A 72,089-nucleotide genomic window follows, 5' to 3' on the forward strand; every position below is an offset into this window, starting at 1 on the left:
TTTGTAGCTGTGGATTATAGTACAACAGAGACAAAGGAAGCCATCTGAGCCCTTGTTACTCAGGGCCTCTGCGGATGTACACCATTGGTCACCTGGGAGCTTATTAGCAAAGCGCAGTCTCAGCCTCAGAACCTGTGGGCCTGTGAGTCAGGCCCACATTATACTTTGAGAAGCACTGCTACCCTAACCTATATTCAAGGCTGCACAGAGCAGACACTGCTCCCTCCGGGAGGCCTTCCCTGCTCCTCTTTAGGCCTTCGGAGATGCTCTCACATCCCACCTCCTTGTTACTTGGATCACCTGTGTCCTTACAGTCTTGTCATTGCAGGCCTGTCCTTCCTTGGGGGGATTCTCACCCAGATAATCCACGCTCACCTTGGATGCTGCCTGGTGCTACACAAGCTCCTTGGAGCCAGAACTGAATGAATGGGTGGGTGAGTGACATGGCAGAAATAAAAGCCTGAAATCCAGAGAAGGTTTATTTATTTTTGCTGCTGCTTAGACAAGCTCTACAAGGTAAAAACAAAAATACACGGGCTTTTTCAATGGCGTAGATTTTAAACATCCACCTCCAACCATGGCATTTAGGATTTCCAGAGCACGTTTGTTCAGGCACTTTTGTACCCAGAGGCACACGGAATTTACCAGGCTTTAAGGACTGACTTGCTCTCTTGGGGATGTTGTGGTCAGCTGCCTGGTGAGGTAGGGGAGAGCAGCAGCAGACACCAGACCAAGGACAAGCACACAGCCCACCAGCCTCTCGTGAGCTGACTGTCCAGCCGGTGGGAGGATGGGCCCTGCACCTGTTCCCTCCAGTGCCCGCCACTCCTCCCAATCCTTTCCCACTGAGGAGCACCTGCAGCAGGAGACTGGCCGGGCAGGGGAGCGAGCATGCTGGCCTTTGCTCTGGGTCAGATCTTTGGTATAAGGAAATCACGCCTAACCCAGGAAGGGCCAGAGAAGGGGTCAGCCAGTACTGACTGGGGTTGGTGGCACCCTTGGCAGGTCCCAGGTGTTACGTTCAGCAGGAAACTGATGGGCCCTCATTTCGCCAAGCTAATGCTAAAACCTCTGCTTCTCCTGCCTCCTCTTCAGCAAGCCTCTCTCAGGGCCACGGCTGCTGCTCCATCAGGGCCAATTTAGGAGACACGCTTCTGCTGCTGAACGTTGGAACGGCAGATGGAAAACATGTGCAGGAAGCAGGCAGCTTCGCCCGCACTGCCTTCCCTCCATCAGTCACTGGCCTAATGAGATATTCTTGCACTCAGCTTTTTCCCCTTTTCACTAACGGACCCTAATGTGCTTCACAGACATGAGCTCATGAAGCTTTGCTGGGAGAGGAGGGAGCCTCTTCTTCTAGCACTATCTGACCAGCTTCTGCCTGTTCGATTATCTTTGTTCCATGATAAGATGCCCTCTGGCCGGGGAGCCCTAAGACATAGAAATGTCATCATCACCCCCGTTCAGGGTACAGTTCCATGCGCGTTTCACTGCGGTCTTCCAACAAGCCCTCGCCCCTTTGTGCTTTTTTTGTGGAATGACAGACCCGCCCTGGTTCTGCCAGGGTTGGGGGCTCAGCCCAGAACAGCTGTTTCTCTACAAGGGAAGTAAAAACAGTTTCATTGTGAGTCAGCGAGGAGTGGCATTTGTCACGGGAGGACATGCGTCTTGCAGCCCTGGCTGTGGTCCAGCCTCTTGCGCTTTGGGGCAGCAGTGTTTCATGTTTGTAGCCTGGGCAGAAGACAGCCTCCTGCCCCCCAGCTATTTTGAAATGGAACCCTCCATTAGGAGGAACGTGGAGCCAGTGTGGTTTCCCATAACTTGCCATGCAGGTTCTCTGCCCAGTGACAGTGGAGGACATCGGGACAGGCCCCCGGTGTTCCCCCATGGGACCAATTTCATGATGATCATTGGTCCTTCACTTCCTCCGCAGGGTCTCCACACAGCTCGGCTGTGAGGCCGAGTGCACTCTCTCCCCCGCCCCCGCTGGACAGGCTGTTACAGGGTCTGTTCGAGGCTTTCCTGGAAGACATTCAAACTAATCATCTAAAAAGGTGAGAAGGCAAAGGCACAGCGGCTAAGAGAACGGTTGTCACCCACACCAGGGAGGGGAGGAAATTACACTTGTTCTCCCGAGGGGTTCATTAGAGGTTCCAACAAGGAGGTAATTTCACACTCCTGCAGGAAGATCAATTTGTAGCTGCTGGGGTGACTTCTAACTTTCAGGAAAAAAATCTCCCCAGATTAGAGAAGAGTAAGGGGTACAGTTCAGTGCCAACCCCGTATGCACCTCCACCCCCTGCATCTGCAAACAATAGACCTTCATTGGGCTCCCAAAGCAGATGCTGGGCTCACCCCCAGCAGGCCCTCACCCCACCTCCTGCTTCTGCCATAGGTGAATGAGGAGGGGGCCACACCCCCTACCCACAGGCAACTCTTTAGCCCTGAGCTACTGAATAGGGCTCCAGGCAAAACTGCTGTCTGTCCATCATGCTAAAGCTTGCAAAGTGGCAAAAGAGGTGCAGGGAACACAAAAGGATCAAGTCCGCCAAGATACAAGCCTCTCACTGCCTCTCTGTGCAAAAAACGTGTGTCTCTTGGCAAATGTCCTCACAGTGAGAGCTGATACACAGTGAGAGCTCCTAGCACCTAACACTGGCTTTCAAATCTACACGTTGAAATCTCAGGGGCTCAACTTTTTAGCTAAGTAAGTATAATTGTGAATTCTGGCATATATAAGAAATAGATATGAACATAAGTATCACACACGCGTGTGTCATTCTGAACATTACCAAATACCTTTGTGTCCCAGGAACTCAGGCCTCCAAATACCAGCCTGCACATAATCATGCCACAGGCACCTTCAGGCAAAGGAGCCCCAGCGGCTCCACCGGCCGGGTCTGGCTTGCAGAGGCGGGCACAGGCACCTCACACGTGGCTGGTCTTCTGGGCCAGGGAATGGTTCGTCGGCAGCGTGAACTTGACAGCGCCGTCCTTCTCCCAGCCCCTGCGGATCTTGGTGAGTCTGCGGCGGAGGCAGGGCAGGAGGAACAGGCCTTTCGCCAGGATGACCACGCAGGGCACCAGCAGAGTGAGCGTGAAGGTGGGGGGCAGGTAGAACTTGTAGCGGCTCTCCTCAAAGGCGCGGGTCCAGCCATAGGTAAGCGTGTGCAGGGTGCTCAGCACCAGGGCCACAAAGCCCAGGGTGGACTGTGGAAGAAAGGAAGACTGCAGTGAGGGCCAGCGTGGTGACATACAACAGCAATTCCACCAACAGCCATCTGCTTGCCTGACACGGGGGCCGGGAGGAGGGTGCTCCAGGAGTCATTGCTCTGGGTTCAAATCCCTGCTCTCTCCTATAACCTGCATGATCTTTGTGAATTGCTTATTTAGAAAGATTTATTAATTGCTTATTAAGAAAAATAATTCCTTACTCCAATTATTGTATTTCATAGTTCAGGAATGTAGGTCAGTGACAAACTTCAAACTCAAATCATCGAATTTGTTTTTATGTTCCCAAATCACTTTGCACTCTGAAACATACCAGCTTCCTCATCTCAAAATGTTTCAGGGAATCATAATTTCTGTAGAAACCTCCATATGCCTTCTTTGATGGGTCAGTCACAGCAAGCCTATAGCAAGTTGTAATCCCCAGCGGTACAATGAGCGCTTCATCAACTTAAAATCACAGGTACTCAGTTCTCTGAGTACCTGCCACACATCTGAGGTTTTGTCAAAGTAATGGAGGCCATGGTAGTTATACTCCCAACACTGAGATCCCTCCAGACTCTGCATGATCTTAATTTTCCCTAGTAGTAATCCTCAGAAAAATGGGAATAATGTGCCTACCCTGAAGGTATATGAGGACTGGTTGATTCACAAGGATTCATCAAAATTGCAATGTTTTCCCCAAACTGTTAGTCACACCTCCCGTGGCTGCCAGAAGACTTTAGATAATATCAAGTTTAAAAACATTGACTTATGTGGTGTATATTTTAATGTATATTAGAGTAGCAAGTATGTGCCAGCAGACCCAAATCATAATGTCACAGATAAAATTTGGCCTGAGATAAGGCCAGATAAAAAAGTGAATCAATTTTAAGTTGATTTAAAGTTCAACACAAAGTAAATGATAGACGCGGCACATGGACTTCACACCAATAGTGAAGATGGCTTGCAGGGGGCTGCAGACTGAGTGAGCGGACCCTGAACATGGGCTGGGCATCCCCTCCTGCCCAGCCCAGGTGGAAATCCTGCCAGGATGACTCTCCTGCCCAGAAGGAATTTAAAGACCCTGGGCAGATCGAGAGCATCACATTCCACATGGAAACAGCCTGGACCATCTTACAATGGAGCACCCCCCTACACACACACCCTAACCACTTGTGGACTGTTATGAGTTGCATCTGGCCAAGAGCAGTTCCTCCATCACCCCATGTTACACAGAAACATGACTTTCTATGGGAATTGTGATATGAAAATAGCTGGGACAGCTGCCCTAGAAATGCCAGCCTCTGGGAATCCTTTGCATGTGAGATTTCTTGTGGACTACAAATGAGGCATTCCAGATCTGCCGCTGGTGCTGGCTGTAGTGACATTGTGGCCCTGGGCAAGGACTTAGTCAGCCTCAGTGAGAAGTGTTTCCAAAAGCTAAAGTCAGAGATTGGGGAAGTGCTGCATAGATGCTACACATTCCAGACCCCCAGAGGAGGCAGGCAAGATGGGGCGCAGAGGGCAACCAAGGCTAAGGCTTTTGAGGTATGTGGGAGAAGAGGATGGGGCAGTTCTGATTGCATGTGGTAAGCACCGAGGAGCTACTGAGAGATTGGAGCAGGGGGCCCGTGTTATTACATAAGGGATGAAAATGGCAGTGACCCATCAAGCAATGAACACACATGCATTTTCTCTGAAGAGGCACGACAGGGCCTCAGGATGCTCTTCATAGATTGGTTTTGAGCTTTCCACAGAGAAGCTGCAATTGTGCCTTCTGGATTTCCTTCTAGCCTGGCTTGTCAGCGTTGATCCAGGGGCTTGGCTGAGAGATGCTGTCTTGTTTGCATTCCCACGGACACATTTTTAAGTGGGTCTGATTCTGCCACCATGTCTCCTTCTCCTGCCTAGTCAGGGCAGGGTGGTGGCGATGGGGGTGCTTTGCCAATAGCTCTGTTTGTACCAGTGCAAACACCAGTACGGCAATGGTAAGAGGAAGAACATGGCTGGGAAGAACTGCTTATAATTCTTTTATTAAAAATAATGCTAATAGGGGGGCCTCCCTGGTGGCGCAGCGGTTGAGCGCTGGGTTGCGAAGCTGCCCGCGGTCTCTGCGGTGCCAGTTCGATCCCCAGCTGCTCCCCGGCCACTGGAGGAGGGTCCCAGGTGGCGCGCAGACCTCTCCTGCTGCCCGCTGCTCCCCTCAGCAGTGTACTTCGGTCCTTCTGCCTGCTCTGCTCCCTGCTCTGGCTCTGGTGAATTCTCTCACCCTCCCGCGCTTCTGACTGTTTTGCATAAACAAAACAAACAAACAAACAAATTAATAAATAAAACATGCCTCTATAAAAAAAAAATAATGCTAATAGGGCCTCCAGCGGTTGAGCACTGGACTGCGAAGCTGCCCACAGCCTCTGCAGCACTGGTTCGATCCCCGGCTGCCGGGCAAGTGTCCCACATGGCGCACCTCTCCTGCTGCCCGCTGCTCCCCTCAGCAGTGTCTTCGATCTCTCTGCCTGTTCTGCTTCCCGCTCTGGCTCTGGTGAATTCTCTCACCCTCCCACGCTTCTGACTGTACCCAGTGCTTGTATAAATAAATAAATAAATAAATAAATCTTTTTAAAAAATGCTAATAAACATTTTCTAATGGCTATATACTCTAAGTGTATGTGTGAAAGAGAGATTGGTTCACCAGTACAACATTTTTGACCCCAAATAAAATACTAGTTAACAAAAGATCCTCAGTCTCTATCCTTTCTAGCCATTCTCGGCTTTGTGATCACTTCAAGGATGTTTTTCTCCCATCCTTAATAACTTCCTAACTCAATGTACACCATCAGGAAGAGCCACGGTTAGCTCTGTGCTACTATATTTTACTCATATCTAAATGGCCAAACCCCACATAGAAGCCTCCTTGACCGTGAGTCACATGCAACTAAACCCCTGTCACTTCCATACGTGTCTATCAAGAATTCCAAATCTCATAGATTCTTCTGAGCCACCCAACCTTTTCCATGTTCGGATCTTGATATTGATTTTGAAGACTGGGATTAAAAAGATCCTCAGTACTGAGAAAATATTTATAATCCATATCTGATAAGGGATTAATTTCCAGAATCTATAAGGAATCCCTAACAACAACAACCCAATTCAAAAATAGGGAAAGGGTTTGAATTGAGATTTCTCTAATGAAGACAAGAATGACCCAGAAGCACACAGAGATGCTTGACATCACGAATCATCAGGGAAATGCAAATCAAAATCACAATGAGATACCACTTCATGCCACTAGGATGGCTACTATCAAAAACTCAGAAAATAACAAGTGTAAGGAGAAATTGGATCCCTTGTGCACTGTTAGAAGGAATGTAAAATGGTATGGCTGCTATGGAGAACAGTATCACAGTTCTTTAATGAAGTAAAAATACAATTACCATGTGTCCCCAACAATTCCACTCCTGGGTATTTACCCAAAAGAACTGAAAGCAGTGTCTTGAAGAGATATTTATACGCAATGTTCACTGCATTATTCATAATAGCTAAAATGTGGAGGCAACCCAAGTAATATTTGGTGTATGAATGGATAAGGAAAAGGTAGTATATACACACAATGGAATATTATTCAGCCATAAAAAAGAAAGAAGTTCTGACACAACACAGATGAACCTTGAGGACATTATACTAAGTGAAATAAACCAGTGACAAAAACATAAATACTATATGCTTCCACTTCTATGAAGTGTCTATTTAAGATAGTCAAAATCATAGACAGAAAGTAGAATGGTAGTTACAGGGGCTAGGGGGAGGGGTAAAATTAGGAGTTATTGTTGAATGGGCACACAGATTTACTTTTGCAAGATGAAAAGAACTCTAGAGATGAATGATTGCAATGGCTGCAGAGATTTATAAATGTATTTTATGCCACTGAACTGTATTGCACACTTTTTAATGGTAAAATGGTGAATTTTATTATGTATATTTTGACACAATAAAAAAAAAATTCAGGGGTGGAAAAAGTTCCCAGCATAATCAGCAATACATTCTGAACAAGCCTGACAACTATCCTGATGCGTCCCAACCAGCTGCCCAGCCCCTACTCTTCTGGATTTACTGGGGTTTGCTGAACTGGCTAGGAAATGGTTAAAGTTCCTTTAACCCCTGAGATTTTTTCAGTCTGAGACTATGGTTTTCAAATTTGGCTATACCTTAAAAGCACTTGGGGGAGCATGGAAAAAATATCAATGCCTCAGAAATGGAGGACATTTGTTCAGGGTGGGGCTTAGGGATTAGCAGCTCTTAGAAGTCCAGTGGTGATGCTGCTGTGCAGCCAGTAATACAGGAGACTCTCATCACTCAAGCCTTTTTTCGCTTCAGGTTGAGCAGTCCTCATGGGCTTCTATGCCAAGGAAATTTGATTGGGTGGACCTGGATCTATCTGTTCCTTTGACAAGGACCCACCGAGGGACTTGGGCCCATACTCTGTATCGTGGGGTTTTCCCATATGCTGCGGGAACCTAGTACTGGTGGCCACAGGAGAGCCTTCGCATCTTCCTCAGTGTGATGCATTGGAGTTCTTGGGTTTGACCCCCATGGGCCACCGTTCCCATTCCCTACCTAGGAGAGAGATGGATTGTTCTGGGCATGCAGGACTTGCACGAGGAGGCTATGGAGATGCTACTCCCATTTACACATCCTCATCCTTTGTCCCTATCTTCTACCTCCCCCCAGGCTATGACTATTTTTATTATATATAAGCTTATTAGCAAAAAAGGAACATGAGCTCAAGGTTACTCATGTTGTATCATGTCTCAGAAATTCTTTCTTTTTTTCTTTCCGAATAATATTCCATTGTATGGGTCACCGGGGCTCCTGCTATTTCCATTATGGAACAATGGAGAAACAGGCAATTGCTAGGGAAGTTGAAGTCAGAGCTGGTTTCTGCCATTATTTCAGGGAGGTGGCTGGAAGTTCATCTAACTTTGGAGTAGAAAAGAACTTCCAAGAGCTGAACTCTTACTTGTGTCAGGTGAGCTGTACCGAATCAGGTATTTTGCAATCTAATAATGTTTAACTGGCCCAATCAGGAGTAGCTAGCTAGCACAGCCAAAACCAAACCAATGAAAACACCCAAACAGAAGGCCAAATTAAAAACTTTAAAAATAGCTTTGAGAATCAAAGGCTACATGGAAGCACATGTCACCTCAGTGGACTCAACACAATGTTTTGATGGCTTTTAGGTACAGACGCAGGCATCAGAACAGGTTCTCTGGGACCACAGACAGTCTCCACAGCCAGCTGAGTCCTGAAGATCTACTGAGGTCTCTCATGGCAAGACAAAGAAATGGGTCCAGGTAGTGCCTCACTTCAGGAGAGGACTGTAGGCAGCTACTGTTGAGTACATGCATTGTGCATAAACATGTGCTGAACCCAGAACCTCCCTGTGACCGCAGGAAGTAGACAGAGTCAGAAGTGAGGGCATATGCTCAGCAGGACCAGCAAGTGCTAGCGTTAGGACTGAAACTCAGTCTTCTGGCTCCACAGCAAGTGTCCCCCAGCCCAGGGGTTGCCACTTGCTATAGGACACACCTAAGAGTCACCCCTGCACCACGCAAAAAGACTTCTAGAGCCATCCCCAAGCCACCACTGGGCTTGAAAGTCTACAGATTTTAGGATATGTGGGGAAAGCCTGGGTATATGTGTTTCACCAAGATAGCTCCATGACTTCAAACTTCTTTCAAGGCAACTCACAGTTTACACCACTGTCTAGTCCACAACCAGGTATGCTGCATCTGTAGATAGAATCACTGAATCAAAAAATGGCTATCCTTACAACACGCAAAGCACTCACATTTTCCTTGCCATTCTAGTTCTATTTCATTTTAATTAATTGATTTATTTATTTTTAAAGATTTATTTATTTTTATACATGAGCTGGGGTACAGGCCAGAGGCACAGGAGGGTGAGAGGATTCACCAGCGACAGAGCGGGGAGCAGAACAGGCAGATGGACCAAAATACACTGAGGGGCTGAGGGGCGCAGGGGGCAAGACAGGAGAGGTCTGCTGCACCATGTGAGAATCTCCCTGGCTGGCAGGGAATCGAACCGGCACCTAAAGGCTGCAGACAGCTTCACACCGCTGTGCTCAACCCACTGTGCCCAACCTGCTGCGCCACCGAGGAGGCCCCATTTCATTTTTAAAACAGCTGGCTGTCACCTGCTAAGCTGATCTGATGCCGGGTCAATGAGTGCCCGTCCCACACTGGCATCCAGAGCTGGGGTCTCCTAGCTTCTCCCTGACTGCTGCTCAACTCAGTCATGGTAGTTGGCAGCACAGTGCGGAAAAGGAACTGTGGCTGTGTACCCTAAAATAATACCAAACTCTCCCTGTATTTCTTTCCCACATAAATCTCTCCCAGTGCCTCCCCACATCCTGCTAGGGCATTTGCTCCATTTCACCAGGGTGCAAAGTGAGACTGTAGAGCGGAAACAGATCCACCCAGGATGGCAGAGCAGGGGCACCGCGCGGGAGCTGAGGGCTCGCCTCTGAGTCAGCACCTGGGGATGAGCCTTTGCTTTTGTGGACAGAGCGCTTGATTTCCACAAGTAAAGCCCTCCTTTGCAGGCAGCCATCTCTTCTTGCCTCCCCCCCTCCCTGCGCCTGCAGTGGCGGAAGGACTTTCATATTTGTATTTCAGTCTTGAATATGTAGGGCGCGGCTGCCGAGGTCCCAGTCAGCTTTTGCTAACAAAATCAAATCCTCTGGCTTTCTCAGGCGGCCAGAGCCGGGGCTCGTAATCTACAGCTGCTTAAGGAAGCAACTTTGTGGTGACAGGAGTAACCTGCAGCCTGTTTTAATTATGGAGAAACCATCCACCCTAGGACACTCCAGGCAGGAACAGGAAAATCCTAGATTTGGGTGTGTGACACATGAGGATTAGTGGTAGATAAATAAAATTCTGGTTCTCCCCCTTTCACACCAGCGTGTCTCGGCGCTAAGCTCTCCTCCGGAGACCTTCGGAAATGAGCAGAGACTGTGAGACACATTTTAACACACCGCAACTCCGTTTTGTTCTGGGACATGTAGGCGTCCCCAATCGGGGACAATTAATTTGGATTACATAAGAGCCCTGTGCTGCCAGGGTCCCCCTCGGAAGCCTGTACCGGGTCCTCGCTGCACAGAGAAGAGAGGCGGCAGATTTTTGTTGACAATGGGGGTGGAGACTGGAGCTGTTCCCTGCCCTGCACAATATAGATGGCAGAATCCAGTATGAGTCAACACCCACCCCGGGGAGGGGATGAGTTAATCCACCAACATGGGGGGCTGACCACATACTCTGGAAAACAGTGGGAGACGCCAAAGAAATATAAAAAATGGACCTTTCTCAGCTGTCCTGACACTGAAGTGTGGCTCTGCCTGCCTCGTTCCCTATCATATCCCGAGCCTAGCACAGTGCCTGGCCTGCACTCGGTGCTCAATAAACATTTACTGCATGAATAAATGCACAATAACCTTTTATCTAATAACCTTTCCCAAAGAGTGTTTGTGGGGCGTAGGAAGCTGTTGAGAAAGGGGGGGGGGGAGAGTGGGGAACGGAAGGTGCTAATGCTCAAATAAGTCTGGTTAACAAGATTTGCTTGCTGTAGATGTTGTTAGAATCTTGATGTGCTTTCTTGGAGGAAGCATATCTTTTCTCAGATTCATCTGAACTACAGATCTCCTTTCTCTGGATTTTTTTTTTTTTTTATAGGGGACGGCATCCTTTGGGAAATGCTGTGTTTTATTCCCCATAAACTGGTAATCCCAATCTTACCTCCCATTTGCACTGCATGACTTGAGGGGTGATAGGGAGCAGCAGGGCCAGATCACGGGGAGGGGGCTGGGTGGTTGGCTAGGTTCACGGACTCCGCGCTGTCCAGAGAGAGATGTCCAACAGCTGCACATCAGGGGTTTTGTTTGGGGAGTTCAAGAATTGTAGAAACTGAGAATGTTTAGTGTGGGGTTCAGTGTTCTATTGTCTAATTTTTTCACATGCCTATAGCTGGCTTCTCCAGATGTCAGGAGTAAGTGCTTATCCCAGGCAGCCAGCCCCCTTATCAGGAGACTGGCATGCCTCAGGAAGGCCCTGGCTGATAAGCTGTCCTATTATAAAGATTCAGAAAGCTGAGGCAATTCACAGCAGGGTGCTTGCACAGGAAGGGGGCCAGGCCAAGCTGGGGCTCACCAGCAGAAGCAGACCTGCTCACCTGCACGAAGCTGAATTCCTTCCAGTTGAGAGAGTTTGCAATGGACGGCAGTGAGGTGACAGCCAGCAGGGACAGTGTGCCGAGGGCTAGCACTCCCAGGGAAAGGTATATCTCCATTCTCCAGACTTCCTCCTCAACCCAGAGGTGACTCTTGTTGTTCAAGGCCTGATTAGATGAAAGAAAGACCATGAATACCATGGTGAAGGTCAGTGCCCTGGATGTGGGTGAGGAGGCCTATAGGACTCAAGAGACACATTCAGGGCTAACATTTCCACCACACTGACCCCGGCTCTGTCCTAAGTGCTTTTCAGGTATCAGCTCATCTAGTCCTCACAAGATACCCATGAGGTACAGGGCACTATCGTCTCCATTTTATAGATTAGGCACAAAGTTCAAGTCACTTTCCCACAGTCACACACAACTAGTAGATGGCAGAGCTGGGATTAGGCCCCAGGTGATCTGGCTCCAAAGACTCAGACTCCCTCCCCAAGGCTTTCATAGACATGCCAGGAGCGAGTCAACTAGAATGGTCATGTGAGCCCCGAGGAAGGATTCCGAGAAATCAACAAGCAGTACAGACTCCAAATGAGCCCATGTCACATGGTTTTCTGGTCCCCAAATCCAGAACTCGGATTCCTTCAGCCACATGGACTCCTGCCTCTTCTGGCTGCCTCTGCTTCCAGCCTGTCCTCCCCCTGGACTCTTTGCCTTCCTGGTTCTCCAGGCTGCACCCCCACCCCATCGCTGGCTCTCTGTCAAGATACACAAAGACACACACACAGACATTAAATTTCTCAACATCTCCTGATTCCAGTCCCCAGCCACCACCTTCCCACCCAGTTCCCTGTTTCTGTTTGAGGCACACGGCTCCAGCTCAACCACTGCCTGGCATCAGACTGATGTCCATTCAGCAAGCAAGCACTTAGGAGGCACCTACTGTGTGCAGGACCCTGGGCTGCAAAGAGCAAGGACACCTGCCTTCACAAAGCTCTGGGCTCTCCCACTGATCCCCAGGGAAAAACAAATCAGGGAGCCCCTGCAGGCCCAGAGATGTCTGCCCTTCCATCCCTGCCCAGTGTGCCTCTGGCTGAGTTCCCTCCTTGCCTGGCTGACACTCCCAAGGAAGAACTTTTATCACAATCCTTCCATTAGAACCATCATTTTCCAATTAGCCCTGGTAGCGGAGTTCCTGGAAGTCAAGGTGTTCTCTGAGAATACCATGAAATGCTGGTACTTTAATTCTCCCAGCAGAATAAGGAGTGATATTTCCACTAGGAAATGTGACAATGTGTTCGTAGGCAGGTCTGCTTCACAAAACAGAATGACTCATGTAGGTTTTGAGAAGCTATTTCAGCAGGAAAAAAATAATCCAAGCCCAGTTACCTGATGTAATATTAAAAATGAATCTCGTCGGCTGAGCACAAATAGTTGTGAAGCTTATGAAGGGAAGTTTAAAGAAACGAGAAAAATGCCGTTCATTGGAGTCTTTTTCTGCAATTTGTGAAAAGATGACCTCTGTTCTATTGTAGGGAAGGCAGGTTCATTTTGATGTCTTCAAGTCACAAAAGGCACTGGGGTGCAGGGGCCCGAGTTCTCAGCCTGACTACTCTTGCTGTGCATGACTCTGGACAAGTCTGGTCTCCAGCGAGAGCCGGATGAGGTCATAGTTAATACCCCGTGATTCTGTCTATGTATAAAGTCAATGTCAGTATTTGTTAGAAAATCGTGGCTGGTATTATCCTGCAAAGGGCAGGGAGGGCTCCTGCGTAATTGAGCCTAAAGAAATCTTACTCACACCTTCGCAGTGCTAACAGCCGCGCTAAATAAGTCATCTCCTCGTTGCAAGTTGTTCTTCAAATATACCTCATTAGTCATTCCTTTCTGTGTTTTCGTTAAGATTAGGCAGTTAATGTCGCAGGTCTGAGTTTGGATCATCCCTTCCACATGCTTGCCAGAGATCTTGGTTTTTTCCTTTAATATTTCCACTCTGCAGTGACGCTGGAAGGGATGGGGCAAGGTGTGCAATGGAGGGTTGAAGGGTGAGGAAGTCTCATGGGGATCTGGATCCCAGCATCTTCCGTAGCCTGTGAGGTTCCTCCCCACCCAACTAAACCACGGGGCTGCCTCAGGGCTCCCCAGTTACCGCTGTCACACACGGCTACATGGGTCACATTACCAAGTCCCCCATCCCCTAGGAACTCTCCCATGTTAAGAGCTGATCAAATCGGCCATTTTGAGAATGACAAGGAGAGAGCTTGTCAACAAGGGGTGAACTGGCAGCATTCATGTGTGGGGTTGCCTTTTGTAGGTTGGAGGTCAGGCGCTGAAGGACCCAGGGGCATTAACCTCTCTCCACATCCAAGAGTGGGTGAAGGTTGGGAGAGAGGTGGGTGCTGATCACCAGCCAAGCCCAGAGCAGGGGGAGGCAGGAAGGGGAAGGGGTAGCCTGGGAGGGTGGAAAGAAGGGGTCTGCAGTCCCAAGGACAGGAATCCAATGATGATTTTCCCCCTGAGAGGCAGTCACAACACCCTGGTAGAACCTTCCCTGGCTAATAACATTCTTTTTTTTTTTGGCTGTGTTATCGTGAGAAATAAAAAGAAAGTTTATGAACTGAGCAGCATATGAATGGCACACAATAGGTGCTTAGTAAAATAAATAGCTGGCACCTGTTCTTAATGGCAGCTGGGCAGTTAAATAAGTTTTTTCCCCAAGTTTACATCTCTTTTTTTTTTTTTATTTTTTATTTTTATTTTTTTTTAAAGAGGCATGTATTTTATTTATTTATTTATTTCTTGTTTTTATTTGTTTGTTTATACATGTACTGGGTACAGTCAGAAGCACGGGAGGGTGAGAGAATTCACCAGAGCCAGAGCGGGGAGCAGAGCAGGCAGAAGGACCGAAGTACACTGCTGAGGGGAGCAGCGGGCGGCAGGAGAGGTCTGCGCGCCATGTGGGACCCTCCTCCGGTGGCCGGGGAGCAGCCGGGGATTGAACCAGCGCTGCAGAGGCCGTGGCCAGCTTCGCAACCCAGCGCTCAACCGCTGCGCCACCGGGGAGGCCCCAAGTTTACATCTCTTAACAGATGCCTGGTATTGGCTTCATGGTGGCCAATTTAACAGTCAGTCACTCAATGAACATGTACTAGGAATGTGTAATAGGAACCATGGACCTCAGAGGGTAGAAGACCCAGTCATGGAACTTTGAGTTTGGGAAGAAGACAGACATGGAAATGAGTGATTACAAAGTGATGCATGAGAAAAACTATGGAAACATAGGCAAAATGCAACAGAGGTGGGCACAGGGAATGTAGGGGGATAGGCTGAGGGAGCGTAACAAGGTTTTGAAGGAGGAATAGGAGTTTGTCAGGCTGTCACAGGGTGGGGAGTTCAGGTTGAGAGGAGTGACCTCTGCCCATTCAGAGGACAATATGGGCCCCAAGTTTGATGTCACAGGAGTAGGGGGGGGATGAGAAAGCATGGCTACATCGTGGTCTATCATATTCTAAGGACAGTGGGGAGTCACCAAGTGCTTTTCAGTAGTGACAAGATCCGTGTAGGTATCAGATGGTTCTTTCTGCAAGCCTTAACTAGATTTGGGGGACAGAGTGAGGAGAACAGTGCAGGGGTTAAACATTGCCTTTGATCCTGAAGTGCATTTCTGGTGAACCACACACACAAATCAAATGTTAAAATACAAATGTTAGTTATTGTTAGTAATGATACTGTCAGTAAACATGGTTTCAGAGGCTTTTTCCTAAAGCTGGGATACAGCTCTGTCTCCAAATCTTTGCACTCCAAATCTCCGGGACTTGATGAAAGCCTTGAAGAGCTTCCTGTGCCCAAGTTAACATGGTCCCTGGGTGGCCAGGGTAGTAAGCACATCCCGCCTAAAGCGAGGCAGCTGAACGCAGGTTGGGAGAGTCACACATAGGGCACAATGGTGCTAGAGGCCCTGCCCTTAAGGACTGAATGAAGCTCAGCCTCAGATGCCCACTTTCAGAACCTGAGGGCACAGCTAACCAGCATCTGCTTAAATACCTCCAAGGCAACTGGCCATTTCTGGCTGCTCTGCTCTGTGCTAACATCATCACCCCCGAGTCTCCCAACTTTAGCTATCCCTGACACAAACATACCCATGTAGCCCTGGCCCTGCCCTCCAGAACTCCACAGTGCAAGTTAAGCCCCTCTCTGTGACAGGCGCTACCTGTCGTTGAGAGTGATCCTCTCCTGTGGGAGCGATGGTTGCCTGGCAACCACCACAGGGACCAGCAACCTTGAAGGGCTTTGGACTCAGGAAAATTACCTTGCACGCGCCCCTTCGAGCCCTGGTATTTGCAACATGGCAAAACTGGGTTAACAGAGTATCAAGGACAGCCTTAATAGGCCTGGGCAGAGAATCTAGACAAAGGTGGTCAGAGCCTGGCGGGAGGGAGGGTTCAGGCTGTTGTCTAGAGGTCTAGGTGTGAGGGGGCAATACCTTTTCCCACCCACTGCCTGGAGCACCTGCCACCTAGATCTGCCACCTCTGGGGCAGCAAACACTGTGCCACTTCCTGAGCAGCCACACAGAGCCTCTGGCTAAGCAGGCTGGCTCCTTTTAGAAGGTAGTATCATCAAAGAGCGCCAAAAACATTAGCACTGGGACAGTCCTTGCTCTACAATCAGGGTCCTGAGCACAATACAGGGGCTGTGACTTGCTCCAGATCAAGGTCTTTGTTCCAATCAGCAACAGCGAAGGACTCAAAGCCAGAGCTCTGGTCTTAGCCCCGAGATCCCCCATATCAGCTAGGGCCAGGGACAAGAGCAGGTGCTCAGTGAATGAATGAGTGAATGAACTGAGTTCTGGGATCATTTAGTCAAGACTTCACTTGGACTTGTTTCCCTGTATGGTTATGAAAGTGGCGCTGGAACACAATGGTTAGATCTGAGTCCCTGCTCTCCCACTTACTGGCTGTGTGACATTGGTCAAGTGACCTAACCACTCTGTCCCTGTTTTCTCATCTGTAAAAGAATAGTATAGCAGCCACCTTAGAGGGATTAGAGAAGGGTTAAATGAATTCACACTGAGCATGTAAGGCTCTCAGAATGGTCCCTGGAACTAAGCAAGTGCTTTCTTAAGGGTTTGTGACTATTATTTTTCTCCTTTCATTTCTAGCAGGCATTCTGCTTCTTCACCTGAAGTCTGGGGGTCTTCCTTTCTCTTAGAAAAGCCACAGCCTACAGAGGTAATGATGTCAGGTGCTCATGGGTGGGGAAGAACAAGGGCATTTGACAAGTTTACAGCAGTGAAGCAGGGTACCTGAGAGAGCAGGAGCTGAGTTCCCAAGTAGCAGCGCCCCTTTTCTACACCCTAATACCTGTCCCCCACCCCCCACCTCTTGGTCCTTCTCTGGGAGCAGGATGGCTATATGGTGGGTATACCAGGATCTCACCAGATTCCCTGTATCCCAAACAGGAATTTCAGGGATCACCTGACTGGAGCAGTGGGGTGGATGAAAAGTATCTCATTGGCACCTGGGCAAAGCTGGCAAGTGGCATGTGTCCTGGAGTGGGCAGGACTGGGGCACCAGCCTAGGAACTGGGGCTGGAATCAAGCAGGAGAAAGGCAGTGTTGCTTGCAGACCTGACCTTGGGACTCAGATTCAGGCCTGTGAGCTTATAAATGAGGAGGGAGCATCAAGGGCCTATTTCTGTGGGTTCAGGTGCCAACTGATACTGTCTATGTTGCCCCCTGGCTGGCCAGAGGCCCTCTATTTCCAGGAAGCCTGCTGGTAGGAGTACCATATGGGATTCCTAAATGAATGGTCACAGTTGCCACTCCTATCCCTAAATCTTGCAGCCTTTCCCATCTTATCTGATGGCAACTCCATCCTGCCTGTGCTCAGGCCAAAAGCGGGAGTCCTCCATCACCACCCCTCCACAACCCTCGTCCCTCCACAATTCTGTGTACTCCGCTTCAAATACGCCTTTGATACTTCTCGCTCCTCTGCTGCTCCCACCCTATTCCACGTCTCCATCTCCTCTGGGTTCCTGCACAGTCTCCCAGCTGCTCTCCCAGCCTCTGCCTCGACCGTCTATTGTCTGGCTCTCTTTTTCACTCAAATCTAAGGCCTAAGCCCTTTTTGGGTTTTGAGGCTTCCCTGATCTGGTTTCAACTCCTCAGGCCTGCCCAGCTCCAGCCTCACTCAGCACCTCCTCAGGATCCCCCAAACTTGCAGCTCTTCCCCGCAGTCCTCTGCTCTGGCTGCTCCCCTACCAGCCACTGTCTCACTCTCACCTCCTTCTACCGTTGCTCACAAATCACCCACATATCACCCACTCAGCAAGGCCTCCTGCACCCCCATTTTTTCTCCTACGTGCTTTTTCTCCTTATCACTTACCACCCTCTAGACACCCCCCCCCCCCATCACTTAATGCTTGTTTGTCTCCCCCACCTGGGCTTTGCCCCAGAGCACAGAGATTTTCATATTTTGTCTTGATACTCAAAATCACAGACAGTAGGACATGGGCACTGGACAGTCAGAGCAGATCCACAGATGAGAGCTGACAGGGTGCGCCCACAGGTACAGCACACTCCCTGCCAGGTGCGGAGCGAGGGCAGGAGATGGCCGTGCTTACCTGCTTGACTGCAAGGTTGACCAGGTCGTAGCGGTGGGAACGGCGCAGCGGCAGGCAGAAGCTGTAGATCCCATGCAGGGCAGCACAGAAGAAGCTGAGCAGGCCGATCTGCTTGCGGTGCTGCAGCCAGTGGTCCAGCCAGTCGGGGAAGCGGCTGTACTTGGTGCCACGCCGCAGCTGCAGGGCGGCCGCCAGCACCCCCGGCAGGTAGACCAGGGACAGCAGCACGTAGGCCACGCACGGCAGTGTCGTGTTGACCACTGACACCGGGAGCTTGTAGAACTTGTTTTTGCCCTCCTGTACGTAGGGCTGCAGCACGTCCCGGATGAAGTTGTAGGCATAGAAGAAGACAAAGAGCCCCAGGGCCAGAAGGGCGGGCACCTTCCAGGCAGGAAGGAGGCGCAGGGGCATGGCCTCCACCTCCCGAGCAGAGGCCAGGGAGCCCATGTCCACGGGTGTGAAGCCCATGGTGTGCACCAACACTGAGACAGTACGCTTGGCTTCCGGCTTGTCACTGCAGATGGGCACCTGGAGGGATGGCAGAGGGGGAAATAAGATGCGGTCACAGGCTGCAAGGCCTCAGAGAGTATTTGTGCCAAATTCCTCATTGAACAGCAGGGAAACTGAGGCCCAGTGACTTGTCAATTAAGGCTGTGTCGGTCTCATAGGCCACTCTTAGATCCCTGTGGCCTCCCAGCCTCTGACCTGGTGTGTCCAGCAGGCCCACCACTGAAGGGTTACTGAGGGCTCACCTAACACAGCATCCTACCTAGTTCATTGCCCTCAGCCTCCACAAGCAGAATGCCCAGTGAGACAGCCCTAGCCATCCCTTCGATAGGTGTTTTGAAGACTGCGACCTGCCCTGGGAGGGGGGGTTGTCACTCAGCAGCTGGGCTTTGCATACAGCCTCAAATATATAACTATACCTGCAACTCAGCCCCTCAGTCCAGAAGTGTCCCCTTCAATGAAGTTCCTTGGCCCCCTCAGTGCCACAGACTTCCATCAGCCAGTCCCAGCCTCACAGCCCCCTGATCCCCACCATAGGCTCCAGTGGAAGCATGCTGCAGTCCTCAGATCCCCAAATGCCCCATGGGCCTTGCTGCCACTGCCATGGTGAGTCTGGCCCACCTATACTGATGCCCCAAGTGCCACACTTCTTACCATCCCTCAGCCTCACCACAACTCTGCAGGTAGGTTCAACAGTCCTCATTTTCCAGGTGAGGGCACTGGTGTAGGTACATTGGGAACTCCTGCTCCTTGTGCCTGATAATAGAAGGTGGGGCCAGGCAAGCCTAACCTGGAAATCTTTCCTAGTCTGACGCTTGCTTGGTTCCCTCCTGACCCTGTCACCCAACACTCACATGCTGCTCCTGGCCTGTCTACATACCCGAGTACCAGTGTGCAGCAGGCACCTGGGGCTCTCCCACTGCTGGTATGGGGCTAGGCAGAGGAGGTGGCTGAGCTGGACTTACTGGGTGTTCTCCCACACACATGAGGCCTGGGATCCTTCCTTCAGGTAATTACAGGAGGCCTCTGGCTTCTGGCACCATGTACTGGCAAGAGCTCCTCCAGCCAAGAACTGTATGCAGCTCTGGGCATTCTCTGGAGCCATTTTCCACCCCCAGAAAAACCTTCTCAGTTCTTAGAGGCTCTTGGTGTAAATGAGATAAGGTTTGGGAAGTCCTCAGGGCCTGGCACATACATGTATCACTTTCTGCTTTCTGGGCCCAATTCTGAAAGCCAAGGCTCACCTCTTCTTTTTTTTTTTTTTTAAGATTTATTTATTCATACAAGCAGTGGGTACCGTCAGAAGCACGGGGAACAGAACAAGCAGACTGACGAAATACACTGCTGAGGGGAGCAGCGGGCGGCAGGAGAGGTCTGCACGTCATGTGGGACCCTCACCGGTGGCAGGGATCGAACCGGCACTGCAGAGGCTGCAGGCAGCTTCGCAACCCAGCGCTCGACCGCTGCGCCACCAGGGGAGGCCCGCTCACCTCTTCTTGATTCAAACAGTAAACAAAAATCCATCAATGTTTTCCTCTTTGCCACTAAGAAATGAAGAACGTGGATTTGAGATTTGTTGGAACTGCCCTCAAATCCCAACTCACTGTTGTGGTACTTGGTGTTAGTATGTCATCTCTGAGCCTCAGTTTCCAGTTTTGTAAAATAGAACACAGTGGTGATATGAGGTGAGCTGAGGATGCACTCACCGGTCTGGAGCACCGAGGGCCCTCAGTAGAAGCTGTTTACGGTTAAGGTTGTCATGGTTGTTACCACCCTGCGCTCTCCCCAGCACCTACCTGTCTGTTTCCATCCCTTGGGCCCGTCTGCAGGGTCCAGGCAGAGATGACATTGAAGGCCTTGACCACTGTGCTGGTGGGGAAGAGGGAGGCCAGGTACTCAGCATTAGACTCGCGGTGCCGGAGGTGCTCCTGCTCTGTGGGGTTGCTCACGTCCACCAGGATCTTGCCGGCTAACTGGCTGCTGAGACCACACAGGGAAGAGTAGTGTTCCCGGAACACGGCCACAAAGATGACTTCAGGGGCGCCCACTGCGTCCTCCTGGAAAGTCACATGTGCTGCTGAGGGGAACAGCCCAGCTGTGCGTTTTGGGTTGCGGCTCCCCACTACCACGCTGAAGCCAGACCCCACCAGGCGTGTGGCTAAGGAGCGGGCAAAGTCCCCACTCCCCAGGATGCCCACTTTTGGGGCCTCACTGGGGGCTTCGGCAAGGCTGCCATCGCTATCCACCAGGTGGCGGCTGATGAGCGGCTTGTCCATCTCTTCTGGCATTTTGGCGACTGGAAGAAAAAACAGGGTCTGATCAGCGGAGGCCTCCCACGCTGCTTCTCCTACCACCTCCCTCACTGGTCCACGGCAGCTGGTGACAAACATCCATCCGCAAGCTTTCATCAGCACTAGCATGTGCCAGTGTAGGGGGTGGGGCATAGACTGAGGGAGGCTCAGCCTTTTCCTGAGGGGGCACAGGTTCACGAAGAGTGGGGAGAAGGACCTCTGTCCCCCATTCCTCGTCTTTCCTGCTGGATTATTTCTTTGGGAAAAATTCACAATGAGTAAGAAGGGTATAGAAATTTCATGATCAATACTATGTGGTACCATGCTTCTTTTCAAAAGGCTTATGCTATGGACAGCATTACCATCTAGGAGAGACCACTTAACTCCAACCTCATCATTGCTGGGTGGGATTTTTGATTGCCAGGAGGGCAGATATGTTCTTGTGCCAGTTAACTCTTTACATTTTGGAATGATACCTCTGATGTGCTTCCTTGAGCAGCTTGAAAGCAGGGAAACCTCATCTTTTTTTTTTTTTTTAAGATTTATTTATTTTTATACAAGAACTAGGGTTCAGGCCAGATGCGTGGGAGGGTGAGAAGAATACACTGGAGACAGTGCAGGGAACAGAACAGGCAGACTGACGAAATACACAGCTGAGGGGAGCAGTGGGAGAGATAGGAGAGGTCTGCAGCGCCATGTGGGACCCTCGCCGGCCAGCCGGGAATGAACCGGAGCTGCAGAGGCTGCGGACAGCTTCACAGTGTGGCGCTCAACCACCTGCGCCACCAGTGAGGCTCGAAACCTCATCTTACATGGCTTTGAATTTTAACATTTTTTACATGACCTGACAAAGAGCTGGTGTTCAATGTTTGCTAAATGAGTGAATGAGATCCACTTTGAGAATAGGACTACAGTGGGATATGACCAAAGAATTCAATACCCTTGTGATAAAACTCAAAAAATTAGGTTTAGTAGGAATGTATCTCAATATAATAAAGTCCATATAGAAATAAACCCACACTTCACAACATACTCAATGGTGAAAAGCTGAAAACTTTTCCTCTAAAATCTGGAACAAGACAAGGATGGCCACTTTTGTCCCTTCTATCTATCATAGTACTGAAAGTCCTGACCAGAGGAATCAGACAAGAAAAAAAATAAAAGCATCCAACTTGGAAGAAGTAAAACTGACTCTGTTTTCAGGTGATAAATTTGTCAAACATTAAAGGAGAATGAATGCAATTACATAGAAAACCCTAAAGAGGGCTCCCCGGTGGCTCAGTAGGCTGAGCACAGCGCTGTGAAGCTGACCACAGCCTTTGCAGCTCAGGTTCCATTCCCGGCCGGCCACAGAGATACCCACATGGCGCGGCAGACCTCTCCTGTCTCGCCCGCTGCTCCCTTCAGCAGTGCTTTCGGTCTGTCTGCCTGTTCTATTCCCAGCTCTGTCTCTGGTGATCCTCTCACCCTCCTGTGCCTCTGGCCTATACCCCAGTTCTTGTATAAATAAAAATAAATCTTAAAAAAAGAAAACGCTAAATACTCCACTAAAAAAATCTGATTAAGGGCCTTCTTGGCGGTTCAGAGGTTAAATCTCAGCACTATCAAGTTATAACCATCCACTGTGGCATGAGATTTATCCCTGGCCAGGGAGCTGACCTACGTGGCACAGCAGACCTCTCCTGTCTTGCCTACTGCTCCCCTCAGCAGTGTATTTCAGTAGATCTGCCTGTTCCTCTCCCCACTCTGTCTCTGGTGGATCCTCTCAGCCTCCCCCTGACCACAAACCTGCACCTCTGGCCTACACCCCAGTTCTTGTATGCATAAATAAATAAAATAAATCTTTTAAAAAAACCTGATAGAATAAATGAATTCAGTGAAGCTGTAGACTATAAACTCAACATACAAAATTCAGTTGTTTCTATACACGAACAATGAACTATCCAAAAAAGAAATGAAAAACAATCCCATTTACTTTTTTTTAAAAAGATTTATTTATTTTATTTATACAAGAACTGGGTACAGTCAGAAGCACAGGAGGGTGAAAGAATTCACCCAAGCCAGAGGGGAGAGCAGAGCAGGCAGACTCATGAAGCACACTGCTGAGGGGAGTAGCGGGCGGCAGGAGAGGTCTGCACGCCATGTGGGACCCTCTGGGACCCCAGTGGCCAGGGATTGAACCAGCGCTGCAGAGGCTGCGGGCAGCTTCGCAACCCAGCGCTCAACCACTGCGCCACCGGGGAGACCCAAACCCATTTACTTTTAAAAAGATTAAAATATTTAGGAATAAATTAAACCAAGAAAGTGAAAGATCTGTACTTTGAAAACCAGGGGACACTGATGAAAGAAACTGAAGAAGGTACAAATAAATGGAATGATATTCTGTGTTCACGAATTGGAAGAATATTATTAAAACACCCATACTACCCAAAGCGATCTACAGATTCAAAGTATTTGCTATCAACATCCCAATAGTGTATTTCACAGATACAGGAAAAACAACCCTAAGGTTGATAGAGAACCAAAAAAGTCCCTGAAAGCTAAAGCAATCTTGAGCCAGAAGAACAAAGCTGGAGGCACCAAATTTCAAATTATATTACAAAGCCGATAGTAAGGAAAAGTCAACTCAAATGGATTAAAGACTTAAATGTAAGACCCAAAACTATATAACTCCTAGAAAAAAGCATAGCGGGGAAAGGCCTTAACATTGGCCTTAGCAATGTTTTCTGATTTGATACCAAAATCACAGGCAACAAAAACAAAAATAAATGGGATTACAACAAAGTGAAAATGTTTTGTACAGCACAGGAAACAATTAACAAAATGAAAAGGCAACTTACTGGACGGAAGAAAATATTTGCAAACCATACAGTTGATAAGAGGTTAATATTCAAAATATTGGGAACTTATCCTAGTAGTAGCTAAAGAAACAAATAATCCAGTTACAATGGACAAAGGCCAGAATCCACATTTTCCCAAAGAATACATACAAATGGCCAACAGGTGTATGAAACAATGCTCAAACATCATAAATCATCAGGAACGTGTAAATCAAAAACCACAATGAGATATCACCTCACACCTGCTAGGAAGACATCATAAAGTCAAAAGATAATAAATGTTGGCAAGGACATGCAGAAAAGGGAATCTTTGTGCACTGCTGGTGGGAATATAAATTGGTGTAGTCACTATGGAAAATAGTAAGGACGCTCCTCAAAAAATTAAAATTAGAACTACCTATCACCTTATCAAGCAATCCTCTTCTGGAGATGCCTCCAATGGAAATGAAATCACTATCTGAAAGAGATTTCTGCTCTTCATGTCCACTGCAGCACTATTCACAGTAGCCATGACTGAGAAACAGCATAAGGATCTGTCAATGGATGAAGGGATAAATAAAATGTGGCACACTTTTAGAAAGAAGGAAATTTGCCATTTGCAATAGCATGGACTAACCCAGAGGACATTACGCTAAGGAAAATAAGTCGGACATTATGCTAAGGAAAATAAGTCAGACACAAAAAACAAATACTGTATGTTCTCACTTATAAGCATAATAAAAAAAAATCAAACTCATAAAAGCAAAGTAGAATGGCTACGAGGGGCTGAGATGAAGGAAATGAGGAAATGTTGGTCAAAGGGTACACATTTTCGTTATAAGTAATTCTGGGACTCTAATGGACAGCATGGTGACTATTAATAATGATAATAATGCTCTATATGATAAATTTATTAAGAGATTAGATCTAAAGTACTCTCACTGCACACACAAATGGTAACTATGTGATGGAACAGGTATGTTGATTGACTGTGGTAAGCTTTCATAATGTATACAACAATATACATCAAAAATCATATTGCACGCTGTAAACATACATGCAGTTGAACATGCAGCCCTTCTGCAGGTGCCTCTTCTTTTTCTTTCTCCTTTTCCTAATAAATCTGTCTTTTTAAAATGTAAAAAAAAAATACATGATTTTCAATCATAACTCAATAAGGATGGGGAGAAAATTTAAAAATAAAAATTATAGTAAATAGTAGACCTATCACTAGATCTTATTTAAAGTAGGAATAAAGTGTGTATTACTATCATACATTTTTTTTAAGATTTATTTATTTTATTTATACAAGAACTGGGGTACAGGTCAGAGGCGTGGGAGGTTGAGAGGATTCACCAGAGACACAGCGGGAGACAGAACAGGCAGACTGAAGAAATACACTGCTGAGGGGAGCAGCGGGTGGGACAGGAGAGGTCTGCTGCACCATGTGGGACCCTCACCAGCCAGCTGGGATCGAACTGGTGCTGCAGAGGTTGCGGACAGCTTCATAGCGCGGCGCTCAACTGCCTGCGCCACCAGGGGAGGCCCTACTATTATACATCTTTTTAAAAATATATTTCAATAACTGTGTTTTAATAGTCTGTGTCCTTTGTTACACTATCTTATTTCATTCCAGGCACATAAGAGCATTAATATGAGCCCAAGTCCAGAGGCCTCTCCAGCCTGAGTTTGCAGGGCATTTCAATGTTGAAGGGTTACCCTACCCAGAATCAGTGACACGGCAGGCTTTTAACACCCTCTTTCCACTTTGCACAACAGTCTTCCTGGGATCTGTTCAACTGGAGATGAGGGGAGTGGTATTAGGACTAATGCTGGGCGACCAGGAGGCTGTGGCCCAACTCTGCCACGAGCCAGCTGTGCGACCTTGATGAGTGCCTGCACCTCTCTGGAGCCCAGTTTCCACTTTTGTAACTGGAGGTCACAATCTCTGTTCTGACATGACAGACAATGTAGTCTTAAAAGGTCTTGAAACTGTGACCTGGAGATATTATGAGGTAGCAGCAGCAGCGGCGACTCCTGTTTATGAGATGCCTATTGTGTGTTAGACACAGCTGGAAGCCTGTCTGCAAGGGAAGCCCATCTAGTCCTCACAGGTACCCCCGCAGCTGGTATCGTTATTATTCCCAACTTAAAGAGGAGCAAACAGACTCAAGAGGCTGGATGGTCAGTGGCAGGAGAGTAGCGAGGGAAGGAAGAATAGGACACAGTCTGGTGGCCCCTGCAGTCTGAACTTGACCAAGAGTCTTAGTGCCCACACAGGGCACAGTGATCCATCCGAGTGGCAGGGCTGAGACCACACTGGCTAAGAGGAGGTCAGCATGGAGGGCAGCACAGTGACTGTCCTTTCTGAAAGTGGGGGACACGTGTTTGTCCGTCTCTGCCAAGTACTGGCTCTCCATTGGCCTCTTGCACCTTTGACGTGGTTTCCAAGCATCGCCCAGTCTTTCTCACAGGATACCAGGGACCAGATGAGCTCCACCTCTTTGGGGACATTTTTGTGGGGACTCTCACATGGAGAAGCCATACCCACTGGACAGGCAAGCCCCAGCCAGGACTCCACTCTTCTCACCCTCTACTCAACTCTGGGCTCTGAAGGGGACAGCCCTTTCTTGCAAAGTGGGAGAGAATGTTTTGTGGTTCTGAGAATATTTGCTCAGCACAGACCCCCCTCTCAGGAGCAGATGGGCCTCCTGATGGTGCCCAGAGTGCCAGCTCGGAGCCGAGTGCCCATGGCGGAAGGGCCTGAGCCAAGAACCAGCTCTGGAGTCAGAAGTCTTGGGTTCTAATTTTGACTCTGTCACTCGCTAGCTGTGTCACCTTGGGCCTGTCAGTGCCTCAGTTTCCCTAGCCATAAACGGGAGACGGACATACTAACTTTCTGATGGGATTGGCAGGATTAAATATGTCATATGTGTAAAGTACTTAGAACAAAGCTTGCTTGGTGTCTAGTAAGCCCTCAGCAGATGCTGGTCAGTAATTTTTTTTTTTAAGATTTATTTTATTTACTTACGCATACAAGAACTGGGGTGTAGGCCAGAGATGAGGGGGGTGAAAGGACTCACTAGAGACAGAGTGGGGAGCAGAACAGGCAGATCTACTGAAATACACTGCTGAGGGGAGTAGCAGGCAAGACAGGAGAGGTCTGCTGTGTTATATGTGGGTCAGCTCCCTGGCTGGGGATTGAACTCATGTTGTCGTGACATGATAGCTTGACAGCGCTGAGACTTTAACCCCTGCACCACGAGGTAGACTCTGGTCAGTAATTATTAAGCAAATTCTGATCATAGCACTGTACCAGCAGCAGGCAAAGAAAGGTTCCAGAACATCCTTCCTCTCCAGTTCTTGGGAAGAGGGATGAGTCATGATGGGGCTTTTCAGGTGACACCAGGCTTTTACATCAGCATCGGGTAAACTATCCCTGTGGCCAGTCAAGGCTGGGACAGATACACCCAAGCACCTCAGCCTCCTGGAGACAGCAGCCTCTCGGCTACGGGGCATCATTACAGGGGGGGATAGTAATTACACAGAGACCTCCAGACTAGCTTCTCCCCATTTGCTAGTGATTTGGCAGCTCCAAGTAGGTGTCCTCCTGGACAAAAGTTGTTTCCATCTTTGCTCATGTTCACCTCCTGTCTCCTGAGTAACTGCCTTATACTGAACGCTCTTAATACTATAAAGATGAGTAAGATCTGGTGCCCATGTCTAGTGTGTGTGGAGGGTGGTGGGGGCAGAGAGGATGGGCAGAAAGGAGGCCATGAGCAGCCCAGGCACACTGGGGTTCTTGGCCAAGAGAACCTGAGTTCTGAAGGGGAAGTTAGGGAGGGCCCAGGGCACAACAGTCATCCGCTGGTCCTTGAAGAACCCCACTCGGCTTACAGGCTCAAAATAAAACTAAACCAACTCAAAAGAAAAGAGACAATGAGACCTAGACCCTGTCTAGTCTGGACTTAGCATCACGGGAGGGAAGGGAGTCATTTGGGGCTGGCTCCCCAGGCTCACTGCTCAGAACCTTTGCTTTGTTTTGGGAAGCACAGAGGTAGCAGCCATAACAGTAGGAAATGCCAAGGCGGGGCTGGTGTCCCAGCCTCGGCCGCAGCTCATCCTGGGACATCAAAAAGTCACTAAGCCTCTCTGGGTGACTTCTTGAACACAAGTCACTGCACCAGATCCCCTTCAGCTCCCGCAGTTTCAGGATGAAACTTATGGGAAACAAAACATAAGCACCTCTAAAGCACTTTGCCACCAAAATTCAGACTTTGGGAGAGGAAACAACAGGTTGTAATGGCTCCTTGTGATGCCTCCCACCCCTTTCCCTTCAGCTCTGAGGGAGGGAGCCCTGTGGGCCAGGGACTGGGGCAGAATCCCCAGAAGGGCCTGAATGCACAGGCTCTGGGCCAAGGTGCTGGGGCCCAATCACAACCACAACCATCACTTACTTACTGGCTGGATGCTTTTGCGCCTCAGTCCCTGAAACTTTATTTTTTTAATTTTTAAAAAACTATTTATTTATTTTAGAAGATTTTATTTATTTTTACATAGAAGAACTGGGGTATAGGCCAGAGGGGGAATCCCCAGAGACACAGTGGGGAGCAGAACAGGCGGATCTACTGAAATACACTGCTGAGGGGAGCAGCGGGTGAGACAGGAGTGGTCTGCTGTGCTATATGTGGGTGAGCTCCCCGGGTGGGCATAGAACTCAGGTTCCTGTCGTGGGCCATCATGGTGATAGCGTTGAGACTTAACCCCAAAGCCACTAGGGAGGCCCAGTCCCTGAACCTTTAAAATGGGGACAAATTATATTTTTTTCCAAAATGGTTGTGAAGACAAAATGAGCTAATACGTGCACAAGCCCAGAGCCCTTTCTTCTGGGGGTGCTTGTGCGTGGGCATGCACAAGCCCTCCAGTGTGGAGGGCAGGGACTGCTATTGATCTGCGAGTCAGCAAGGGTAGGACGGTTGGTGCAAGCCCTGGAGGAGAGGCCTAGTGGAGCCCCTTCTGTCTGTCCATCCCTGTGGCCCAAGATGAGAGAGTGACTAATCCTGGCTGGGCCCTGCCTGTTCTATTTACAGATGGGGAGGAGGGAGGAAGACTCAAATTGCAGGTCCCTGGGACCACAGCCTGCACTCAGATCTGCTTGCTCCCCCTCCCAAGTCATGGTTCAAACAGCATAGCACCAGCCACAGGTGTCTGTCCCCTCTGATTTTTGTCCAGGCTCACCCACCCGTTCTCCTTCACCTCAGGGTCACAACATGGGCTGTGTTTGTGGCTGGGAGCCACGCCTGGCCCACGAGCCTACTGCCATCTCCTGCCAAGGCCTGTCTGTTCTCGGACAGGCCACTAATGGTGGCAGCTGACAACCCTTCAGGACTCAAGGTGCTGGGGCAAGTCAAGGTAAGAAGGGGCCACTGTAGGGTCATGTGCTGGGGGGAGATGCGGGCTGGCTATGTACCCTGCAGCTTGATGGAGGAGAGGTGGTCTTCAGGTCAACTGAGGTGCCCCTCACTCCCTCCCATGAAGGGATAGACAGACTTAAATGTTTCCCGTCCAGGCTGCCATGGGGTCTGAGAGAAACAGTTCTTGTCCCCAAGTGATTCACAGTTCTCCTCAAGTAATTACTTTAAAATTGTTCTTAAAATTAAATTTGGAGGGGCACATTCCTATTATTGCTACATTTATTTATATATTAAATATATTTAAAATGTAATTTGTACACTAGCATGCTAGACTGTGTGATACAGAATAAATCATATATATATATATATATATATGATTATATGAAGCCAAGGAGGTAAAGCTAACATTTCAAACAAATAGAAGCCCCAAGTTTTCTTCCCGCAACCAGAGAGTGATCCTTTACATCTTTACAATCTTTTGGGAGGTCCACACCCAACCTGGAGTCCACACCCACCCAGAGTCCAAAGGGACTCTTGGTGCCAGGTGAATTAGAAAAGTGGGCACTGGCTTAGGGAGCTCAGCACTGAGCTGAGCTGGATAAAGCACTCCAGGGAGAAGGGCCTGCTGGAGCAAAGTTTGGCAGCCCAAAACCGTACAGAGCACAGGGTGCTCCCGGGACAAACTAGTGTGTGCCCACAGCCGACACCAGTGGCCAGCAAGTCTTAAATGAAAATGAGCCAAATTCTTGCACAATGTACACAATTGTTTTTTCTTTAAAACCAAAAAAAGTATACTAATGGAAAGACTGCCAACCTGAGAGGCTGAAACTGGTTCTATCCTGCTGAGTTCCTCACCGGGAGACACTGGGTCAGTCCTGTCCTCTAACCTCCATTTCCTTGTCTATAAAATGAGAGTAGCTGTCCTGTTCCCCTCGGTAGGCCTGTGGCAGTTGAGGGCCATGCACACAGGGCACTGCTCTGTGACTGGGGCCTTCCCTTGCCTGGGGGGAGTCCTCGTTTGGTGGCTCGGATGCTCATCCACCTTCACTGTCTTTCTGTCAGCTCTGGGATGGTGGAGACCACCTTTGTTCCACATCTGTAAGTGGAGCAACCAGTCTTGTGCAAGGCACACTCTGGAGGTTGCAGGCATATTTCTGACGGAAGGCATATAGCACTGGAGCTTAAATCTTCAAAGCTTACTCTATGTGTCTTCTGGAGGTAGGAAGCCTTGAAAAACACAGTGCTCATTTCAAGATGCTTGCCTCCAGCTCCAACAAGATGTGTTCTTAGGTTTCACCTTGAGTTTTTTTTTTTTTAAGATTTATTTATTTATGCATACAAGAGCTGGGGGGTACAGGCCAGAGGTGCAGGGGAATGAGAGGATTCACCAGAGACAGAGTGGGGAACAGAACAGGCAGACTGACTGAAATACACTGCTGAGGGGATCAGTGGGCAAGACAGGAGAGGTCTGCTGTGCTATGTGGGTTGCTCCCTGGCTGGCTGGGGATCGAACTCGTGCTACAGAGGCTGTGGATTGCTTCACAGTGCGGTGCTTAACACCTTGCGCCATCAGGCAGGCCTGATCTCACCTTGAGCTTTGATAGAAACTTTTTGTAGGTTCTCTGCCTTCTCCGTCACGGAGAAGACATTTATCATAGCTGTCTGTCTGCCTGCTGGCCTTTTAAAACCTTCCAGGTCCTGCTAATTTGCTGTGGGCAAGGAATACAGAAAACACACCATCAAGAAAGTGAAAGACAACATATGGTACAGGAGAAAAATTTTGCGTATCTTATATCTGATGTGGGATTTGTTTCTAAATATATAAAGAGCTCTTGTAACTCAATATTTTAAATACCAGCCCATATAAAAATGGGCAAAGGATTTGAAAAGACATTTCTCTAAAAAAGTTCAATGGATACACAAAAAGATGTTCAATATCTTTTTAGTCCTCAAGAAAAAGCACAGGCTACACTTCACACCCACTGGAATGACATAATTTAAAAAGACAGATAATAATGGGGCTTCCCCGGTGGCGCAGCGGTTGAGCGCTGGGTTGCGAAGCTGCCCGCGGCCTCTGCGGCGCCGGTTCGATCCCCGGCTGCTCCCCGGCCACCGGAGGAGGGTCCCACATGGCGCGCAGACCTCTCCTGCCGCCTGCTGCTCCCCTCAGCAGTGTACTTCGGTCCTTCTGCCTGCTCTGCTCCCCGCTCTGGCTCTGGTGAATTCTCTCACCCTCCCGCGCTTCTGACTGTACCCAGTGCATGTATAAACAAAACAAACAAACCAGCAAACAAATAAATAAAGCATGCCTCTATAAAAAAAAAAAAATAAAAAATAAAAAGACAGATAATAAGTGTTGGCAAGGATGACATGCAACCCTCGCACACTGCTGGTGAGAATGTAAAATGGTGTGGTCACTATGGAAGAGAGTCTGGTAACTACTCAAAAGGTTAAATACAGAGTTTCCATGTAACCCAGCAATTCTACTCCTAGGCATATGTCCAAGGGAAAACATCTGTAAACAAAAATGTGATCATAATATCCAAAAAGTGAAAACACACCAAATGCCCATCAACTGATGAATGAATAAACAAAATGTGATACATTCATATACTGGAATATTATTCAGGCATAAAAAAGAAATGAAGTGCTACAGCATGGATGGACTTTAAAACAATAAAGAGCAGCAAAAGGTCCCATAAGCATGATTTAATTTATATGAAATGCTTAGACTAGGCAAATCCATAGAGGCAGAACGTAGCTTAGTGATTGCCGGGGAATGGTGGGGAGTTGTTGGGCAAAATGGTGACTGACTACTCATTAGTACAGGGTTTCTTTCTGGAATAATGAAAATGTTCTAAAATTGATTGTGGGGATGGTTGCACAACTCTAAATATACTAAAAGCTACTGGATTTTATACTTAAAAATGAGTCAATTTTATGGTATGTAAATTATAGCTAAATAAAGTTATTATTAGAAAAAGAAACAGAGATCCTCACCCCCTGTTATTAGTGTACATAAAGAAAGAGTAAAGACACATTGAATTAGAGCATAAGGAGCCTTTGTGAGCTTAACATATGGATTTTGCCACATCAGTATAGGTGGTTCTGCAACCTAACCAACTTATTTCTTAGTTTTCCACATATTTGAGGTTTCTAAAGCCCATGACCTCTGGATAAGGGACATTCATGTAAACAACACTATGAACTGATGTTGTAGGGGATGATGTGGGCTAAAGAGTCCTTTTGGCCTCTGAGTGGGCTCTGCAGCTTTTGCTCACACAGCTACTTCTGTTCTCTCCAACCAAAGCAAGCAGCCAGCCATTCTGGAGCCACACAGAATGGGGTGCAGGGAAGGGTGCCAAGGTCTGAGGCTCACCCTTCCAGCTCCCAGGACCAGTGTGCAAGGCAGATGTGTTCTAGGGAGAGGGAGCAGGCATCCTTGGCTACTCACCTTGATGATTGAGGTTTTATGTAAGGACATGCAGCTGGAAACTAGTACACAGCGGCACATTTGCAAGGTGGGAAATTAAATCTGACTCACTCCTCTTTCCCTACCAGACTTATCCTCTCCTCAATTTTTTTTTAAAAAATTTGCATACAAGAACTGGGGTACAGGCCAGAAATGCGGGGAGTGAGAAGATTCACCAGAGACAGAGTGGGGAGCAGAACAGGCAGACTGACTGAAATACACTGCTGAAGGGAGCAGCAGACGACACAGGAAAAGTCTGCTGAGCCATGTGGGCAGCTCCCTGGCCGGCTGGGGATCGAACTCATTGCTGCAGAGGCTGCAGAGAGCTTCAAAGTTCTGTGCTGTGCCTAACCCCTTGTGCCCCCAGGAAGGCCCCTCCCCCCCTCAATTTGGCAGAGGATCAGCCTTTGCAAGTCAGGCTCCCAGGTCAGGCTGGTTCCCCCCAGAGCAGCTATCAGGACGAGTGTTCAAGAAGACATCTAGAAACTCTGGATTTACTCTGGATTAGTTGTCTTAGCAAACTGCACAGTAGGTCAGCAAGAACATGGGCTTAGAGGCAGCTGTGATCATATTTCAGTTTCACCATTTGTTAGCTGATTGGTGTCGGCAGGACACTTGACCTCTCTGGGCCTGTTCCCTCATCTGTACAATGGAGTGATGTTGCTTTAATGAGGGCTAGTGAGGATTAGATGAGACAAACAAAGTGCCATGAGCTGAGCCTGCTAAATTCCCTCATTTTCCACTTTGGTACTCTCTATCTAGGATTTAAAAAAAAAAAAATTATTTGTGTAAAATAGGAATAGATGCACCTAAATTTATACATGGTTTCCTTGCTGAATGGAAAAATTTACTCTAAAATTTTCTAAAAATGTGGCCTGGAGGTATGCACACATTTCCCGCCAAGACAACTGAAGGAAAAGACTTGCTGCTATTTGAGACTCCAGCAGTGGGAAGAGGTGGGTGGTGGAGCAGGGAAGGGTATGGCAGGGAGAAGTCAGAGGTCAGGATGGGGCACAGGGTGGGTTGAGGCTGGGACAGCATCTCCCGGAGCCCTCTAGGGGCTGCTAGTCCCAATACCCAGCTCTTGCTGGAGCCAGTCTTCATGCCATCAACCTTTCCTTTGTCAGGGTCCTCAGTTCCTGGATCAGACCCATATCTGCCACACCTTGGAGCAGCTCTTTTCCCACTGATAGTACAGGTGAACCTTCAGCAATGTGGGAGTACCGACCTTCACACAATCAATAATTCCATATGATGTTGGACCTCCGTATGCAGGTTCGGCATTGTTGGATTCAACCAACAAACACCCACCTATAAGTGGACCTGCCAAGTTCAAACCCACGTTGTTCAAGGGTATTTCTCTTCTCTGTCTGTCTCCCTTCTGGATGCCACGTTCCTCAGCGGTGACCACTGAGTCAGACTTATTTTAGTAATTAACCCAAACACTTAGCCCAGTCCTGGCACTCATTAGGTCGAACCTGAGCTGCACTGAAGTCATCTGGATGGCTTGTCAAAATGTATTGCTGGTCTCCATCCCCACAGTTTCTGAAGCTGCTGGTCCCAGGATCACACTTTGAAAACCAGTGTAGTAGATGCTCAATAAAGTTCTGTGCCATGGGTGGATGAATTAGACAGTCATTTTCATGAAAACCCATTCCAGATTCAACCTTTTCCCTGGGTTCTGACACTCATTCCCAGCCCTGGCCCACCCTCTCCATAAAGCCCTCCCTAACCCCAGTATAAACACTCTCTCCCTATAATCCTCTCAGTCTGAAGAGTCAGGTGCAAGAGGCCCATTCTCGCACATCCCTTGGCCACCAGAAGCAAGATCCTTCTGGTAAGGAAAAGGTGATCAGGGCCACAGGGGCATTGTTCACTGAGTCAATGAGGCAAAGTCCTTGGGGATGGTACCTCCCCCCAATCCCAAGCACATATGTGTCACCAGGCCCACTGGGTGGTACCAGAAGACCACACAAATCTTGGGGGCCCAGAAGCCCTCTAATCCCTAATTGAGTAGATTTTCCAAGGACCCAAGTTCCTGGAAGACCAAGGATTCAGATGCCCTAATTCCACAGCTGAACTCTCTTTCACTATCACAATTTGACAGCAGGACCTGGAAGAACTGCTCATTATACCAACTGTCAGCAGAGGCAGGATGATGGTCTGAGCTGGTTGGGGGTATGGAGGGAGACCAGGTAGTCAGCACCAAGGCCAGGGGCTTGAAGCAGGAAGATGCTCAAGCCCCACAATCATCAAGCTGCACAACTCCAGGGGGCAGCATTTACACCCTAACCTATGTGAATGGTAACCTCTGGAGTGGCAATAGTGCAGAGCCTGTGTGGTTTTACACTATGGTTGGTCCTGCTAAGCCTCCACAGAGCAATGTCCTAATTCTTTAGTCCCTGAACTGCTGTGGAGTGTCCAGCACAGAGCAAGACATGAAGGCTGTGCAATAGTCCAAAGATGGCCTGTCCTCTTGGGACTCTTGGGAGAGCCAGCTACACCTTGCAGCAAAGAGAAAAGTGCTTGAATGAGGACATGCCCAGGCGCTGTAGGAGCCAGGGAGGAGTGGCTTACCTCTGCCAAGCGAGGTCAGAGAGCTGGCATGTGGGGGCAATCAGCTCCCCGTGAGTCAGTTAATCCAGCCAGGCTGGAGGCTGTCAGGCGCGGCAGCTGAATCTGCAGCCTCAGCGTCTGGGGTTTGGGTTGCTTCTTGCTTTCCAGGGAGACTTGGATCTGCAGACCCTGGGACCAGATGGATCTTGTGGGCTGTGTTGGCCCCTACCACCTCCCCTTGCCATAGTGTAGATTTACAGACTCAGGGATGGGAACCCACGCTGCTGGGCAAGATGATAAGTGGGGGCATGGAAGGGGGCAGAGGCAGAGGCAGCATCAGGGACTTCTGCCAAGGAGTTCTACCTCCCACACATGGCCCAGTTCCTGGGCTTGGGGATTCATGTTTGTCCTGCTGATAGGCCATGTTTTCCAGGAACCTTCCAGGGGGCCCTATCTGGACTCTCAGTAGCCTCTTTATGAACTCTTAGGGACCCTGGAAGTCAGTCTCCACTCTTGGGGAGAGTCATGCAACCACTTCCCAGTCCCCCACTGTGGGCCAGCTCCACACAGTTAAGCAGCACAAATGGGGTAGTCCCAGCAGCCTTGGAAGGGCCTCTTGCTGTGCTCCCAGGTGCCTAAGGACAGAGGTGACCTCGCACTCCGGGACTTAGTCTGCACTTCTGTCACTTCACCATTGACTACACACACTGTTTGCCTGTCACCCTCCCAGACTGAGGGCCACTTCATTTCCGTGTCTCTAGCACCTAGCCTGGGGTTACTCAGTGTTTGTGGCTCGAATGACTAACTGCTAGGCTCTGCGTCTGAGGGCATCTGACTATTGCTGTGAGTTCTGGCTGTTCACCCCAGAGGCTAGATGTGGCCCTCCTGCACCCAGGGATGATTAAATTATACTTGGGTTTCTAATTCTTAGTGTAGCCTGGTCAGATTATTAAACCTGGCTAGGCATTTCACTATTTGATAAAGTTAATTACACAGCCGATTTATGTCCTGATGAGTTTAAACACTGCAAATAAATGGAAAAACACAAATAGATTCATGCAGTCCTGGTCAAAGTGGAAAATCAAACACCAGAACTGCACCTCTAGGTGCAGCCTGCTATGTGGCTAACCACAGAAGGAGGCTTCAGGGAGGCTGGGTCATGGGTCCAGAACCTGTGGGCTTTTGAGTCACAGGGGAACATCTGCTGGAAGTGGTCTTCCCAGGTTCCATTGGGCAGGGCTGTCCAGGGGCAGGCCAGGCCCAGATGCAGCCACTGGCAGATGACCTTCTGGGCCTTTCCCATCAGAGGCTGCCTGGTCTGTGGGCTCATCTCAGGTCTCCCCAGCCTATACCATCCTTGTTCTGCTCAGATTACAGACTGAATCTTTTTGCCAGGACAGACCCTTCCCTCTAGAGGACAAAATTCAAGGGACACCTCCTCTGTAAAGCTCTCACCCTACCTCTTCTTTGAGGTAGGATTTATCCCCCTCTCTGGTGCCCTGGCTCTCTGAAGCATGGGTAACAGGCTGCAACTAGCATGCAATGGTAGGAACTTTCCCTTAGAGTTCCAAGGGGTAGCTGGTAGTGGGATCCCTAGCCTTCCATAATCTCCACTGTCCCTCCCTCTCCACACATGTTGACGTTAATAAAGTAACTAATAATCTTAGCTAGAAATTCTCACATTTCCCAGTTGGCTCAAATGAATAATAGCTTCTGCAAAATCTTTTCCATTTTTTGGATCTGAAATAAACAATCTGAAAAAACTGGGCACTAGCTATGCAAAGAGAAACAGCTTTCAGAAAGTCCCCTAGCTTCCCCTTCCCTCTGCATGACACAAAAGCCATGCCATGTAGAAATCCTGGGCCTCCCCTACAGAGGACAGCTGGGAAGTCACCTCCCAGCATCCAGCAAGTGGCGGGCATGTGGCACTTGTGCAATAATCAGCAGTTGAAACAAGAGAAGTTGCCAAGAGGTGGGGCCAGACTCACACCAGGGTGAGAGCCTGACTTGCACATGTGGGTCTTGACAGGTGGAGGCCATTACTTCCATTCTGCAGATGAGAAAACTGAGACCCAGATGGGTTAGGATTTCCTTAAGACCCCAGAAGTGACTCTTGACCTGGTCCAGTCCCTACATTCGAACTGTCTTCAGGGTCGGGAGTAGGGGTGGTCTGTTACTGTGGGCCTGAGTAACTATGGTCATCTGGTCTACCGAGGACTCTAAGGTGGCCAGCTTTCTTCTGGGTTTTCCCTCTGTCCCATGAAGCCACCTGGACTCACATATTCCAGCCACTCATTCTCAAGCTGTTGCTGCAAATGGGAGGCTGCCCTCTATTCTAGCTTCTTAGCCTTGGCAGCATGGACCTTAGGCTTCCCTGTTGGGGGTCCAGGAGGCAAAAAGGAAGCTGCAGCTGAGTCCCATTTCCTACCCTAACCGTACACTGACCTGACAGGAGACAGGATCGAGGATGCCAGTCTCAAATCAGAGTTTAAAAGCAGGGCTAGAGCCACACACATCTTCATTGGTGCCTTTCTATTTTCTCTGTGGGCATTTTCCCTTTCTGAAGGACTCTTACAAACATTTTACTGTTGTATTTCTTGTAAGATTGCCTGGAATCATTATTTAGACATCATAAAAAAATCATTATATTTTTAAAAGGAAGGCTGAGAAGTTCATACAAAAGCGAATACAATAAATCGGGTGCAACACAAACACACACACAGGCCAATCCACACACAAACACACATACTTGCAAATTTGATGTGACAGAAAAGAGAAGCTTAGCACCACAGCACTTTGCAAAATAGAAGTGGATGAATAATTTACAGGGCTTTTACAAACATCTAGATTTTCTAATGATTCTAGAAAAATCCAGTTCGATGAACTTAACAGCCGCAGTTCTGTGATAAAACAACTCAGAAATGGTTACCAATAAGTAAAATTGACTTGCCTTTACAATTCCCCATGGGCCAGCCTTCCACAGAAATGCATCATAAACATTAACATCTGTTGTTTTTTGAAACACACCAGAGCTCACAAAACCATTGTTCTAACTAACTAAAGGCACTAGTGTGCGACAAATTCTTGAAGCTTTTATACTAAAAAAGGCTCCCATTTAATGTGCAAATAATAGTCCCTATTTTGTTCTAGCAAGAACTTCATTTTCCTGGACTCTGCTGCAGGTTCCCCCCAAACAGGCGTATGAACCAAGGTGGTGGCCCTCTCCTTCTTCAGAAGTACCCCCACCGCAGGCCGGACTCCTTAAGCAGGCTGGGGCTATGGGGAGGGCCAGTGGGTTACCCATGCCACCTTGGGTCATGCCTTACCCAGACTCACCGACCCCATGCTGGCACATCCGGCCATCTCCATCAGCTGGAGCAGGATTCCCCCGACAACCCACCGTGATCTGGGCCATCCTCTGGCCCCGGTCTCCTCCAACTTGTGGGCAGCCTGACTTTGGTTCTGAAGCCAGGACTCAGACTACCCTCAGACTATGAGGAGTCTGCAGAGGCCCGGACAGCTCAGCTGCCGCCCCCTCAACCTGCACTCCAGCTCCTGGCCTCAGGGACTGGGCGGGAGTGGGCCTGAGGCTTGGTTACAGAGTGTGCTGTAAGAGAGCATCTCTGGCCTGATACTTCCGTTTGGGGAGGAAACCTCACTGGTGATAATTAGTGGCTCAGACTCAAGTCTCTTTGCTACAGGAACTAAGGCAGGACAGCCAGCAGAACCCAGGATGCATAAAATGAATAAATGCCATCCAATGTAAGGTAGACTGCCTCACCACGGGGGTGTGCGTGTCTGTGTGTGAGTGTGAGAGAGAGAGGTGTTTACTCTTCAGGATATAAAACCAACCATAATAGCTGCAGAAAGTAGCAATTTATCAACTGCTGTGGGGTAATTTATTGCAATCACCGTGGCCGTCATTGGCTTAGTGATAATTCTCTTAGCATTTTTGTGCCAACAAAGCCTTCATGGCCGTCATTACTTACTAGTCAGTGCCCACGGTAGGGAGAAAGACAGGCAGAGGGAGACAGCACTGTCACGGGGCAAAGCCAAGACACACACACATGTGTGCCCGCTCCAGTAGCTTTCCTGTTCGCCCTGGAGAGCACACTAGCAGCCCAGGGGGAGCGGGAGGTCTGGAGGTTTTTGTATAGTGAGAGATTATGCTAAGTCCATTCTTAGGACAAGCATATTGGACTGTTTTCAACTTCTTTGAAAACTAATGATCTTGGAAAATGATTGCTCTGAGCAGGCCCGGGCACTTAGCAACGAGAACACACACCACTGGTTCTGGGCAGGCTTACTCTATCATCACCAGCAACCAGAACCAGGCTGCTCGGGTTCCCTAACTGCTGAGGCCCCAAGTCTTGGAGCGCCCCCAGAGGCCACCACAGCCCGGGACGCAGACTGACTTTCTCTTACTTGGCTTACCTTCTTACCTTCTAAAACCCCTCTTTCTGGCCCTGGTGCCTCGCTCTTACTTCCACCTTAAGTCTTGATATTCTCCTGGCTTCAAATCCCCCTCCCCAAAGATCCGGTCTGAGCCCTTGGGCACATAAGGTGCCTCCCAGCTGCCCACTGCCTACAACTATCCATCTCTCCCTGCTCTGAATCCAGGAGGCCGCTGTATCAGACAGGCCTGGGTGTGAATATCGGTGCTGCCATGACCCAGCTGTGTGCCCGAAGGCTGGTTACTTTCCTTCTCTGCTCTGACGATTATGTAAATCAGTGAATGTGAAAAATCCCCAAACCCGCATCTCAGAACTGCTCTTGTACACTTTTCCTGGGCTCTGCTGTGGGCACCTGTTGCGTACCACCCTGGACCTTTCTCCCCCCTTTGCCTGGTAACTTTATGGCTGGTAAACTTCCCAATTAGGTGGTATGCTCCCTGAGGGCAGCAACCTGCGTCTTGCTCTCTTCTTCTGTGTATCCACAGAACACGCACAACGCACTCTGCTTGCTGAGAGGCCAGTGGAGGTTTGTGGGGCCATCACGGTGTAGGCTGTGATCTCAAAAGTTAGTGAACACCAAGTCACCTGGAGTTCAGTCCACAGATTTCTGAGCAACACCAGACCCAGATCCCCAGAGTCAGCCTGTTCCTATCAGAACTCCCTGGTGGTCTGGATCCCCTTGGAGAAGCTACACTGCCAGCAAACCACTTCCTCCCAAAAGCAAGCCCTCCTAGTGTGCGCAGACAGGAGCTGCAAGAGCACCCCTGGGTACTTAGCCAGATCCAGGTCAGCTGTGACCTCTCATCCTGGTGTTCTCACAGTCCTTAGCTGTGCCCTGAACAATCCCCAAGTGCCAGGAACCCCCTATTTCCATACCACACACAGCCAGGCTAGATCAAATATTCAAGCCAAGTAGTAGCAAAGGTTACAGGAGGACCAAAGGCAGCCACACCAGCGCTGATAGCAGAACACTGTCAGTTCTCCAACTCCATCCAGCCCTCAGTCCAGGAATACCAGTGGGTTGAACTTTTCCAGACAGAAGCTCCCAGTCCGCCATTACCATCCTGGTTGCCTGGCCGAGCACTGGCATGCTTCCTTCCCTTCCAGCTCCTGGGGCCTCTCATTTCTGCAGCCACCTCAACTCTGGCGACTCTGATGTGCATGCTGAGTGATTCACCTTCAGAGAGACCCTCACCTTCCTGTGCCCAGCAGTAAAATCATAAGCTCACCCTCCCCACAGCCTAACAGCCATACCACAAGCCTCAGAAGCTACAGTAATAGGAGGAGTCACTCCATCACAGATGCCAGCATGGCTCTAGGAAACTGCTGTCTGCACAGGAACGTGAATGTGTGTGAACACGGCGTGGAGGCGGCCTACTCCGTCATGGAGAGCTTAGTGGGCCCATTTGCCAATCCCCAAATTCCTTTCCATTGACCTGTAATTGATTTTGTCATCTTGGATCTGTATTTTTTACAGTTTCATCTCCTAATCTGATAGCTCCAGAAGGCTTAAAAACCTGGTGTTTGCTGAGATCCCATCTGGCTCTCATTTAGCAGAAGCAGGGGCTGGGACAAAGTTACTGCCTGACTATGGGACAGTCAGGGCTCACCCGTTCTGCTAGCATGTTCTGCTAGTGAATGTGGTGATTTATGAAGACAGGCTGATGGGGAAGAGGTGAGGATCAGGTAATGCTCCAGCAACGATGTTGACACCTGAGGAGGAGGGAAACATTCCACCTTACACTGAAGTGACAATGCAGGAGTTTATGACTGACCAGCAAGCAGTGTAGAGACATCTCTGGCTTTGCATCTTAGCTCCCATTAACTGTAGGACCTGGGCCTCAACCATGCCAACCTGCTTCACTTTTATTTAGAAATAAGCAGAGGGTATGGGTTTTTGTGGGGTGATAAATGACAACCAACACTCATCCTGCCAGAAATGGGGCCCCAGCGAGGTCTAGAGTGCCTGGCGCCAAGTTAGTGCTCAGTAAATGTTGAATGAATAAATGATAAGGCAGATTTGGACAAGCTGATATAGTTAGAGGTTAGGAGCCTCAAGCTTTCTTGGGAAAGCTACATGGTTGAGAAATAACATTATTAACTTCAGGGAGTCAGGGGTTCAAGTGTGCTCACACATATTACATGCTTGGCCTAGGGTCTGGTACATGGGATGTTCAGTGATGACAGAATTATTATTTCAGATGGAAGGAAACTGATGCCCATGGCATGTCGGGGCTGACCTGCAGAGGTGTATTATAAGAGATCAGGTGTATTATAAGCAGGTAGGTGGGCCCAGTTGCAGGAGGCAGACACAAGGGTGTGGCATTTCTGCAGCTGAACTTTTTAAAACCACCTGGAGTGCCCTGTCCCCATGCCTTGCCTTCCCCTCTGCAAATTCTGCAATCTCCACACCCTCCCGATTAAGATGGTGGTGTTGAGGGTAAGACAGGAGCAGAAAAAGAGGCACATACCCTCCAATCCCCAGGAGGGAGGAAAGGAGCCAGCTTGGCCTTAGATTTCAATAACTGCTTAAACTGGCAAATTTCCTTGTTTTAAACCAAGAGGTGTGTTCCTTGTCCATATGCTAGAAAGCAATTTCATGGAGTACCTAACTTACTGAGGTCGGGCCAGGGGAACCTGATCATTATGCATGAGGGGGAGGGGAGGAAAGGGTGAATCCAGGCTCAGCTGAGGCAGAGGGAGACAGGACATCACTGCATGCCCTGCTTCCCTCCCTGCCCCAAATTTCCTGAAAACCACCCCCAGCCCACAAGATTTCCTCTGCAGGCTGGATAGGGAATGATCTTGGAAGCATCAACTTGTCCTTCCAGGCTGGGAGGCATGGGCCAGCATAATGAGCAGGAAGCCTTGAGGTCTGGGCCCAAGATCAGCTCTCCCACTCTCTGGGCCTTCCTTCTCTAGTGAACTAAAGGGTTTACACTATAAGAGGAATAAGCTTGGAAAGTCACCTACTGATTAATTCACAAACCCAAGGATGGGGGCGGGATCTGGTATTTATTGCACCCCTAGGACTCAGCACTTCACATATTTAATCCTCTAGAGAGATGTCACTGTCCCTGTTTTATAAGGATAGTCTATGCCAAGCCCTTAGCAAGGTTTTATAGATGAAGAAGCAGGTACAGAGAGCTGAAGACTTGGACATGGTCACCTGATAAAAAGCTGAGATTCCTACTTGAGTCTGACTCCAAAGCCAGTTGCTCTCCCCTACAATAATCAGCTTTGGTTGCTTTCCTCTGGCTGGGCAGGTGTGCAGCTTTGGACTTTAGTCATTCGCTTTCACTTTCTAACTATCTGAAGCTCTGCCCCATACTCCAGTCCCTGACAAGACCTAGGAAGGAAAGGCCATGGAGCAAGGATGGGAAACACTTGGGGGGAGGAATTTACATGTTGGGCATTTCTAGGCTGGAGAGAGCACACCTGTGGTTTTGGTATGAGTAGACCAAGTCTTGAAGAGCTCAGCGGACTTGGGACCGGTTGTTAACCCCTTAGCGAACAGGCGGTCTGCCCTAAACTCCCTGCTGGCTCTCAGAGGAGTGTCACCCCACGGTAACTGCAGGCCTTCCTTCCAGGCTGCCTGGTTGAGGTCACCTGTCAATGGTTCCAAACCTCCAATCCCATCCTCTGCCCAGTGACACTCCTACCCCACTAAGTCCTTTCATCCATCAGACATTGATTAAGCAGGTGCTCCAGGGTGGCCTCACTGTCACAGGGCATAGACGTGGGCATGGAGTGGAGTAAGACAGTCTCAGCTTTCCAGGTGCTGCTAGCTGGGTCAGCAGCATTTACTTTGTACTTGGATTCTGTCAGCTATGGGTGGGCCCTGGGCATCTGTACTTCTAACAAACAGTGGCACACCCAGGTGAGACTCTTTGGTCTTGGACATTCTGGCTCTCAGCATCACTCTCTTTAGTTTGCCAGGATCCTGAGAACATGGCCTGTCACTGTCGCCCTCACTCACAAGCTCCTCTGGGCTCCCAAGTCAGCTAGCCCTCGGTATGAATCCTGCTTTTGCAACTTGCTATGCGCATCCTTGCAAAAGCATGCTTTCTGAGACTCAGTTTCCCCATCTTTAACAAGATAAACAACAGTGCCTTCTTGTTCTGAGGATTGGCCAAGATACTGTGTGCAAAACAAGCTGCCTGGAATAGATAGATGCACAATAAATGTCTGCTGTTAGTTATATCATCACTGCATTGGGAGGAAAGAAATACTTCCCTCGGGGGCCCTGGGCACACGGGAGGCCTCTTAGTGCCCTCTGCCACGATGCCAACAGGACCAGGCCGAATCTTCTCTGCAAATCCCACCTCCCGGCCCCTCAATGACACATTAGCTTATCATACCCTCCTCTTTACCCACAGTAACCAAAATTCCAACCACACCTCTCTGGGCAGCCTGCCCCCTAATTTCAGGGAAATGAGCAGAAGAGGTGTATTTGCCAGGCAAGAACTCTGCGGGCACCGACCAGCCCAGTTTCCTCCTCACCAAGGTCGGGAGCCCCCGCCCCAGCCGCCTACCCTGGGCGGTCTGTGACGCGTGGGGAGAAGATCCCGCCCACCTCCTGGCCACCCCGAAGTCGCCGGGTCATAGCTGCTGGGCGGTGGGACTCGTGGGCTCCGTGGGCTCCGCTGGGCGGAGCGCGCAAGGCTGCACCTGGGTCGGGACGCCTACTCCCCAAGTCCCGCCCCGGGCACCGGGCGCACCCGGCCCTGCCCTGCCCACCCGGCGCGGCGCACGCGGCTTGCGTCCCCGGGGCAGGAAGGAGCGAGCACCCGCCGGGGTTTAGGCCCGGGGTTCACTGCAGCGGGGCGCACGTGGCTCGCTCCCCGCTACCGGGGTCACCCGCAGAAACGTGGCGGCTCCCGGCCTCCGCGCGGCGAGGGCGCCAGGTGCGCCCAGGCGGCTTCCCAGGCGGGGAGTCGGGGGCTGGGCACGGCCCGCCACCCCGCGGCGACCCGAAACAGGGGTCACTCACCTCTCCAGCCCTCGGCTCCGAGCAGCAGCTGCGGCCGAAGGTCCGCGGCGGAGTCGGAGGCTCCGCCCCGAGGCTCCTCCTCCCCCTGGGCCCCGCCCGGCCGCGGGGCTGACCTGCCGGGGAGGTGGCCGCCAGCCAGCCCGCCGCCGCTTATCCGGCTCTGCCACCTCCTCCAGGGCGCAATCTGGGGGCCGCAGGGTCCTGGGTCCCCGCCTGGATGCGCAGCGCGGGGGTGACCCGCGACCCTCCACCCGGGATCTGAAGTTCGGAGCCAGCTGCACGCACCGCTCCCCAGCGCAGCTTTCTGATGGCGGCCGCACAACCCCCTGGCAAAGTGTGCAGAACTCAGGGAACTCCTCCTAACCAGCAATGAGAAGGGCTTGCAGGTCAGAGTGACTTCTGATCCTGCTGCCTCACACTGAGCGACATCAACTCCACAGCCATCTTACAACCTGGGGATTATCGCTGCCTGTGCAGCGGGATCAACATCTTTCTGTCGTGCGGTGGAAGCAGGCAGGAAACGCCCCTCTTCAAGGAGGCGGTACCCAGGTCTTGTAGTCCCGCAGTCCATGCCCTGATCCACCCTTAGGAGAGACCCTTCCCAGTAGGTCAAGGCCCTCGGGCTTCCAGGAGCTGCTGTTGGTCTGGGACCCTCCTGGGCTAAACTTCCTGGACTCTAAAATGTCTCCTGCGGCTTTGATGCTGCCCTTCCCTCCCACCATGGCAGCCAGCACAGCAGTGAAGTGGGCACAAGGAGACACTGTCTCTTGGGTACCTCTGTAGAGGTCTGTGCATTCACCCAAGACTCCACATCAGGGTGCAGCTGACAGCTCTTCCCCAGATTTACAGGGACTCTGATGGCTGAGCCTGGCCAATATTACTCATCTCCTGGGATGCCAACTGGGAGTTACCTGATCCCTCAGACTCTTTCTAGAATATTGGGAGGGGGAGGGGGCGTGTTCTACCAGCCCCAGTGAGAGAGTTGGCTTGTGCTGGGGGAGATAAGCCTCAGTCAGGCAAGTTATCTGAATTGAGAGGCATGAGGCAGGAGGCTGGGGCTCTGGGGCGCAGTCCCTCAGCAGGATGCCAACAGTACAGAAAGGGTGAAAGGCAAACACTGCTTGGGAATGCTGCTGTGAGGGGTCCCTCCTTTGCCCTCACACACTGAGACTACCCCTTGAGCACTTCCTTAGGTTTCCTCCTGCTGAAAATATCCTCCTTCTCCAACACTTCCCTGCCAGTTCCAGAGGGCCAGGTCCTCTCTCTTCCTTCTGCCCCACCCTGCTCCAAGACAAAACCCTCTGAACTGTTGTGCAGTTCTCAAAGGATCTTCTGCATTCAGAACTTGGAGAGCCCAAGAGTAAATGCCAGCCGTTTGCATGCTAGGGACACAAGGGCTCAATGTCTGGCCCCTGACCTGGGTTTCAGCTTGCCTCTGCAGTGAGTTATAAGCACTGGAGAGACAGTGTTCCTAGCCCCTGCAAATTACCCTTCGCACATAGGTGCTCTTTAAATATCTGCTCTGGTCCATGGGGATCTCTGAGGGGATCGCTCCAGAGGGTGGCACACGGAGAGCAACTTAGGAAACGGAGGAACATTTTGAAGGGGACCTTGGATCCTTCCATCATCCTTCCAGGGAGACCTGGTGGGCCTGGTTGTGGGGCTCCCCATGAGTTGGAGGGAGAGAGCTTTGATAGCTGACTGGCAGGAGTCTACAGAGGAATGTCCTAAGGGGAACATGAACTCTGAGAGGACATCGAAGGCCTGAAAGGCACCGGGAAGCAGGCAGGTAAAAGCCCTGGTGAGGCACCAGCATCTTGATGGACAGAGCATCATCACAGCCTTGGCTTTTGATGTTTGGCTTTGTTTCCCTCTGGACTGGGATGTAAGCTTGCCCCACAGGCACAGGATCTGGTGTGGGTGTGAGCTGAACAAGTGTTTCCTGATACCTTTAGGGCCCAATCTCTGATCCAGGAGGGAGGGTAGTGCATGGGGGCTTTGGTTGAATAATTTCATTGTGTTGTGTTGGAGCAGGGTGGGGCAGAAGGATGCAGAAGGAAGCGAAATTATTCAGATTCCTGTCTCTGGTCAGACCAAGGGCAGAACAGTCAGAGCCATCCTTTTAAGACATTCTGCAGCTCATGTCACTCTACCACTAGAAGCCTCGGCTCCAGATTGCTCAGAGTCAAAACAGAGTCCTCCCAGGATCCCACATGACCCCACTCCTCTCCTGTCCTTCTCTCTGCTCATGCCCAGTCCTTTCCTTGAATACGTTAGTATCCTCAGGCAGCTCATGGCCCTTGTCGCTCGCTCCCTCTGTCCGGAGGCCCACGTCCCCACGGCCTTCCCTCCCTCCCTTCAGATCCTCGCTTAAATACCACCTCCAGACTCAACCTGATCGTTCCCCCTTGTCATCCGTGTACCTTATTTTGTTAATATATATTTTTTACATGGCCTTATCTCTCAACATGCTCCAAAACATACATTTTCTGTTTGTTGATTATTTACTATCAGCTCCCACAGAAAGAAATGTGAGCTCCTGCGGGGTCGGAGTTTCCTCTGTCTCAATCACCTCTGTATTCCCACTGCCGAGTGCTGCCTGGCATGGCTGCTGAATGAATGAATCAGCCCCATTCTCATCCTCTTCACCTCCTGCAGCATCTCTGCATCTCGGGGAGGCTTCCTCCATGCTCCCACCTACTCTGTCTCAGCTCTTGTCTGGCCCAGAGCGAGCGTGGTGCCCAGTGCATACACTGCCTGCTCTCTGCAGAGCCTCTGGGTGTCAGCCTCCTGAGACTGCCTTTTTCCCGAAGACAGGGTTAAGCGGACAAGAGTGTTCAGGAGAAAAATCTAGATTCATTTTCCACTTGGGGCAGAGAAGAGGGACATAGCTTGCTCTCAACCTCTTGGCTTGTCCCTACATTGATAGACTGGGATGGAACACATCCATTTCACAAAATGAAGGCTCTAATTGACTATTAAAAACGAGATGGGCATGAGCAGCAGTGTGCCCAATGCACTCTGACAGCCCTGGCCCGGGGCCAGTGACCTGGAACTAGTCCTGGCCAGACTGTGGCCCCAGGGAAGGGGCTGCTCCTCCCCTCCGCACCCCCACCTTGCCCACCACACACACACACACACAGAGCCCAGACTGTGAGAATCCACTTGCCCTCTGGGTTCAAGGAGCTTCTCCCCTATGCGTGGAGGGAAACAAGGCTTCATTCTTGATGGAGGATCCTGAGAATGATTTCGACATATGCAGTGGTTGCCTTACCAACATGATGACCCAGTGGGAAAGCCTTGTCAGAAACTCCCAGAGTTGAGTCAGGCATAATAGGAAGGACTGTGAGGGAGACACACCAAATGCAGAGGTGAGCTGGCTAAAGTGTATTTGGCCTGGGACTACAGGCTGTTCTCACATGGCACATAATTTCAAGTCAATATTGCATAATATTATAAGGTGTAACTTGCAGGGCATTGGGAGTCTCACCCCTGTACCAAATCTGCCTGCACCCCAAAACCTGGCTTTTTCAGCCTTCTGCTGAAACATGAACTCCTCAAGAGGAAAAGCTCTCTGAGCTCAGTGGAATGAGAAGCTGTGTATCCACAGGGGATACTGTGGATCTCCCTGTGCCTGGCACAGGGAGAAGGTTCTAAAGCAGGTGCTGAAGGACAGAGGTGGATAAAGAACGGAGCGTTGGGGTGACAGAAGCAACTTATTCCTTAAGGGAGCTGCCTGGCACGTAGTAGCTACTTAATACATCTTTGTGTAAGAGCACATGTCTCGACTTGTGACAAGACCATGGGCGGTGGGGGAGGAGAACCGGAAGGAGTGTAGGAAGCTGGCCCAGAGCCTCTGGGGAGCATTCCGTGGATCCAGCCGCAGGATCCAGGTCCTGTTCTGTGGTTGCAGTACACTGCCTTCATCTGGGGCAGATGGCAACCAGAGAAGTCTGGGCATTGGCCCCTTGCCCCAAATGGGGTGCACGTGCCCACTGGGCGATTTGTGGAAATGCACTATCAGGCTCACCCCAGACCGCCTATAGAAGAACCACATTTTAACAAAACCCGCTGGAGACTGCATACACATTAATGTTTGAGAAATGCTGGTCTACAGTACCAAGGAGGACACCAACAAGTCCTTGAACTCCTGGGCAAGGAAGATAGTCAGAAATCCATACTGAGTCACGTTGTCCTCACTGGATCGCACTTGAATATTGTACCCTTTGCTTTCTCCTAAGTCTTGTGAGCCAACAGCCTCACTTCATCTGCTTCTGAATTTCTATAAAAATGGAATAAATGACTGTCTTTCACAACACTCAATGTCTGTCACACAAAGCTCTGAACACAAAATATTCTTATATATGCTTGCTTCTTTCCAACAACTGATCTTATTTCTCTTTTTACCCTGGTGACCAGGAAACTCAGATCCATGCTCATGGCTATATTACGCTTATTAAATATATTTAAGTTCTATTATATTTTTCTCTAGTCCATGATTTTTTTTGTGTCTAGTTTACTGTTAGCCTCATTGTTAAGCTTTCTGGCAGAGCTGTCCTAATTTGCTTTAGAAAAAATCAATTTGTGGAAGCAAAATAAGCAGGAAATGTATGCTACAGCACACAAAGAGGAAAATCTCTTTCTTCATGACGGCCTTCATGTTTTCATGGCAAGAGCAGGGTCGTGGATATCCTCTGCTGAATTTTTGAGAAAAGGCAGAGGGGCTGGGAGAATAACTTCTCGACTTTCTGCCAGGAGTTATACTGAAGAAGGAAAACCCGCTACCTAGGGGTCCTGGGGGAATGGGACAGGATGCGCACGGGTGCCAGTCCCTGCTTCCCCCCCACCCAGTCATGCCTGTCTCACCAGCTCTCCAGTGTGAGGTACTGTCCTTCCTGTCCAGGGCCCCATTCTCCAGGGACACAGCTGCCATCCTCCAGAGCTGCTCCTTCTGCCAGGGAGCCCCCAGGCCAGGTGGGTGGAGCAGGGGGGTGGAGAGAGGGTGGGCTGAGGCTGCTCAAGGGCAGAAGGACGACAATTGGCCAAGCTTAGGCGGGGGTCACTGGCCTCTGGGTCATCTGCAAACACACTGAGTTCAGTGGCCCTGATAAGCACTCCCTCTGGGCCCGGGGTGTGTTTCTGTTTGCTCTGAGCTCAGTCCTGGGTCTTGCCTCCAAGGAGAGGCGAGGGAAGAGAAGTGAGGTTTGCTGTAGTCTTACCTAGAGGCAAACTGCTACATTTTGATCACTCTTTAATCTCCCCCAGACCTACTCAGGTTGTTGGGCCCAATTCTTTTTTTTTTACATTTACATTTTTTTACATTTTACATTTTTTTACATATATATATAAATACACACACACATACACACACAATCATGTATAAAAATGAACAATGATATAATATATATCACATATAATATATTATGTACATAATATATATTATATCATTGTTCATTTTTATACATGATATATATATCATTGTTCATTTTTATACAATGTTTGATTTCTCTTCTCGGGTGTAGTCCCCATAGAATTTCCACAACCAAGTCACCTGTGTACCATCACCATAGTCTTGTGTTTTTCCCGCCCAGTTCTTTACATGAGCAGAGTGACTGACTTGGCATCATGCAATAAGAAAATGGCAAATCTGGTATTCAAACCAGGCTGCCTGGCCCCCAGATCTTTCCATGCTTCTGCCTCTCTGCCTCACTGGGTGGAGGGTACCTCCAGGCAGAGCTGTCACACTTTTGGGGACACCCTTAGTGCCAAAGACTGGGGCCAGCTCTCTGCAGGGTGACTGAAGGGGCCTTTCTCCCAAACATTCCTCACAGTGTACCACCCTGTCTAGGAAAGAGGCCCAGCCAGCCCTAGACTCACAGGGATGCCAGCTTCAAGGGTTTGTGGAGACTGGGAGCAGGCCTGGGAATGTCTGGTTAAGTCTTTCAGAGTCTGGTTCTGTTTGGTGTTCTGATTAATTTCCTTGATGTGCACATAGTAGGCAGCCAGACTGGAGTCACCTTCAGACAATTACCAGGTCCCTGCAGGAAAAGATAGAGGTAAAGGCCCAAGACCTCCTTATGAGTCCTGGAGCTGTAACAGGGTGGTCCCCAGGAAAGGAGGAGTTTCCAGGTTTCCTACCCCACCCAAGGGAGGGTGGAGCTGAGCAGGGAGAGAAGAAGCTGTAGAAGAGACTGAGGAAGGAAGGAAGCAGGATGGAGCCAGAAGGAGACCTGGAGGAGGCATATGGAGCAGAGAGACATGTGAAGAAACTACACTTGCCTTTTGGTCATGGGCTGGGTGACACAGATGTGGGTGAGAGACCCGTGGGGAGGTGACAATGGCAGCTTTTGTCTTGATTTTGATTTTGCTCCTTTCCTTCCAGATTTATCTGTTGTTTTTGATCCTTTTCTGTGGGTCCCCACTGGAAGATGCTTTAGACCTGTGGTAGGCTTTGGGGCCTTGCTCTGGCCCATCCTGCTTGGGTGGACTTTTACCCACAAGGGGATGGATAACTTTGGGTGCTTGATTTAGAAACTAGATTCTTTGCCTTTCCTGTATTGTTTCCTAATTGTATTACAGTTCCTTCCCATTAAAGTCTCATGTTTTGTGTTGATGTGGCGGATGGCAGAACCCATTTAGAGCAGGCAGGTGCCCCTCTCCCTGCCCTGTCACAGATTTGGCGCCCAATGTGATTTAGGACAGAGCCATCCGTGGTTAGTCAGCCCTGTGGGGAAATTGGGCTTCCCTATGGCACTGGCTACCATAAACGCAAATATGATTTGCGGTTTCTCTAGTATGTTTGTTTCATATGTAAATTTGCTGTTGAAAAACTGGCTTGGGCTTTGTGAAGATTCTGTGTGTCTGTGTGTAATTTGTTTGTAGTGACTTGCTAAGTGATTTGATTTTGTGGAAATTGTTCTGTGCAGCAGTTTCACTCAAAAGATTAGGCAGTAGGTTGGACCATGTGGTGAAAGGTGGCATCTGAGGCCACTTGGTGGGCTCTCGTAAAACTCAGGTTCTTGTTGCTAGGACTTTGGACCTTTTTTTTACTTTTTGTGATCTCTGCTGTCTCATCAGCATTTCTAAAGGCAATAATGATTCTTCAGTGATATGTTGCTTTGTCTTCCACTGCTTCCTGACCCTCTGCCTGAGGGGTTTTGCCAACTGTGGAGCAGTGGTGTTTAAATTAGCAAATGCATGCCTGGGTGTTAAGGAAAGAGTAGCCTTAAGCAGTAATAGGTAATTGCTGGTAGCCTTGATGGATTCTTGGAGAATTGTCACTTGGGAAAATGGTACAACTTTGACTTGTACAGAAATGTTAACATTGGTTTTCTGAAAAGTGTATAAAACCTCACAGTACCTGATATGTATGTAAATTGTCAGTGGTGATTGTCGCCTGGTAATATTGTATACTTTAATTATCTACACAAATTGTTTCTGTAAAAAAATAGGGGGAAAGGCCTCAACAGATTCCTATTGATGAAATTTTTTTTCTAAAGATTTATTTATTTATGCATACAAGAGCCAGGGTACAGGCCAGAGATGCGGGGGGTGAGAGGATTCATCAGAGACAGAATGGGAAACAGAACAGGCAGACTGAAACACACTGCTGAGGGAAGCAGCGGGCGAGACTGGAGAGGTCTGCTGTGCCATGCGGGCTGCTCTCCCGCCGGGTGGGGGAATCAAATCTGTGCTGCAGAGGCTGTGACTGCTTCACAGTGCAGTGCTCAACCCCCTGTGCCACCAGGGAAGCCCCGATGTAACTTTTGATGGGTTAAAAAATTTTTACTACAAAGAATTGAATAGACTGTTGGACATACCCCTGATTTTTACTAAGTTTTGACATAACACTGGAAATTTTTTTGCATTTTGTTCTGATTCAACAAAGTTTTCTTTGGCTACCATAAATGTAAATTAGCAAACAGGAGCTGCAGCAATGTAAATTATTTTATTTTCTTTTTTTAGCTGAGCTAATTTGTGTTTGCGTTTTCTTACCCCTTGATACCAACACACCATGAAAATAGTGGTAGTAGTTTTTACTACTCATGACTATCTTTGCATAACTTGCATAGGGATTTTGTCTGCTTAAAACATAAACAATTGGAGATGAGTTTCATTGTGTGGCTTTGAGTGGAGTTCTTCTAGGAAGTTGAAATAGAGCTGAACTAATAAGAAGAGAACCTGCTGCTTTGTTCGTAGGGTTTCAGAGACCTCCAAAGAAGGTGAGGAAGCTGCCTCCATGGGCAAGACTGGACAACCCAGAAAATGAAAAAGCACTGGTACCCTTGAGAAGAGGAAGCCCAGGTGTAGTCTGGTGAGACCAACTTTGTTCTTGAAGCCTATGTGGACCGGATGTCTAGAGTTTGCTCTGATCCTCTATGGAGTGTTCCAACAAAGCCAGCTAAAATTTCTGTTTAGTTATTCTTTCCTGTAATTGTATGCAAAAATAGGCAATATAGTTTAAAGATAGATTTAGTTTGCAAATTTTTGCTATGCTGTTAAAACAATTTGGGGTCTCACTCATAGCAGGAATCTAGAAAACTTAAATAAGGGACCAGGAAAATGAATAACTATAAGAAAGTGAAAATCAAAATCAACAAAAAACTATGAACCAGAGACACTTTTAGGGGGGCGGGGGTGGGAGGGGAGGGATTGGGGTCAGAATGGGGGGGCTGCAATTGTATGGGGAATATAACAATAAAATTTATTAAAAAAAAATAAGGGGGTAGCAATTGTATATGGGAATATAAAAATAAAAAAATTTTATATATATAAAAAAAAACAATTTGGGATCGAGTTTTTTTTTTTTTTTTACATAAGTTCAACAAATTTGAAGATTTTTTTCTGCGATTTTGATATATTTGCTGTCTTGTTCTGGCTAATGCCTCCAGATTTTTTTTTTTCTTTTGGCTTGGATTATAGACTATTTTCCAGTAATGAAAAACTGTCATACTGGACATTCATGGATAACGCTGCTGCTAATTGCTGCTTCTCTTACATACATTGTAACCCTGAAAAAAGACTGTCTCCTAAGACTACACCCTGAGATCTGTGCCACCATAGATATGGTGGAATAAAAATTAAAAGGGGGGATTGTAACAGGGTGGTCCCCAGGAAAGGAGGAGGTTCCAGGTTTCCTGCCCCACCCAAGGGAGGGTGGAGCTGAGCAGGGAGAGAAGAAACTGCAGAGGAGACTGAGGAAGGAAGGCAGCAGGATGGAGCCAGAAGGAGACCTGGAGGAGGCACATGTAGCCGAGAGACGTGTGAAGAAACTGCGCTTGCCTTTTGGTCGTGGACTGGGTGACACAGATGTGGGTGAGACCTGTGGGGAGGTGACAGTGGTGGTTTTTGTCTTGATTTTGATTTTGCTCTTTTCCTTCCAGACTTGTCTGGTTGTTTCTGATCCTTTTCTGTGGGTCCCCACTGGAAGGTGCTTTAGACTTGTGGCAGGCTTTGGGGCCTTGCTCTGGGCCAATCCTGCTTGGGTGGACTTTTACCCATGAGGGGACAGGTAACTTTGGGTGCTTGATTTAGAAACTATGTTCTTTGCCTTTCCTGTATTGTTTGCTAATTGTATTAAAGTTCCTTCCCATTAAAGTCTCATATGTTTGGTGTTGATGCGGCGAATGGCAGAACCTATTTAGAGCAGGCAGGTTTGCGGGGTCTGGGCTGCCCCTCTCCCTGCCCTGTCACAGAGCCACCTGGAGTCTGCCAGAATCAGGTCTTCCTGGGAAGAAGAGGGGCCAGGATGTGGCCTCTGGAGATACTGTAGGGTGAAAGAATACCACAGCCTTTGGAGCTGCACCCACCTGGGTTCAAATGCCACCTCCTCACTGAATCTTGGTTTCCTCAGGTACAACCCGGCAGTATATCCTTCCTCAAGTGGTTGTGAGAATTATGAGAAAAATCTCCAGGAAAAGACCTGATATTTAGCAGCTGTTCATTAAAGGGCAGTCAGACAATCTGAGAGGAAAAGACAGCAGGGCTGTCTGGGGAGAGGAAGGCACACCACTGAAAAGGTCAGTTCTATAGGAAATACACCTCCAGGCAAGCCCTCTTGCCCCCCCCACCCCATAGCCATCTTCCTTATCCTGTACCCTGATGAAAACTCCTCCTTTGACAAACCCTCAGGGAATTTGCTCCCCTCTGGTTTCTCGTTGCCCCCAAGGCAAGGAAGCCCAGGAGGCTTTCTCTCCCTTCTCTTATCTTCCCACATGGTCAGTGGGCATATGGGCACCCTGGTCTGGGAATCAAGATCTGTCCATGCCCTGCTGCATAATCTTTTTGCTTGACCGCCCGCTACTGTCAGCTCAAGGTGTCTGAGATATTAGTGTGTGAAACTTCCTCCACTATTTTGAAAGCTCCTGGGAACAGGTCCTGCCCTGTGTACTGATTGTATTCATAAATTTTCATTGTACATGTTCCCCATTTTTAAATAAGGAAACTGAGGTATGGGAGATTGCTACCTGCTCCATGTGACACTGCCTGTTCTGTTCCCCACTCTGTGGTGAATCCTCTCATCCCCCGCATCTCTGGCCTGTACCCCAGGTCTTGTATGCATAAATAAATAAATCTTTAAGAAAAAAAAAGTAGTAGAGCCAGGGTTCAGACCCCATGGGTCTGTTTTGGGGCCAACCTCTCCTAGTTTTCTGCTTCAGTCTCACTATTTTGCCTGAAGTTCCAAAATCCCATATCCTCCCACAGCTGGAGTGGGGATGGGGCCTTCTTTTCCTCTTTCTGCTTCAGGCCCATCTGACTTCTGATTCTGGAAGCTGTAGTGTGAGGTTTGGGGTCTTCTGGACATATTTATCCATGCAGAGCCCAAGGTTGCCAGCTCCTCTGGGTTCTGGTTCTAGCTCTGCTGCAGTTACCACGAACTTGGCTGAGACCTTTCTCTTCCTGGGCTTCTCCAGATATAAAATGAGGGGGTTAAAATGCTCTGAGGAGGGCCTCCCCGGTGGCGCAGCGGTTGAGCGCTGGGTTGTGAAGCTGCCCGCGGCCTCTCCGGCGCCGGTTCGATCCCCGGCTGCTCCCCGGCCACCGGAGGAGGGTCCCACATGGCGCGCAGACCTCTCCTGCCGCCCGCTGCTCCCCTCAGCAGTGTGCTTCGGTCCTTCTGCCTGCTCTGCTCCCCGCTCTGGCTCTGGTGAATCCTCTCACCCTCCCGCGCTTCTGACTGTACCCAGTGTATGTTTAAACAAAAAACACAAACAAACAAACAAACAAACAAATTTAAAAAAATGCCTCTATATAAAAAAAAAATGCTCTGAGGCATCTGAAGTCCCTGTCGATGCCTTTGGGTTGAGGGCCTTGATCATGGGTGGGACTCTGTGCCCAGCCCACCCCTTACCTACAGCAGACCCTCTTACCTGTTTATAGATGGGATTGGGCTGAATAACTCCAAGGGTTTGACATCCCCAAAGTCCATCTGGTCAAATTAGGTTTCTGAGGAGTGGCTGATTAGAGGCTCCAAGGGCCCTGTCTTCCCTAGTTAATACTAACTTCTGGTGATCATGGCCAAAGGTGGTAAGCAGTAGCCCCTGAGGGGGAGTTCAGGGTAAACTAGGTCCAGGGGAGAGACTTAATTTGTTGGGGGTGAGGTGAAGGCTTTGGGCATCCTCTTGACTTTATACCCAGGGGGCCACATCTCCTCTGGTGCCCCTTTGTGGAACAAGGAGATGCTGGAATGAAATAATTAGCTACTAGACACACTCAGAATATATAGCTTATGCAAATATGTGCAAATAACATGCAAATGTAGCTGGCCTTTGGCTGGGTGCCCTGGGACAGCAGCTGGTTGTGGATGGGTGCCCCTCCCTCTTTTCTTCACTTCTGACTTTGCCTTAGGCCTCTGAGGACCTCACAGGGAGAGACCCACTGTCTTCCCTCTGCACAATCCCTTTTCTCAGTGGGTACCAGCTGGAAACAAGCTGCTTTAGAGCCTTATCATAGGTAGGTTCCAATGTACGGGAGGGTACCCTGCTCAATGGGCACACCAGGGAGAAGATTCCAGGCATAGACGACCATGTGATTCGGCACAATGTCCTCATTCCAAAGGAAAGGACAGTGAGACTTGGAGAGGTGCAGTAAATTTTCCCTGAATGGGGTCTCTCTTCCCAAAAATGTCAGATAAATTTTCTCAATCGGTGTAAGCAGGGTAGGGCTCATGTCACTTTGGTATGGGAACTAGAAGTCAGTCAAGGCCCTTTAGTACCTTAACTTAAAAAAATGCAGATTGTTTAGAGTTGATAGCAAGGAGACCCTGAGGGCTAACTTCTGTCCTTGCCTGACTCTATTGCTCCTGCTAATCAAGGAAATAGAGCTGGAAGAATGTAATTGGGGGGGGGGTCTCATCACCCCCCCATCACTGTAGGTTTATTAACGAATGTGTTCTATCTAAGAATCCCTTTTTTACTCTCTTGTGAACTCTCCCCCTCTTTCTGTCTTGGATGCACAGGTGCTAAAATGAAGGCTAAATATGCCTGGTCCAATCCACTATTCTTTAGAATTTACAACCATATGAATTCTCCATAAATATGTTATTAAATTGATTGAGCTTCCTTTAATTACTCATCTGATGCTGTTTTGATTGCTCATCCAGCCCGAGAAGAACCCAGAGGGCTACAGGATGACTTCCTTTGCTCCCCGATGCCTGTTACACAGCTAGAGGTGACAGAACTGGAATTCCATGTAAAGCTGCCTGATTCTGATTCCACACCCCTTCACCACTGCTGCAGTGGGTGGTGCTGTGCTACCTATGACACCTCATTGGCCTAATAGGGTGGGTTAGCTAGAGGTGCAGGGTTGAAAGATTTTACCAGAGACAGAATGAGGGACAGAAAAGGCTGGTTTATTAAATGTCTTGCAGAGGGGATCAGGCAGTGAGATGAAAGGGTTAATCTGCCTTGGGGAAGGGTCTTGAGGCTCTTTATATTCTGTTCCCCTTGGGGTGCCCATTTGTACCAGTTATTTGCTGGAATGTCTGGTCTTGGGCATTGACTTTCGACATAGAATGTGTCCTGACTTTGCTTCTGCATTCCTGGAGCTCAGTTGGTCATGATCAAGGTGATCAGTTTTATGGCCCAGTTCCCATGGCAACCTTATTGATTCCTCTTATAAACGATACACCAACACTACCTAATAACTAAGCACTGTTGTGTGTGTGCGTGCAGTTATGGACATGGGGTGGCATAGAGCTTCCAGATCCACCTAACCTTGAGGACAGGTAGCCCTAGGCCACATCTCCATTCCTCTGGAACTTGATATCTCAGTAAATGTGAATGTATGAGAGCTCATCATTAAGTAGGTACTTAAAGTCTAGTTCATCTACTGGGAGTCTTTCTTCTCTTAAGTCAGCTTTGTCTAGGTCAAACCACACTCTGTGTGTAGCTGGGAGTGGGGTTTTCTTGCTTTAGAGAATGGATATTTTATTACCCAGTCATCAGGGGATGAGGCAAATTCTGAAGTGGGGATTTGTTGGAGGTGGAAGGGACAGAATTGGGCAAGGTTTCTTCTGGGTTTGGAGACTGTTGGTCTGAGTGTTGAGATATGGAGGGGTAATTCCCCTCAAGTGAATTAAATTCCTGCTGGTGGGGATTGAGAAGCAACTTTCTTCCCCCACCATACTCCATCCTACCTTCCGGTTCTGGGGGTTTGTGTGGGCACAGATATGAATTGAGTGGAGTTGTAAGGTCAGGCTGATGTGTGTGTGAGTTAAGAGGGCTAAATGAGTGTTAATTCCAAGCTTTGAGGAGTCTATTGCTCAAAGTCATTACTCCTAGTTGTGCCACGGGCAATCTCTCCAAAACAAGAGTGGGTATCAGGAGCCCCCATGGAGAGAGCCACATGGTGGCGATCTCCTGTGGGCATTGGCAACATGGTGGCAGACCAGATACTGGAGGAAGGACCCACTTGGGAGTCCTAAGAAGTATTTTTCTGGGAAATACTCAGGAATAATGGTGGTGGGTGTGGGGTAGATAGGCTAAGAGATAAGATAACTTTTTAGATAGATGATGGTAGAGTCTTATGTTATCATGACTTTAGCCCAAAAGACAGGGCACTCTATGTTGGGGACATGACATATATGGACTCAGAGACCCATATATGCCAGCCTGCCCTCTGGCCAGAAATTGTGTGGAGCAGCAACACCCAGTGAAGCCCATGTGGTGGTGGCAAAGAAAAGGCCAGAGCTGGCTGGGGCCTGTGAATACTGGCAGCAATGCAAGCTCTCCAGGTCCATCAACCATTCTCCATCTACCAACAGCCTCAGAGCACTGGGGTTTCTTCCCAAGCGGCGTTTATTTTGGAACTTGACTGGTTTCCCCCAAGTGAAGTAAGACACAGCTTTTCACTTCCTTCAAGATTATTGCACAGGGGCCAGGGACTATCTGAGGTAAAATAAGATGCTGGACCCCATAGCAGAGGCCCAAGTCCTTGGCCGAGGGCAAATAGGAGCTGATGGCAGTGTGGTAAGTCTGGTTGTGGGGAAGCACCGGGCCTGTTGCCCAAGTTGGGCAGAGTTGGGGAGGAGTTCTGAGCAATTAGGGGGGTAGAGGCACAGTCTGTTTCCCAGGGCCATTAGTGAGGCAAGTGGCTGCTGAAAAATTAACCACAGGCCTCAGTAATGCACTTTGGAAAGGAGCATCCTCCCCCGTGCACAAATGCATGATGCGGACCTAAGAGAAAGGCAGAGGTGGGCAGGGATGTCTTTTTGGAAAATGACTGAGGGGAGAAAAATAAGGAACCTCCCAATACAGCCATCCTCAGGAGAGTATTTGAGACAGCGACCCTGAGGACTGGAGTGTCTCTGTGAGTCCCCACTTGGGTGTTTCAGTCTGGAAAGTCATCCATTACCCTATTCTCAGGTTCTACCCCTTACCTCAAGGACGTGCTGCTATGACCCGTACTCTGAAGACCAGCAAACGTTCCTTAGTCAGCCTCCAAAGTCTCATTCTTGAGTGGGAAGCTTTGCCTTAAACATTCCTGGGGACAACTCTTACATGAGAAGGGTGGGAGAGCACCCCGGGCAAGGGACTGGAAGACCCTTGTGCTCCCTTTGCTGACATTGGGTCACTTCCCCTGCTACCTGGCTGTTCCACTGCCATTGAGCAGCTCCTGTGCTTGATCCCTTTTGTGATCTCTAAAGTCCTGGAGCTCTCCTAGTAGGCCCATTTCTCAGCTCTGTTATAAAAATAAACAGCTCCAAAATGGAGTCATTTATGTCAAGTTTAATAACTCCAAGGTTTAATTAATTACCAAGGTTTAATAATTACAGTTTTAGTCACTTCCAAAAATGGAATTTAAATCCCAACACTCTGGCCAGAACTTACCTGAGTGATAAGACTTCCTGCCTTCCCCAACAAGGTGTCTGAAACATCGTTTTTCTTTTGTTAATAACTGTGTTCTTGTCCCATCCATCTTCTGACTGTAGGAACCTTCCTTTTGTAAGAGTAGAAAGAACATCCTTCTACTCACTAGATGGAATGTTGCCTGATCCATGAATGGTTTAATGAAGTTAATTAAATCTTCAAATTTACTCAGTTGAATTTTTTTTTAAATAGTTGAGAACACTGACTGCCCAGCAGTAAGTCGCGAAGTCTTGTGGTGGGTAGACTTTAGGAGCTGTCAGACTCAGTGTGGTGTTGAGCGGGAATCCAATCCCTGACTCCTTTCCTGCTGCAAGAGACACAGCAGCTGAGTTCTGGAGCTTTGCCCAGATACTTTGTAATATTGACTTTTAGTTAGAAATATATATATATTTCTTTGGTCTTTGTCCGGTTCCTGGCTCACAACCCTGCAAACTCTTGGCATTTCTTGAACAATAAGAATCATGGATACATTTTAAAAAGCATTATAAACATTGTTCTTACATCCTTGGTTCCTGAACTGATTTCAGAGCCATAAGAGAAATGGGTGTCTTGCTCTTCATAACTATTGCAGATACACCTCCAGGTAAATGGGAGGCACCATTTTCCTCACCCCCAGTTACACGCGGCCATCTTGATTTATAAGTCCCAGGACACCATGAACTGAACTTCCTGAACAAGGGAGCTACTGCGAGCAAGGGACAGAGTTAAGCAAACAGTGGACCTATGTGATGGGGAGGCAGGAGGGCCTGTCTCTCTTTTTTTTTTCTGGCTTTGACTTGTACCTGGATCCTGCTACAAGGAGACACTTAGAAGAAATAAATGGAAGGACGTACATGGAGGAAAGACATGTAGAGGAAGATGGAGGAGAGGCTTGGAAATAAGACGTGGGTGGGTGAGAGACAGTGGGGAGGCTGCTCTTGGTTCTTGGCAGAGACAATGACAACTATTATCTTGGCTTTCTGTTGGTTATGTGAAGTAATTTGCATTTTTCTCTCTCTCCTTCAGTACCAACTCTGGGAAATGCCTAACCCCCTTCTTGTGGTGTCTTGACAGAAGGTGACTTAGACACATGGCAGCCTTCAGGCCTCAGTGGCCCCGCTTTGGGCTGAGCCTGTTTGGCTTGAGTACATCAGCCTGTGACACTATGGAGCCCCTCCCTCACCCCCAACCAAAAAAAAAGAAGTGCCTGGCTTTCTGCCCACAGACGATGGATAATTTTCAGTTTGCTGTTATTAGAAATCCAGTCTCCTGCTCTTCCTCGTCTCCTGCTTCTCTTCCTTCTTCTTTCTCTTTGCATACCAATTCTGTTAATTTTTTTTTTACCCTAAGAATCTGCTTCTTTGCCTTTGTGCACACAGATGAATAGATTCTTTTTTTTTTTTTTATGCTGAAGCATTCTTGTGTTCTTTTTTTTTTTTAATAGTAAATTTTATTTTTATATTCCCCATACAATTGCAGCCGCCCCATTCTGACCCCAATCCCTCCCCTCCCACCCCCGCCCCCCTAAAAGTGTCTCTGGTTCATAGTTTTTTGTTGATTTTGATTTTCACTTTCTTATAGTTATTCATTTTCCTGGTCCCTTATTTAAGTTTTCTAGATTCCTGCTATGAGTGAGACCATCCGGTATTTTTCTTTTTCTTTTTGGCTTATTTCACTGAGCATGATCCCTTCCAGTGCCATCCATGTTGCTGCAAATTGCATGTGTTTATCTTTTTTGAATGCTGAGTAATATTCCATGGTATATATGTACCACATCTTCTTGATCCAGTCATCTTGAATAGATTCTTTTTAAAGCATGTACCCCCTGACCGTTTGGGGTCCCTGAATACCCCTCGATTTCATGCTTGATGATATTAAGATGGTTGATTTGTCAAGTGGGTAAAAAGCAATGGCTCTCAACCTTCCTATTTTTAAAAATATTTTTTGACACTTCCTTTTTAAAGAATACACATTCTTTTATTTTTATTTTTAAAAAGATTTATTTATTTTTGCATAGAAGAGCTGGGGTGTAGGCCAGAGGTGTGGGGGTGAGAGGCCACCAGAGACAGAGTGGGGAGCAGAAAAGGTGAATTGACTGAAATACACTGCTGAAGGGAGCAGCGGACGAGACAGGAGAGGTCTGCTGCGCCATGTGGGTAGCTCCCTGGCTGGGGATAGAATTTAGGCCATTGTGATGATAGTGCTGATACTTAACCCCTAGGCCACCAAGGAGGCCCCACTCTCAAACATCTTGTTTGAATGACCTGATCATGTACATATGTAATCAAATAGAGAATGTAGACTCATTAAGTGAAACAAAAGTGCTATAGACAAAAATCATCCTTACTATGTGTGATCCATTTCTTTTTTATTAAAGAAAACACTTGTGGACCCAACCCTTTAATAAAGTTCAAACTGAAATTTTCGAATGCTGACTGTTGGCCACTTGCACAGGGTTAGGCTGTGGTGCCACCAGCACACAGTGGCTGCTGTGGTAATGGATAGTGACTGTGGGGGGCCAGAAACCTGCCACCCCTAAACATGTCTTTGGCAATAGGTTTATTTCATGGGAGGGGCTCTGGAGGCTGGGTGGAAGTGTCTTTTGATGTGTATATCTAAACTTCTCTCTGTGAGGGTCTTTTCCAGGATGACCTAGTTTCTTTGTTTTCCCCAGTAAATGCCCTAACTGATTTCCCCTTTCTGCTACAAACTTCCTTGTCCTAGTTGAGGTATTTAGGATGTTACCTAAAGCAAAGTGGTTTGGCTTCCTCTGTCATGTTAGTCTCTCCCATGTACACAGAAGTTTATATGTTATTATTAAACTTCTCTATGACTTTTTCTTTTATCACTCTGTCTGATGTTTGTTGGATTATTTTCCAGAACAACCTAGAAGGATATGGGATGATTTCCTTTGTGCCCCAACATGGCCTTTTGGGAACTATAAACTGGGGATGGGGGAAGGGGACATTGTATATACATGAGAAACAGACGGAAAATTGTCCCAACCACATGTCCTTTCTGACACGTTCCCCAGTGTGTGCTGGAGGCAGAGGCATCCTATGACCCCTAAAAAGCCTGAGTACCCTAGATTTAGCCATTCTCTCTGGTCCTAATTCCTTATCTGAACACTGAGAAGGTTCTAGATAATCTTTGCAGCTTTTCCAGCTTGGGTGTTCTAAGATTGTCCCAACTTGACCTTGACTTCTGAGCCTATAAATCTTGCCCAGTTAGAGACCAGAGCCACAGAAGAGGGAGCCACTATTGGCTACTTGGGGGTAACAGCACTGCAGGGGGATTGGGTTGAGAAGGAAGGTGGGAGAGAGGATGGTAGGGAGGGCGGGTTGCAGGCAGGCAGCAGCTAACTATTGTTGCTCTGGGCCCTGGGGGAAGAATGGCAAGGGTGGGGCCATGTGCCTGAGGAGGCCAACCCACTTTGCAGGACCTTCTCCAAGCCTTCCCTTTCAGTATCCAGCATCCTGGAATGTAGAAGCCCAAATGTTAGTGTGCTGAGTGAGAGGTACCCCAGGGCTCCCCAATTTTCATGCTCTGAAAAGGTTTTGCTATCTGACACATAAAGACAAAACAACTCTTTAGTGTGAAAGAACTTTAATAGAATAGCGTGCACGGAGAGAAGAAAGGATAATAATTTTCCAGTAAAACAGGTGATGTTATCCAGGTAAATGTCCAGCTAAACAGGATTGGCCCAAAGCGGGGTCACTGAGACCAAAAGCTTGCCACAAGTTTAAGGCATCTTCTGGACGCAACCACAGAAAAGGAGCGAAGGGGGACAGGCACGTGAGGGACAAAAGGGAAAAAAATCAAAGTACAAGTCAAAATAAAGGTTGCGAGGGCCTCCCCTGGTGGCGCAGCGGTTGAGCGCTGGGCTGGGAGGCTGCCGGCAGCCTCTGCAGGGCCGGTTCGTTCCCCGGCCACCGGCGAGGGTCCCACAAAAATAAAAAAATAAAAATAAAGGTTGCGATTATCATGTCAGTCTCCCAACATACCTCTTCCAGTGTCTCCTCCCCAGTCCCCCAAAGTTCCTGATGCAAGTTCAAAACCAAGAAGCAAGCCAGCCCTTCTTTTCCCCTGGTCTCTCTGCATCAGGGTCTCCTCTATGTCTTCAAGTCTACTAGCTTTCCTTTTCTGCCCCTCATTAGGTGGGGCAGGGAGAAAGGAAAATCCTCTTATCATGCAGATCACACTGTTGCAAGCACACGCAGAAGCAGCAGCTTCAGACCAGCACACCTGCTCTTCCCAGAGAGAGCGTGTCACTTAGTGGGTGAGCCCACTTCTTCCAGGTTGGCACGTGAGGATGTTTCTTTAATGAGGAGAATCCTTTTATTTTAGAAAGATAGGCTACAATCTGAGCCTTCCGCATAACCCACAGACCTGTTGTCTGCAACAGGAACATTAAGACACAGGCGTGATGAAGTCTGTCCAAACAACTTCAGACAGTGTGAATTTAAGGCTAAAAGCAGCCTTAAATCCTTCCCCCCTCCACCCTGCCCCCAGATGCTACAGAGGGGCCCGCCAGCATCTTATTTCTGTCTGCCCTCCTCACCTCTCCTCCTGTGTTTGTCTGGATTCTGGGTGGCCTGCAGACTGGGCCCCAGTGGTCTGGAGTAGGCTCTAGGCCCTCACAGAATCTCAGGAGGCTGAAGGGAAATGAGCAGGAACCACAGGCCTCCAGAACCCAGGGTGTGTAACAGGCCACGGGCCACCTGTGTGGACACCAAATGCCACCACTGATCTGTTGTTTTAACTGCTGGGGGCAGTGGACTTTGGGCCTGCCCCACTTCTGGGCATCACTCACCCAGCCCTAACTCCCAGGTGGGGGCAACCCATCATCTGAACTTGGGGTACCTGCTGTCGTCCAGCTGCCCAGGCCAAGGGCAATGAATCAGAGCCATTTAAGCTCTCCTGGAAGAAGCAGGAGTCTCCCCTGGACTCACCCAGGGGCCTGTTCCTGAACCATGGGGAGGTGGCCCACACCCTGGGCCCATGCCAGTGTGTTCTGTGCTCTCCTGGCCACCCCATGCCTTGCGGAGGATGCTTCTAGGCCTCAAAGACTTCCCAGGCCATGAGAAGGCACCTTGAGACTTGGGTGTCCAGAAGACCCCAGCTTGAGCCCAACACTAGCTGCTTTCATTCCAGAAGTACTGGAGAGGCGAGGGTGGCCCTGGGGTCCCCAGCACCTTCAGAATACCTTAGTGGGCTTTCTGATCCTGAACTCTGAAGCAGATTCCCAAGGAGAGAAGGATGCTGCTGCCAAGTGGTTGTTTATTTTATTTTATTTTTTTTAATGGTAAGAAGTGATATTTATTTATTTATTTATTTATTTATTTATGTATTTATGTATTTATGTATTTATTTATTTATTTATTTATTTATTTATTTATTTATTTATTTATATAAGCACTGGGTACAGTCAGAAGCGCGGGAGGGTGAGAGAATTCACCAGAGCCAGAGCGGAAAGCAGAACAGGCAGACTGACGAAGTACACTGCTGAGGGGAGCAGCGGGCGGCGGGGAGGTCTGCGCACCATGTGGGACCCTCCTCCGGAGGCCGGGGATCGAACCTGCGCTGCAGAGGCTGCGGGCAGCTTCGCAACCCAGCGCTCAACCGCTGCTCCCAGTGGCTGTTTAAATGCCGCAATGAGCTACTGAATTCCCAAGACCACAGGGATCCTTAACCCTCTCCCTTCCCGAGCTGCATTCATAAGAGACAACACCAGGCAGAACGTGCATCACTGCTAGGTGGGGCAGCAAGGGCCAGTACATGGAGCAGATCAGCCTTTCTTAAATGACAAAGCGTTCAAGACTCTCCTGGACCTTGGTTCAGATGCAAATTCTGATTTAGTGGGTCTGAGGTGCTGCCTGAGTCTGTGGTTCTGAGCTCCCAGGCAGCGGTGAACATACTTGGACACCGGTTTGAGTAGCTAAGGTGTAACTGTGGGGAGTGTGGACGTTGGAAGAGAGTGTGCTTAGTTCGGATCCTAAAGTGGGAGGCCAGGAAGGCAGAATGTGGTACATCTGCCCTCTCTCTCCAGTCTCTTCTCTGCCTTCAGCGCACAGCCTGCGGCCCAGCTGCTTCCTCTCCCTAGAAGGCCTTCCTCACTCTCCCTTTAGCAACAGAGTGTACGGCCCTCCCATTCTTTGAATGGATCAGCCTCTCTTCTGATTCTTCACAAGTCCTGGACTCTCCATTGCCACAGCCTTGAGTGGTCCTGCCCTTACGCATGGGGGCTGTGTCCTGGGCCTTGCACTTCAGAGGCCGCATGCCTCTCCAGAGCCTGAGGAGTCTGCAGGGCCAAAGGAACTCGTCAAACTGAAGCTTTGGCTCTTCCCTCATATAATTTTCTATGTATCCCCAACTCTAGGATTTTCTGCACAAATGATGTCAAGTCCACTTTCAGGCCTATTGGAACTTTTTTCTGGGTCCTTTCTCCTAAAGGTGGACAGAGCCACTGGCTTATGTGCAGGTCTGAGGAGCCACCAAGGCTGCTGTCTGTGGAAGGGGAGTGGATGGAATGAGCTTGGATAGGAGGGCTGAAGATGATTGTGTGAGTGTGAATCCCTGTATGGGGTGGGCCAAGGCAGGGCTGGGAAGAGAACCAGGCCACAGGAAGGAACCAGGCCACAGGCAAATGGCCACTCTTTAATGCCAGCATGTTCCAACATGAAAGTCAAGAAGTATGAGAATGTTAAATCCCAACCTTGTCTCCCACCTGCATCAGGCCTCAGTTGCTTCACATCAGGGCAGTCTTCCCTGACCCTGTGAGACACCATTCTCAATGTGACGCCCCCATTTATTTGCTCAGCCGAGTGCACACTGACTGTGAGATCCACCTCATTTCTCCCTGTCCCTCCATAAGTATGTAGAACAGAGTAGATGCTCAATGCTTTCTACATGCTTGAGAGAGGAAAGTGAGTCTAAACTAGATAGGTCACACTTAAAGTCAGTTCTGGCCAGTTCTAGTTATGCAGAGCTTCCAACGAGAAGCAATGTTCAATGCAATCTTTAACCTTGTGATTCTTCCCTGGCAGAATTCCAGATACCTTATCACCTGGCCTTCTTGGTGGGGAAGTTATTAATTTTAAAAAATTATTTATGCTCATGATTTAGCAAGAGCAATTCATGCATATGACACACAAACTTCAAAACGTACAACATGAGAGGTATTTCTCTCACTCTCATCTCCCAATCCCCAAGCTCCCTCCTCAGAGACAAAGCCTGGGTTCTTGCAAGTCTTCCCAGAGCTGGTCTGTGCTAGATAGGACCAGCACAAATGGTAACAGTAATGCACACGAATCTACCCTCGATTCCCCCCTAGTGATAGATCTAGAGGTGGCTGTGTAGCAGAGCACATAGAACTCATCATGATGGCTGCAAATACGCCTTTATTTATCTACCCAGGACCCTTTTGATGGAGAGTTAGGTAGTTTCCAAACTTTGCTTTTACAAGTGGTGTTTGTTTTTTGGCTCCTGTATATGACTACATTTGCAGGAAAATTTCCTAGGAGTAGGAGGTCTGTACCACATAGCATGCACATTCAAAATGTCACTAGCTTTTGCTAAATCACTCTTGGTAAGAGCTGTATCAATGTGCACTCCTGAGAACCATGTATGAGAATGAGAGTGCTTGTTCTACACCCGGGGGTATTTGAAGGTGCAGTAGGTAGAAAAGGGGTTCAGGGAAGTTTGTCAGCATTCGTGAGATGCCACTAAAATGGCATTACCCAGTGCTTGCTGGAAGATATTTTCATAGATCTCTGACTGAGCTATAAATGTTAATTTTCTGTTTTGTTAGGGCTTTTTCTTACTGATGCCAGAACTGGCCTTGAGGGCCTCGGTTAATCCTCAGGGGGACAGCTGTCAGGTAGGTTAAGGAGAAAGAACAGGAACTTTACTCTGGCCACACAATGTTGCATTTCAAACTGATTGGGCCTGCAGTGTGTTTGTTGTTCAGCCAATGGGACATGGCAGTGGCCCAAATTGACAGATCACCTGGAGCAAGCATTCCTTCACCTGCTCCTTCACTCACCCCATCCGTCAGTGTGTCCATCTGTGCATCCATCCTTCCATCCACCCCTTCTTTCATTTATAAACCCCCCTTTCCTGGTATGTGCTGTCCTTTGGTGTACCCAACTGAGACAAAGGAGGGTGGATGGGCTCCGGGTTCCTTCTGCGGTGAATTGCTTTGAAACTACGTGGTCATTGCAATCATTAGACAGCATCAGAGATGTGTTTTGTTCTCATTGGTTGTCATAGGTTCAGCATCATAAACAGATGCTGAGATGTGTTTATTAAGGCTGTGCTCCCAGGAGAAGCCAATAAGGGAGTATCGGTGGTGGGGGTAGCAAGGAGGGGGTAAGAAGAAGGGGTGCAGAAAACAGGACGAAGAAAAGGAAGACTCTAAGATTGTCCATGAGCAAAGTTCCTGCCCTCATTTACACAGCTTGATACAAGTTACATCACTGGGCTTCCATACCCCAGCCCCAGTCAGTCACAGTCTAAGGGGTACCCTAGGAGGTAGCCCACTCCTGGGCACTCTGCCCTCTGCACACATGCAGGCAAGGTGGCCCCAGCAGTCCCAAGGCAGTGGGTGCAGAAGAGTCATGGGTGCAATTCATTAGATACCACCAGGGAGATGGACACACAGACAGAGTAAGAGGGGGGCCCGTGTGATGTGACCAGCGTCCCTTACACTACTTGAGTCATTCCTGCCTCTCCATCACAGGGAAGGTACCAAGATGTTATTTCTCTGGGTGGTTCACTGTGTTGCTCTGTCAGCTAGAATCATAAGCTGTCCCGGTACAAAGGGAGGCAATGCCTGCTAAGGATTTTGTTTTCGAAAATCCAGGCTCATAGATTTGATAGAGCTGATTTCCTCAGAAGAGAAGTATGCTAATGTTTGAAAAAGTTAGAATTCAGGTAGGAAAGAAGGATTTAGTATTCCCTCGTGCCTAGAAATGGAAATTTAGAAATTCTGGGACTGGGAACTCAGGGATGGTAGGGCCCCATGCCTTCATCTGAACACACTTTCCCAAGCAGAACGCAAACCTTTAGACCCGTGGATGCCATCACATGGGGTGGTGAAGGAGAGTGGGGTGGAGGTGGTGCTGGCAAGGTCGGACTCCAGAACAACAGAAGTGAAATCCCACTGAAACCAGCAAGACTGCATGTCCTCGTGTGGGGAGGGTAGTTCGGCCAGCTGCAGCTGGCATTACTGCAGGGGAGAGCAGCTTCTGTGGAGAGTGGGGTGTGGAGGTGAGGATGCTTATGAGGGGGGCAGGGTAAGAAGGACTTTGTAAGATCAGGACTGGAGTTTGCTGCTCAGGGGAAAGGCTCAGCAGTGGGCAGAACCAACGATTCAAATGTGGAAGGGCTAGCTGATCCTGGAGGCACATAGGCCACAGGTGCAGAGGGGAGAGCCTGGAAGCATCCTTGGGTCCCTCTAGACTCTGGACTTGGAGGGGCAGGGCCCCTCGTTGGCTTTGGTGTGAAGCCATTTTCCCTCATCATGGGCCTGCCCATAACTATAAAATATGGGCTGACGCTGGAATTGGTTATTAAGTAAATGGGATAAAGAAATAATTGGAAAATGGATCCCTGCCCGGAAGGAGTGGAATTGTTTCCTGTGCTTCTGTTGTCCGCTCCCTGCTTTCTGGGTAATCGTCAGACCAGACAAGCCCGGACATCAGGCTTAGGTGAGATGAGAAACTCCACCTTTGAAAGATCCTGATGGGGCAAGAGCTTTTTTCTCCTGAACAGAGGGATGAAAAAAGACCCTGAGTGTTCCCTGGGGAGGAGGATAGTCTCAGAATTCCCAGATATTGAACCCAAATCCCAATGTCTTCCCTAATCAGGACCATGCTCACCACCCCATCAGAGGCGGGCCCAGGGACGAGGGGGGCTGCTCAGGCTGCAGGAGGGTGGAAGATGTGGCAGGGTATGAAATGAATAACAAGCCAGTTGATCTTTTTCTTAACCTTGCAGTTTTATTTATTTTTTAAAAAAGATTTATTTATTTATCCATACAGGGGTACAGGCCAGAGGTGTGGGGGGTGAGAGGATTCACCTGAGGCAGAGCAGGGAGCAGAACAGGCAGACTGACTGAAATCCACTCTGAGGGGAACAGCGGGCCATACAAGAGAGGTCTGCTGCTGCATGTGGGTAGCTCCCTGGCCAGCTGGGGATCTAACTCGTGCTGCAGAGGTTGAGGACAGCTTCACAGTGCTGCGCTCAACCGCCTGCGCCACCATGGAGGCCCTGTAACTCCAATTCTATATGTGGCCTCAGCTTTCCTTGACCCAACTCCTGTCCCTTGGTTTCCAGGTTCCCTATTTCTTTTTTTTTTTTTAAAGATTTATTTATTTATTTATACAAGCACTGGGTACAGTCAGAAGCGCGGGAGGGTGAGAGAATTCACCAGAGCCAGAGCGGAGAGCAGAGCAGGCAGACTGACAAAACACACTGCTGTGGGGAGCAGCGGGCAGCATGAGAGGTCTGCACACCATACAGGACCCTCACCTGCGGCCAGGGATTGAACGGGCGCTGCAGAGGCTGAGGGCAGCTTCACAGCCCAGTGCTCAACAGCTGCGCCACCAGGGGAGGCCCTCCATATTTCTTTTATTTGCTTTAAAAATATTTATCTACCAATAGGAAAATTCATAATCTTGCATGTGAATGAATTTTGATATATGCATATCATCATGCAATCAATCACATAATGAAGAAACAGAACAGCTCCAACTTCCCACCAAATGATCTCTTGCTGTGCCTTTGTAGTCTTTTCTCCCCTAACCTCCAATCCCTAACAACTGCTGATTTGCCTGACACTTTTTGTTCTTACTGTGTTGCTTTCTTGGACTGTCACAAAATGTCATAGACACACAGTATGTAGCATTTTGAGCCTGGCTTCTTTAACTCAACACAATGCATTTGAAATCCACCATGTTGTTGAATATATCAGTAGCTCATTCTTTTTTATGGCTAAGTAGTATTTCATCTTATGGATATACCACAGTTTGTTTGCTTATTCAATTCACTAGTTGCCAGGACATGGAGGGTTGTTCACAGTTTTTTTGGTGATTATGAAAAAACATCATAACCTGTGCACAGATTTTTGTGAGAATGGCTGTTTTATTTCTATTGGTTAAGTACTTCGGCATGGGAATGCCAGATCATGTGATGAATTTCCATTTAACTTTGTAAGAAACTGCCAAGTTCTTTTCCAAAGTGGCCAAACCATTTTGCATGTACTTATATATAGTCAATGTACGTGCATTACATATGTAGCTACACAAATGCACAGATTTGTGTTTGTATGATGTCTACACATGCTAGAATCATTGTGCTTGTCTGCAAGGGTGCATGTTTGTGTGCATGCATGCATGTATGCACAGTAATGAGATTACCATTTTGTATGTCTACATGCACATATCCACATTTGTATGTGTATGTGTGTTAATACAAAGTCTGAGAGTTCTGGGTCCTCCATACCTTCCCCAGCATTGGTGTGATTTTTTTTAGAAAGTTATTCCATGAGGGTTATAGTTGTGTTTCACTGTGATCTTAGTTTGTATTTCTCTGACAACAATCAATGATGCTAAGCATCTTCTCATGTTATTTCCATTCCCATTTGCCCATTTTTAATTGGATTGTTTGTTTTCTTACTATTGAGCTTCGAGACTTCTTTTTATGATCTGATATAAATAATTTTTCAGAAATGTGTTTTGCAAACATTTTCTCACATTCTGTGATTTGTCTTTTTATTCTCAAAACAATGTTTCACTGAACAGAAGTTCTTAATTTTAATGCAGTACCATGTATCAACTTTTTGTGAATCATGCTTTTGGGGTTATATTAAGAAATTTTTGCCTAACTCAAGATCATGAGTATTTTCTCTGACATTTTCTCTTAGAAATCTTATGGTTTTATGTTTTATATTTAGATCTCTGTTCTATTTTCCTTGGGATTTTCTATGTAGGCAAGATTTTTTTTTTATTACAAATTTTCCAATCTCGATACCTTCTACTTCTTTTTCTCTCCTTACTGTACTGGCGAGAACTACCACAACCACATTAATATGAGTGGTGGGAGTGAATATTCTTCCCTTTTCTTCATCTCAGGGGAAAACATTCAGTCTTTCACCAGCAAGTATGA

General features: G+C 48.6%; 1 protein-coding gene across 1 annotated transcript; it reads right to left on the reverse strand.

Moving 5' to 3' along the window:
- Window positions 1-2,928: 2,928 nt before the first annotated feature.
- Window positions 2,929-20,863, reverse strand: STEAP3 (STEAP3 metalloreductase; the record flags this gene model as incomplete). The annotated part of the gene is made up of 4 exons (XM_084244074.1): window positions 2,929-3,210; window positions 11,452-11,616; window positions 18,069-18,596; window positions 20,372-20,863. 4 exons carry the CDS (start codon window positions 20,861-20,863, stop codon window positions 2,929-2,931), a joined length of 1,467 nt encoding a protein of 488 aa, XP_084100200.1.
- Between the last annotated feature and the right edge of the window lie 51,226 nt (window positions 20,864-72,089).

Source organism: Talpa europaea (genome assembly GCF_964194135.1).
Source record: "Talpa europaea genome assembly, chromosome: 1".
Taxonomy (NCBI): domain Eukaryota; kingdom Metazoa; phylum Chordata; class Mammalia; order Eulipotyphla; family Talpidae; genus Talpa; species Talpa europaea.